We start from the raw sequence: 71,454 nt of genomic DNA, 5'->3' as shown, positions 1-71,454 counted from the left end.
CTGGTGAACCTCAACATCTGTCTGGCTCCTGCCCCTTAGACGTTCCCTTGGCAGCTCCCCTGACCAAGATGACTGACTCTCCCACTTCCTGGAGGCTACCCTCCCAAGGGCGTAAGCGGACCAAGGTTTTCTTGGCTAATACCATAGCTTCCACCTCTGCAGTTGGTCCTCCTCCATGTCAGGGGCCCTCTGGTATTCCACCTTCTTGGCAGTTCTTAAACTGCTCCTCTGCTCCCCCGGTTACACATCAATATATGGGTCAACTGAACTCTTGCAATCTGCCCTCTTCTAATAGCTCAGATGAGTCGGCCCGTACTGCGCCTCTATAGTTCCTTGTGGCCTTGCAGCTCTTTGGTGGCTTCTACGCTGCCTTGTGCTCATTTCCATTGATGGTTTTGTTTGTTTATGTTTCATGGTTGCTTTGTCTGGCAGGTTCTTTTTCTGTGGTGCCTTATTGGCTTGTGATGGCTCTTTCAGCCTGGCATTTTGTTTCTCCTTCAGCAATGCTTCATTGGCCGTTGGATTTGTTGTCTTGTTGTTGTTGTCCAGTTATGCTTGTGCACCTGCTAGTAGGGCTGGGTTGAAGCTGTTTGCTGTTGCTCTTTTGTTCCCGACTAGGAGACTGCTTTTCAGTTCCTGGCGTGCTCTGTTGAGGGGCTTGGGCTGCCTATTGCTGCATCTCTTGTTGGGCCTAGTGGGAGTATGTTCCCCTAGGTTAGAATTTTACTTTGTCCTGCATGAGGGCTGTTCATGCTTTTGTTTATGGATTTTATTCCCTTCCTTTGGGGAGCCTTTCTTCCCTTTAGTGAGGCATTGGTTGTCCTCTGCTGCTGGTTGGATGTCTGTGGGTCCAGGCTGTCTCCTTGTGCTTGTCTCCTGCTGATTGCTCCTCTGCTGGTTGTTGTTGCCATGTGCATGGCTCATGCAAATTGGCTTCACATGACTTCTTTTGCTGTAGGGTCCTCACGCTGGGCCCTATCTTTCCTTTTGGTTGGTTCTCTCCTGCATGAGGGATGTTCATGCTTTTTGTTTATGGGATCATGTTCCCTTGGTTCTTTAGGGAGCATGTTCCCTTTGCCTGTTTAGTTTGTCTTTATGCTTGATATCGTTTGTTCAAGGGAGTATGTTCCCTTTTCTGATGTATATACTACTCTGCTGGTTTCCAGCTTGTATCGCAAGCTTGCCTTGCTATTTTTGATCTATACAATACTTACATTTGATAAAAAAAAAAGAGCTCTCAGGAAAGAAAGAGCTCTTAGTAGTTCTCAGTGAAATGAGAAGTAAGAGAGAGAAGCTCTCAGTTGCAGGAAGTGGAAAACCCGCTACTGTTCACGTCCTCCATTTTCTTGTGCAACATTTTCTTCTCTTGCTTTCTGCACTCTCATAGGCTCTTCTTATGGTCACTTAGTTTCATTATTTCATGGCCAAGTCAAAGAAAAAAACATCGACGCTGCGGTTTGCCCAGCGAGATTATGATTTCTGCTCGTCACACGCTTCTTCGTCAAATGCCTAGTGGACCCTGAGACGAAGTGTTTCCCCTCATGGCCAGCACTCCTCTAGTCCTTCTAGGTCCACCTCACCCCCCTCTGCCCCTCCACGAACAGCAGTTACTGTTGCAGATGTTGTTAATTCTAATTGTGAAGCTAGGGTTCGCACAAAGCATCGAAAGAGGGCTATCCAGCGCACACCCCCAGCTACTTTTCCATCATCTTCCTCTAAGCCCTGTGCACATCCTTCAACCTTCCTTGTCTCTATTAGACCACGCCGTGGCCCCTCTGTTGAGACTGGTTCTCTGAGCTCACGGTCTGGCACTTCTGATATGATCCGGATGCCTGTTTGGGTTCGCTTTCCTAATCTTCCCCTTCAGTGCTGGTCACCATTATGTCTTTCTAAACTGGCCAGCGTGATTGGAAAACCAGTGCATTCAGATTCTCCAACAACCTCCATGAGTCGGCTTTCCTATGCCCGAGTGTTGATTGATATTGATTTGCTTGTTGAGTTACCATCATGGATTGATATCACCCTCCCGAATGGTGTTACCAAATCACAGGCAGTGATATATGAATCACTGCCCAGGTTCTGCAAGCAGTGCAAAACATTGGGGCACTCCACTTCTGCATGCAATAAAGCTTTCAGTCACAAGCGCAAAAAGAGTCCTCCACCACCTCCTGCTTCCTCTGGATGCACTAAAACCTCAGCTGACACTGAAGCAGTTGAAAAACAGCCAACCATGGAGGAAGTTCAAGGTGAACCAACAAAGGACCCAATGGCTGCTGAGGTAGCTGTGGTTGTTGACAAGAGTACAGGCCGTTCTGTATGTAAGCGGGCAAAGTTGGCTTTACAAACAGGATCCCCTGATGCTCCTTCTGGCTCTCCTCAAGTCGTTCAGGTATCTGAAGATTGCATTGCAGCTGCCGCAGCATCGCCTCCAAGGAGGCAATACTTGACAAGAAGCAAGGCTGCTGCCATCTCTACCTTTGGTCGACCAGGGAAGCCATTAGGAATGTGTGGCCAACCTTCCAAACACTCCTCGGCTGACTCCAGGATTTAGGGCAGCACAACTTTTAACCCCTCCTCTTCCCTTTGAAATATTATGCTTTTGTGGAATATTGGCCAAGGAATATATGCTTGTGTCTATCTTGGGTTTTTTCTTGTATGGTATTTTGTTCCTATATGTTGTAGTTTATGCTGTGTTGTATTGCTTTGCTGGTCTGGGTTGTTGGAGCCCTGGTTTGGTTCCTTCCTCCCTCTGTTGGTTCTGTTTGCTGGCCTTACATTTTTTGCTGGCTTGTTGCCTCTGGTTTCTGGCTGCTGGGCCCTCCTCTATGGGCTTTGTGGGAGTTTTCCCTACTGGGAAGTTTGTTTTGGATTCAGGCTGCTTGGTTGTGGTAGCTTGGATGTTGTTCTGGTGTTGCCTTTGTAAGCCTGTTTTCCTGTTGGTGCAGTCATAGTTCTGCCTGTTACTGTGATGGCCTGTCTTCCTGTTGGTGCAGTCATAGTTCTGCCTGTTGCTGTGCTGTTTTGTATTGCTGGTTTGGGTTGCAGGCTGTTGCTGCCCATTCTGCTGGATTTTTCTTGCCTGTTGCGTTGATGGCTGGGGCCTGCTGGTAGGCTTGTTTCTTGCTCTATGTTTGCTGTAAGAGTCTATTCCCCCAGCTCTTGTTGCTTTGTTTTGGGAAGCTTGTTCTCTCCTGGGAGCCCTTCTTGGGTCTGTGGCTGTGTTAGCTTTGTGTTCTAGCGTTGGTCTGCTGCTTGCGGTTCCTGCTGCCCTAGTGAGATAATTTGCTTGCTGGGCTTATTGTTGCTGGCTTCTAGCTCTCCTGAGCTGGTTGCTAGCTGGCTGCCTTCTGCAGTTGTTGTCTTCGGCTGCAGGTTGCTGGTCTGCTTGCTTCTGGGTCATGCTGGTTGTTGTTGTAGGTCATGAAGAATGGCCGGTGGCTTGGTTGCCTTCTTGCAGGGGCTTGATGCTGCTGTGAACCTGGGTGAGGCTCTCTCCTCACATGCTTAGGCTGCTGGTTCGCTACTGCTACTATGCTGCCGCTAGTGTATGACTGGTCTGCTGGTTTTAAGGATGGCCGCCCTTTGGTGCTGTCGCTTGGAAATCAGTTGGTCTAGGCTGTCATGGCGCTGGTTTGCTGTTTAGTGGCTTCTGGTTCGGCTTAGTGGGAGCATGGTCCCCTAGGCTTTTTGTTTTTTCTGTTCCCTGCATGAGGGATGCTCATGCTCTTTGTTTATGGGATCTTGTTCCCTTTAGCTCGTTCAAGGGAGTCTGTTCCCGTTGATCTTACTATGGTTTGTTCAAGGGAGCCTGTTCCCTTTGCCTGGATTTGTTCAAGGGATGTTCATGCTCTTTGTATGTCCTTTGTATTGCTGGTTTCCAGCTTGTACTGCAAGCTTGCCTTGCTCTTTTTGATCTATACAATACTTACATTTGATCAAAAAAAAAGAAGAAAGAGCTCTCAGGAACCATCTAGGTGGTGGCCCAGTGGTAAGAGCTTGGGACTAAGAGGTTTGCTCCCTCTGTGGTCTCAGGTTCGAGCCCTGTGGTTGCTCATATGATGGCCACTGGAGGCTTACATGGTCGTTAACTTCAGGGCCCGTGGGATTAGTCGAGGTGCGCGCAAGCTGGTCCGGACACCTACGTTAAACTAAAAAAAAGAAAGAGCTCTCAGGCTTAGATTCTGGCTATATGATTCCTGTTGTGTTGCTGTCCTCCTAGCTAGAAGTGAGCTTTATGGGTTTTCCTGCCTGCACTCAGTGTGGCTTTTGTTCGCCTTGTGGCTTGTTTAATTATGATATTTACCCGGGAGTATGATCCCATTTTTTATTTTGGTTTTGGGTATATGTTACCCTCTTATCTATATATAATTTGTTATGCTGCTTCTGTGGCATGGTTACTTTTGATCTTAATATATTCTTACATTTGATAAAAAAAAAAGAGCTCTCAGTAGTAGTCGGTCTAGTGAGAGAAATTAGAGAGAGAAGCTCTCCTTTCACCCGAAGTTGTTTCCTCTAATTTTCACGGTCGTCCACTATACCCGAAGCTATTTCCTGTAACCTGTTCCCTTCAACCCATTTCCTTTCCTTCCCGCTTGTTTCATAAATGGAAAAAACAAACAGAAACCTGCAACTGCTGCCAAGAGTACACAATATCCGTTGCATGCTCCTGTTCCATCTAACACTAACCAAGGCGGTTATCTGGTTTTAGGGCTAAAGTCGGCTCTTGAAACTCTCTCCGGTGCTATTTCCCATATGCTAGTCATAGATCTACCCCCTTCCCCCTATTGTCTTCTCATCCAACGATGCAGGTACAAGCACGGTTAGAGAGGCAAATGGGTCTCCAGTGGCTAAAAGCTCTCCACCTCTTGCTGGGTTTATTGTTGAAGATTGTTCTAATGATGAAGACTTGGAAGAAGAGCAGGTAGACTTCACTTTCTCTGAGGAAGAAGACGAAATGTCTCCAGTCTCCACCATCTTCTCAGGCTCCGGTCACTCTAGAAATACCAGCTAGTCCCAAAGGTGCCAGCTTTAACCCGTCCACAATGTTAAAGCATGTAAATCTCCCTCTTCTCCCCCTGTTAGTGGTAGATGGAGAGATCTGTTCTCTTCCAACCGAAGCATCTCCTTTTGCGCGAAACTCATGCATTTTCAGCCTTAAATGATATTCAGTCCTGTCCTCTTTTAACTGAAGATTTAGATCATTCTTGTGACGACTGGAAACTGTGTGCCATTGGTTATGTCTCTGGAAAATTTCCTGGTTATAGAGCCTTGAAAGGTATCATTGGGAACATTTGGAAATGTGAAGCCGCCCTTACCATATATGAATCGGGTTGGTTAGTTTACAAATTCTAAAATGAAGAAGACAAGTTCTCTGTATTGTGTGGAAGGCCTTATCTTGTATATGGCAAACCCCTTATCTTGCGCCCCATGTCTGAGTATTTTGACTTCTCATGCTCTGAAATGACTCAAGTCCCTGTTTGGATTAAGTTCCCAAACCTGCTATTGAAATACTGGACTCTGAGGTGCTTATCAAAGCTTGCAAGTGTTCTTGGCAAGCTAATACAGTGTGACAAGTTAACTTCCACCAAGGAGGGATTATCATATGCTCGGGTGCTTGTGGAAGTGGATCTCCTTGTTGATCTTAGATCCTCCATCAATGTTATCCTACCCTATGGAAACCCACTCATTCAAAGGGTTATCTATGAGACGCTGCCTAAATTTTGCAAGCATTGCAAAGTGCTTGGCCTTTCCATTGGAGTGTGTTCTAAAAGCAAGGAAGAGGCCAGAACAGTAGAGAAGGCAGGTTCAGCCAGTGCCAAGAAAAATGTCAAAGGCAGTGTCCTTACTCGACTCAGCCCCTTTGTTGATGATTCCCTTGTTGATGCCTCGCCTGCTGTTGCTGCCCCGATTGAAGTCCCCTATGTTGTTGCTCCTCCAGCTGAAGCTCCTAAGCTTGCTACTCCCATTGTCCCAACAGAGGCTTGTGTAACTCAAGATGAGTAGCAGTGTTCTCAACCCACAGCTGTAGGTTCAGAAGAGTGGCAAACTGTTCGAAAATGGAGAAATAACAATGGTAACAAGCAGCACGCATCAAAATCTTTGCCTGCTGAAAGTAACCAGCCTCCTCAACAGTATGTCTCTGCCAAGGGGTAAGCTCCTACAATCTCAATAGACATAACTGGTAGCAAGGCTCCCCATCGACCAGTATCAGGTATGCTCACCAGGAGCTCGATCCATAAGAATTCAAATAGATTTTCTGGCAGTGGTGGGGTATCTCCCACCCTTCCTCATCAATGTTTGTCTACTACTGGAACGTGAGAGGGCTTAATAGCCCTCTCAAACAGTATGAGGTTGCTGGCCTCATGAAGGGTAAAAAGTTTGATGTTTGTGGTCTCCTAGAGACTAAGTTGTCTTCGGCAAAAGTTGCATGCATGTATAAGTTGCGTTTGAAGTCTTGGCAGTTTGTAAGCAATGCTGAAGCTGTTATATATGCTCGTATAGTTGTTTTTTGGAACCCTGACATAGTAAAGGTTGAGATGCTTCACTTCTCTGCTTAGGGGATACATGTTCAGATTACTAGCTTGGTTCACCAATATAGCTTTACAACCACCTTCATATACGGTTTCAACACCATTACTGCCTGCAGAGCATTGTGGGAGGATTTAAGAAGATAGGGCACGTAATCACCATGGATGCTTCTTGGTGATTTCAAGTCTATTCTCTCCCAAGATGATAAGCATAATGGGGATCTAATCTCTAACTATGAAACTTCAGATTTCAGGGAGTTTTGTTCTGATCTTGGGCTGGTTGACTTGAACTCTACGGGTTGTTATTTTACATGGACAAATGGCACAGTCTGGACAAAAATTGATAGGGTTATGGTAAACATTCATTGGTTCTCATTGCAGCAAATGACTCATGTTCACTTTGGTACCTCAAGAGCTTTCTCAGACCATTCTCCAGCTACTGTCCAGTTGGGGATTTGGGAATTTCATGGTAAACAGAATTTTAAATTCTACAACATGTGGGCTACTCATCCTCAGTTCTTGGAAATCATCTCCCAGCATTGGTCTTTGGATATATATGGGACGCATATATATATTCTCTGCAATAAGCTCAAGCAGTTGAATGGAGCCCTGAAGTCTCTGAACAATCTTCATTTCAGCCACATTTCGAAGAGGGTTGCTAGAGCAGAAAAGACTTGGATGATACTCAGCTTCTTCTATAGAATGACAGGGATAATGGTCATCTCCTAACTCATGAGAAGCAACAGAGGTTGAACCTTGTAAACCTTAAATCAGCCGAGAAGATGTTCTTTGGCCAAAAGTTGAAATGTGCTTTCTTTAAAGACTGTGACAAGGGAATCAAATTTTTTCACTCTTTGATGAACCAATATCACAGGAGACACCATATTCCTGCTATTATTCGTAGTGATGGTATGCTCACTTCTTCGGCTGAAGAGGTTGGTAGAGAGTTTGTCTCATACTATAAAGAGCTCCTAGGGACTTCCAAGCCTACTATACCGCTGAGAATTGAGGTGGTTCATTGTGGCGCCTGTATTAATACTGATTCTCATGACTTTATTCTTGCTCCAGTATCTGCTGATCATATCAAGCAGGTTCTCTTCAGTATCGATGATGACAAAGCTCCAGGCCTGGATGGATATACCTCTACCTTCTTCAAAAAAGCTTGGAACATCGTTGGTGATGAATTTTGTTCAGCTGTTTAAGATTTCTTTGCCTCAGGGGAGATTCTCAAACAGCTTAATCATTCTATCATAGCCCTTGTTCCAAAATCTGCAAATGCCAACTTTACTGCAGATTACATACCTATTTCTTGCGGCAACGTCACTTACAAAGTTATTTCCAAGATTCTAGCAGGGAGTCTGGCTCATGTGCTCAATGACATCATCAGCCCTTCTCAGAACGCTTTTCTTGAAGGGAAATTCATGGCTGATAATATTAACCTCATGCAAGAGCTTTTGAGGCGTTATGGGAGAAAACGTGTATCCCCTCGCTGCACCATCAAGATCGATTTCAGGAAAGCATTTAATAAGGTCCAATGACCCTTTCTTCGTGATCTTCTTCAGCTCTTGGGGTTCTCTGTTAGGTTTGTTCATCTTGTTATGACATGTGTAGAGACTGCCTCATATTTTGTTTGTATCAATGGTAATCTCTTCGGTTTCTTCCAAGGCAAGTTTGGTGTTCGGCAAGGAGATCCATTATCTCCTTATCTCTTCATTATTTGCATAGAGTACTTCTCTAGATTACAAAAAAGTAATACTCAACATTCTGGTTTTCACTTTCATCCCAAATGACAAGCTTTGGGAATCAGTCATCTTGGTTCCGCTGATGATATTCTCCTGCTTTGCCGTTGTGACATGGTCTCTGTTAGCATTATCCTCCATTAGCTTCGCGTCTTTAGGGAGTCATCTGGCCTAGTAATTAACGCAGCCAAATCATCTATTTTCTTTGCTAGTGTTTCGGGGGATATGAAACAGGCCATTCTTAGCCTTTCTCAGTTCACCGAAGGGACCTTTCCCTTTAAGTACCTAGGTGTCCCTCTCAGCCCTCACAGGATTCTCGCCAGTCAATTCTCTCCTCTTATTCACAAAAGTTAGAATTGGCTATTCAAAGTTGGATGGGAAAACATCTCTCTTATGCTGGTCGGTAGGAGTTAATAAAATCGGTTTTGTATGGCATGATGCAGTTTTGGATTAGTATCTTTCCTATTCCAGCTGTAGTTATCAACAAGATTACCAGTTTGTGTAGAAATTTTCTATGGACCGGGGATGTGCTTAGAAGTTAATCCGCTCTTGTTGCTTGGAAGCAGGTGTGTTTACCAAAAGATGAAGGGGGTCTGGTGGTTTTTGACATCAAAGCTAGAAATGACAGTTTCTTTGCCAAACACCTCTAAAATATTCACTTGAAGTCTGATTCCCTTTAGATTCGATGGGTAGATCATTACTACATTTCGCATGCCTCCATCTGGTCCTTGGATGCTAAGAAAACCGACTCTTCTATATGGAAGTCAATCTTTTCTCTTCGTAACAAAATGATTAATCTATGTGGTGGGGTTGCTCCAGTGTATCAAGTACTCTTAAGCTGGCAATCTGGATCATGTTCTTTTACAGCCAGTGCATATGGTTTCTTCATATATAAAGCTGATCTTGTCCAGTGGGCTAGTGTAGTTTGGGAGCAATGGTCTCTTCCAAGACACAGCTTCTTCTTATGGCTGGCAATATTGGGCAAGCTGCAAACAAGAGACCGACTCCAGTTTCTCTCCTCTGATTCTATTTGCCCTCTTTGTTAGAATGCTGATGAATCTCATGCTCATCTCTTCTTCAATTGTGACTGGTCGTCTTCTCTTTGGAGTAAGGCTAGATTCTGGCTCAAGCTTCATAATAATATGCCCTCCTTAAACAGAGCCACTCGGGTCTTACAAAACAACAAAAAAGGGCTGCAGCCGAGAATGAAAAGAGTATCTCTTGCTATTCTTATGTATTTGATTTGGGAAGAAAGATACAGGCGCATCTTTAACAACACTGCAAAATCAGTTGAGGCTATCTTCAGGAAATTCCAGATATTGTTCTACATTATTTTGTATTTCCATGAAAAAAATCACCTAGCCTACAGTGTTGCTAGTTGAATGGAACCGACTTGCTTTTTGGTGTAAATTGGCGTGCATGGTTCTGCATGGTTTTCTCGTCCCTGCATTGAGGAGCCTCTGTTCCTCGTTTCTACATGGGGTTGAAAGTAGGTTATGTATTGGCATGGTTGACTGGTTTTATCTCTGCATGGTTGAGCTGTGTTTGCATGGTTCCTTCGTTCTGCATAGATGAGCTGTCGACTTTCGGCTGTCTTCTTTATCTTGGTGGGCTAGTAGCTTGGACGTGCATGGTCTTCTACATGGTTTTCTCGTTCCTGCATTGATGAGCTTTTGGCTCCTGTTCTTGGCTGGTTGTGTATTCATTTGTCGTGACTGTTGCTTGGTTGAGTCTCTTATTGGCCATTGATTTCCACGTCCTTGCATGGAAGGGCTCATGGGTTGATGTTGGTTCTTTGGTTGGGGGCTGTATGTTGCCTTCATCGTTGCTTTGCCAAGCTGATGGGATGTTTTGGCTCTTATGCTGGAATACGTGGTCTGGGCATGCATGGGTTTCTATAAGGTTTCTAGTCTCTGCATGGATGTTTTGCTGGCCACTGTTCTTGGCTGCTAGTGTATTAATTTGTTCTGGCTGTTATTATGGTGGGTGTTTGTCTCTGCATGGTTGAGTTGATTCTGCGTGTCCTTTCATCCCTGTATGCATGAGCGGTTGTATTCTGCTCTTAGCTATTTTAGCTGTGTTAGGCTGAAGCTATTCTGAAACTTGGTGTAGGATGGCTTGTGGGTCCGCATGGCTCAGCTTGGTTTCTGGCTATACGATTCAGTCTTTTCATCGCCTGCATGGTTTCCACATGCTTCTTTACGTGATGATGATATTTGTAGTGTTGCAGTTCTCTTGGCTGGAAGTGAGCAATTTTTGGTTCTCTTGCTAGCACTCTATGTGGGTGCTGTCGGACTTGGGGTTGTTTCATTAATATTGTTTCCTAGGGAGCTTGTTCCTGTTTTTTGGTTTAGGGTATCTGTTACCTTCCTATCTGTATATAAATTTGTTTTTGCTGCTTATGTGGCATGGTTACTTTTGATCTTAATATATTCTTACATTTGATATAAAAAAAGAGAGAGAAAGAGCTCTCAGTATGTATTGCTGGTCTCCAGCTTTATTCCTTTTGATCTATAAAATTCTTACATTTGATAAAAAAAAAAGAGCTCTCAGTCGTCGGTCTAGCGAGAGAATCTAGAGAGAGATGCTCTCCTGCCCCTAGAAGTTGTTCCCTCAAGTTTTCATGGCCAACTATTGCATCTAACCTTTCCCGTGCCTAGCTTCCTCCCACCCTATTTCCATTTCTTCCCGTCTGTTTCCAAATGGCTAAAAACAAATAGAAACCTGCAGCTACTGTTCAACGTACACAGGGTGCGTTGCATGCTCCTGTTCCATCTCACATAAATCAAGGTGGTTTGTTGGATTTAGGACTAAAGTCGGCTCTTGGTACTCTATCTGGTTCTGTTTTCCATTTACCAAACCCAGATCTATCCCCCCATGTTGTCATCCCAACTAGCGGTGCAGGTCCTAGCACCGTTAGAGAGGAGGATGGGTCACCGGTGGCTAATGGATCTACATCTATGGATGGGTTTCTTGTTGAGGGTTGTTCTGATGAAGAAGATCTTGAAGAACAGTAGTTAAATTTCACCTTCTCTGAGGAAGAATATAAGAAGTCTTAACCATCTTCTCCGGCTCCTGCCACACCTGTGATACCTGCAAGTCCTAAAGGTGCCAGCTAGTGGTAGATGGAGAGATATGTTCTCTTTTAACCGTAACATCTCCACATGCTCGAAACTCATGCATTTTTCAACCTATAATGCTATTTAGTCATGTTCCTTTTTGGCTGAAGATTTAGACCATACTAGTGACGATTGGAAATTATGTGTCGTGGGTTATGTGTCTGGGAAATTTCCTGGTTATAGGGCCTTGAATAACATCATTGGGAACACTTGGAAATGTGAAGCCACTCTTACCATTCATGAATCGGGCTGGTTGGTGTATAAATTTCAAAATGAAGAAGACAAACTCTCTGTTTTGCGTGGAGGCCCTTATCTAGTGTATGGCCGGCCTCTCATTTTGATGGTGGAGATTTTTGTGCAGCCATTCAAGATTTTTTACTTTAGGAGAGATTCTCAAGCAAATCAACCACTCTATCATTGCCCTTGTTCCAAAGTCAACTAATGCTAACTCGGCAGCAGACTACAAGCCCATTTCTTGTTGTAACGTCACCTACAAAGTGATTTCTAAGATTCTAGCAGGGCAGTTGGCTCATGTATTAAATGATATTATCAACCATTGTCATAATGCTTTTCTTGGAGGTTGTTATATGGCGCATAACATTAATCTCATGCAAGAGCTTTTTAGGCAGTATAGGCGGAAACATATCTCCCTTGGATGCATCATCAAGATAGACTTCAGGAAGGCTTTTGATTCTGTCCAATAGCCCTTCCTCCGTGACTTTCTTCAGCTTTTGGGTTTTCTAGACCGGTTTGTTCATCTTATTATGAAGTGTGGTAAGACCACCTCTTTTTCAGTTTCTGTAAATGGCAATCTGTTTGGCTTCTTTAAAGTAAAGTGTGGTGTTCAACAAGGAGATCCACTATCGCCCTATCTCTTCATTATCTGTATGGAATACTTCTCTAGGATGTTGAAGATTAGTGCTTAAAGCTTTGCCTTTTATTTTCATCCTAAATGTCAAGCTCTTGGAATCAGCCACCTAGCTTTCGCTGATGACATCCTCTTGCTCTGCCGGTGTGACATGCATTCTGGTAATATTCTCCTTCATTAGATAATTGCATTTGGGAGACGTCTAGTCTTGTTATTCATGCATCCAAATCCTCAATATACTTTGTTGGAGTTACGAGGGACGTGAAGCAGGCCATTCTTCTTTCTTCAAGATTCACTGAAGGAAGTTTTTCCTTTAAGTATCTTAGTGTTCCGCTAAGTCCGCACAGGCTGCTGGCTAGCCAATTGTCTCATATTCTGCCCAAGTTAGAATTATCAATCCAGAGTTGGATGGGTAAGCACCTTTCCTTTGCTGGTCGCTTTGAGTTAATTAGATCTGTTTTGCAGGGTGTGGTTCAGTTTTGGATCAGCATTTTTCTAATCCCAGCTTTGGTTATTAGCAGGATTATTAGCTTGTGCTGCAATTTCCTATGGATCAAGGATTTGCAAAGAAATAAATCTGCTCTAGTGGCTTGGAAACATGTTTGTTTGCCGAAGAATGAAGGGGGTCTGGTTGTTCTTGACATCAAAGCCAGAAATGCAAGCTTCTTCGCCAAGCAACTCTGGAACATTCATCTGAAAACGGACTCTCTTTGGATCCGATGGGTGGATCATTATTACATTCCTCATACCTCTATCTGGTTTTCTGATATTAAGAAGTCAACATCTCCCCTTTGAAAGTCCATCTTCTCCCTCCGCAACAAAATAATTGAGCAGTGTGGAGGGATCCTTGAAGTGCAAGAAATGCTCTCAAGCTGGCACTCTGGCTCGGGAACTTTTTCAGCCAATGCCTATAAGTTCTTTAGATATAAAACTGCTCATGTCTAATAGGATAGTGTGGTATGGGAACAATGGTATCTTCCAAAGCACAACTTCTCCCTATGGCTGGCGATGTTAGGAAAGCTCAGCACAAGGGATAGGCTTTGGTTTTTATCCTCTGACCCCCTATGCTCTCTCTGTCAGAATGCATATGAATGTCATGCGCATCTCTTCTTCAATTGTGTCTGGTCCTCTTCGTTATGGGGCAAGGCTCGATCATGGCTTAAGATCCATAGTAGCATGTCAACCTTGAATAGGGTCATTCGGGGCCTCAAAAACAATAAAAAAAGGTTTGGAGATGAGAATGAGAAGAGTCTCCTTTTAGCCTATAGTGTTGCTAGCTGACATGGCCACTGTTTCGTGTTTAATCCCCGCTCCTCTACAAAGTTTATTTGGGAGACAATTGCCCGTAACTGTTTACCGGGTTCCCTTGTGATATGGCTCCTTGTATGGCTTTGCATGCTTCTTTGCATGTTACTGTTCCTCCCTCTGGATAGCTGTTTATGAGTGAACTTTATCAGCACATTTATGTTCTAGTTTTTATTATGTTGTCAGCCCTGCGTGGCTCATATTAATTATTCTAGGGAGCTTATTCCCTTTGCTGTTATTTTTTTTTTGTTTCGAGGTTCATACTGCCCTCTTCCTTGTATATGATTTTGTACTTGTTGTTTTAACAGCATGATCACTTTTGATCTTAATACATACTTACATTCTGATAAACAAAAGAAAGAGCTCTCAATCTATCAATCCTTACTATGTCTGGACCTTGTATATTTCCCCGTGTTGAGTCAAATTAAGCCACAGGCGCCACTCCTGGTGGTGCCCTTTCATCAATTCCTTTAAGTTTCAGCCTTACGACCATACTCCCCCCAGAACCCAAAAACTTTGAATTCTCATAAGGTGTTAGTGGAGTCCTAGAAGCAACATCTGCCAATCCCTGGTCAACATCATTTATGGTTGAGACTAGGACGGTATCTGATCGTCTTTGAGCCCCCAACTTTTCTTCTTGATTAATGAAAACATCTTTGGCAAATGCTTTCGTAGTTGTTCGTCTTTCATAAATCCAAGAATTTTACATATGACTATGATATACGAATGCCCCCGACTATCCTTGTTAATTATTACTCCGATCCCGAAGGCCAACACAATAGGATCGAAATCCTATGATGTTATCCCATGCTAATGTATCTAGAGCGTAAGCTTGCTTTGAGCACTTTAATTTCTTCAAAGTAACAACACCGGAGGCACGACCCGGCCAGTTAAGGCCAGGAGCACATCGCCGGTAGAAGGGACAAGGCGACCGGTGCACACTTGAGGCGGACCGACGAACCCAACCCAAAGTCCAACTACGAGCTTTTTAATTGCAACAACTTAAATATACATTATTGGAGCTGGAATTACCGCGACTGCTGGCACCAGACTTGCCCTCCAATGGATCATCGCTAAGGGATTTAGATTGTTCTAATTCCAATTACCAGACTCGAAGAGCCCGGTATTGTTATTTATTGTCATTACCTTCCCGTGTCAAGATTGGGTAATTTGAGCGCTTGTTGCCTTCCTTGGATGTGGTAGTCGTTTCTCAGGCTCCCTCTCCGGAATCGAACCCTAATTCTTCATCACTCGTCACCACCATGGTAGGCCTCTATCCTACCATTGAAAGTTGATAGGGCATAAATTTGAATGATGCATCACTAGCATAATGGTCGTGCGATCCGTCAAGTTATCATGAATCATCAAAGCAACAGGCAGAGCCCGTGTCGACCTTTTATTTAATAAATGCGTCCCTTCCAGAAGTCGGGGTTTGTTGCACATATTAGCTCTAGAATTACTACGATTATTCGAGTAGCAAATACCATCAAACAAACTATAACTGATTTAATGAGTCATTCGCAGTTTCATAGTCTGAATTAGTTCATACTTACACATGCATGGCTTAATCTTTGAGACAAGCATATGACTACTAGTAGGATCAACTAGGTAGCATTCCTTGGCAACAACCCGACCTGCACGATCCTTGACGCCAATGAGATGAGGGGTCGAGACGGGCAAGCAAGTCGTTCTTATCGAGCATAAGCAGCTCGAACAAGGTGGTCGCAGGGGCAGAGGCACCCGTATCGGCATCGCATTCTGCATCCGAAAGCACGAGCAATCACACGTGGGCCAGTTCGGCGGGAGTCCGCTCAACTGGAACATGCGTGCCGCTGCTAGGTTCGCCCCGCGCCCCCGGAGAGGCATGAAGGACAGCTTCACATTCGAATTCCACTGAAGTTGGTACGCAACACAGGAACCCTGCCTCGCCGCAAGGCACTTAGGGCCTTGGGCTGAAAGTGATGGGGCAGCGGGCCGATAGTTTGGTGCACAAGCATGAAGCCTGCCGACACGGACAACCCGAATACGGCTTATACGCCACCATGTACACGTGACAACAATCCCGATGAGCGAACCACGACCACGAGAGCAAGTGGAAACACTCGAGCGAGATCATGCCCGCACTGCCGGACATGAAGGATTTAGAAGGGATAAGCAACAAGCTGCAGAGAAACACTACGGGGACAATCATGTGGGGGGTGTCTACCTTAACTTGGTAGCGAGCACGTCACGCCACGAGGTCAAGGATGGCAAGGAGGGCCAACATATGGGCGCACACACGACAATTTAATGCCACGCCCAAGCCAGAGTAGAGCTCTCCTTGTAATTCCTGGGTTTGGCGGTCTGCAGCAGACACGTCGGCCAGGCCTCCAACTTGCAAGCATGGGCAGTAGCCATCGCCGTCGTGACGTTGCGCCAAGCAAACGGGCGCGCAACAGCTGCCAGTACCTTGGCACGAGCACAATAAAAAAATGCCACGCCCACGCGTGGAGAAGCAACTCCAACGCGCCCAACGGCTTGGAGCGGGTTCCAAAGACGCCGGCCGGAAAACTGGTCATCGATACAGGCCATACTTCGGGCAATAAGGTCCCCCACTTTAGTCCGAGTGTAGGAACAGTTCGCAAAGCCCCCGCGACAGGCCTATGGGCGCCAGGCTAGCGCGCCCCATGGCCATTCAGGGGGCACCCCCAAAAGAGCAATGAGTGTTATCACAACTCTGGCAGGGTTAGACACTACTACGTCCCAGTTGTCACCTCCCTCTAAAAAATTCATTTCTTGGTAGTTTGAGCTGAAATTTTGCACAAAGTTTGGAAAAAATCCAATCTATATCTAGAAAAAATCCTAGAATTTTTTGAGGTCAGGAAGTATTTTGTTTTGTTTTCCTACCATTAAAAATAAAGGAAATCCGCAAAAATAGGAACATGCCCGAAATGACCCTGGATTTAGTGGGCAGCCTTAGAAAAATATGGCTGATTTTACTAGGTTGATTTCATATGGAAAGCACGATGTTTTCTTGGCAGAATACGAGAACCCCAGTAGCTTGCATGTTGCGGCCAGTGACGCCAAGCTGGCCCCAATTGCGTGTAACCTTTCCCGCGCAGGGGGCCAAGGCCCTAAAGCAGCCCCCCACCCCTGCGGGCAAGAGAGCAAGCTAGCAGGGGCAGTCCCTCAGAAAAAAGAGAATTGAATGATAGTAATAGTACTACTGATAACAATGGTGCCACTCTGCCAATTATTACTATTAATGCCAATATCACATCATACTTTATTATTATCATGCAATTCTCTTTCTTCCGAGGATCATACTTTATTACCCTAGCGCCCGATGGACTGATAGCAATCATTGTGGTGATAATATCACATCATACTTTATTATGATAGTAATAGTGGTACTGATAGTAGTCACTGTGGTGATAATATTAATAATAGTAATAATTATGATGATAATAATGATGATGCTGGTGGTAGTTGTGGTAGTGGTGGTTATTATCCATTTTGGTACCCCACATAAATATACAAAAAAATTGAAAAATAAAAAAAACAAAATCTAAAAAAATTGAAAAAGTTGAAAAAAAAAATAAAAATATATAAGTGGAGAGAATATGAAGAACTCCCAGAAAATTGCCAAAGACTGGTTGGAAGGATCAAAATATACAAGGTTGAAAAAAAATTAGCAATCCAATATGCACTAGTGAAGGCCCATTGCATTGGAAAATTCAAAATGGGAAGGAAAGTCCAAAATTAGATGTTTAAGGACTCAATTGGAACTTTTCAGGGTGTAATTGAATTTATTGAGGGCTTAATTGCAAGAAAATTTGATGTTTAAGTTCAATTTGGGCTTTAATTGGAAGAAATTGAAGTCTCGATGTTAAATTGCAGTTTTGAAAAGCTAATTTGATCAAATCAAGGGTTTAATTGCATAAATATTAAAGTTTGATGAGAAATTAGAGACTTGATTGAAGATATTTAAAACCAAGGACAAAACCAAAAAAGGTGTGCGGCTTCAGGAGCTGAAATCGATGAAATTAAGGGCTTAGTTAGATATATATTAATTTTTGGTGGTCAATTAGAGGTTTAACTGAAGAAGTTCAAAACCAAGGGCCAAACTATAAAAGACATGAGAATGAAAGGATTTGAATTGATAAAATCACTTAATTGCATAAATTCAAAAGATATAAGTTAATTACGGGTGCAATTAAAAGAAATAAAAAAATTAGGGACTAAATTGAATTTTAGCCAAATCCCAAATGAAAAACCTTGATTTCTTGGTGGTTAACTTAGACAACACATCGTCTGACTCATATTCAAAACGCACTGTTTGGAATAGAGGGTGGACAACATGTTGTTTGTCCATTATTCATTTTTTTCTTTGGCAATTTTGGACCGATCGAGTTGACATCTTCAAATGAATAAATATGAAGCTACAAACCTTCAAATTGAGTAAAGTTAGATCTAAACAAAGGTATGCTTCCTCTTTACCAACTTCTGATGGTCTCCGACAATGATGATGTCAAATTTGCTTTGATGAGGCTTCGAAAGTACTCAACTCAATCATCCATGATTGCGATACCTATTGTGAAAAAATACTATTTTTTTTCATTTTTTCACACTTCAAACCTTCATGGTGGGTGCTTATCAAGGGTTAGTCACGTTTCTCTCAAGATCAAAAGGCCATAAACTTCAAAAAAAAATAAAATCATAACACTAAGTGTAAAGTCTAAAATCTAAATTGATCAATTATTTAGGTGGTGGCCCCGTGGTAAGAGCTTGAAACCAAAATGTTTGCTCCCTCTGTGGTCTCAGGTTCAAACCTTGTGGTTGCTCATATGATGACCACTAGAAGTTTACATGATCGTTAACTTTAGGGCCCGTGAGATTAGTCGAGGTGCGTACAAGTTAGCCTGGATACCCACGTTAAACTAAAAAAAAAAATCTAAATTGATCAATTCTTTTACAAGAGACAGAGTAGTTGACAACGAACTTTAACTTTTCTAGGTTCGTTTGTGTTATTATTTCATGTTCTTTCTTTGTGATGTTTGGTTCTCCAAAATCTAATTTACCTATTGCTTTGGCACGCCTATGTTTATGTTGCAGAACAAAGATATCTTTGTAGTTGTAGTTACGATTTTGCAGTTTTTTTTCTCTCTATACAATAATCTGTTAATAATTTTGAATGAATTGCATATGTGCGGTGTCGGTAGAAGTTTTTTCCTTGTAATAAATAGTTTTTATTGAAATTTTGTATTAAAATTAATATGGAATTATACTAGGTTAAAAATCCAATAGGGAATTAATTTTAGTAGGTGATTGGAATATAAACATAGTTGGGGTACTAGCATATTCTTTGTCCAAGATTTTGTTATTTGTAGCACTCTTTTATTTTACGTTACAATAGTATATTTTAAAATTAGTAATATAAGCTTAATATGTGGATATATCGGTAATATTAATAAAAAAATTCAGTTCAAATCAGTATGTCCAATCTGATTAGGTCTAAAAGAATTGAAGGGTAGAATTTATAATTTCTAAAATATTAAAAGTTATATCAGATACAATTATTGAACACTATATTCATGATTACACGACTCCATAATAATTAGGAAAAAATGAAAATAAAATTTTCTCGGCACGCAAGTGAAACACGTGTATGGTTGAGATCCAGACTGGTCTGCAAGACTATTCAAATTTCAAAGGAATGCAACTCAAGGAATGGTTGAGAATGCAAAGACGAAAAAGGTCTCTTCGAGAGAAAGAAAAGTTCCGTAAAGCTCTACAATATCTCTATCATTCCGTACAGAAAAGTCAGCTTCTCTTTTTATATATATATATATATATATATATATATATTTTAGACCAGCCCGGTCAAAGGGTCGGGTTTCAGATTTTAACCGGGTTGTTTGAGTTAATTTTTTTAAAAAAATCAAAACGACATCATTTTAGTAAAAAAACTATAAAAAAAAATCACCAGGTTGCATTTGAGTTTTTGATCGGGTCTTGCCGGGTTACACCGGGTTTTTCCTTCCCCTGTTTTTTCTTCAACCTGGCTAGATTCCAGCCCCAGGTCTCAGGTCAACCTGTCGGACGGGCCGGATTTTACCCAAGGATTACTCTCCTCAAAAAAATATTTTATTTTTGAGTTAGAAATCTTCAAATTAGCATCTAACCAAACACAATAATTTATTGAATTTCTATAAACATACGAGGTAAATCTGACATATATGTCATTAAAATATTCTTTTATTATTGTTGAATTAAAAAAAAAAGATTGATAAAATAATGAAAGGGCCTATTCTTTTGTACCGTTAGTAGCTGAGATTACAAAGCCCTCATTAATTGGACCTGATCCCAGGGCCCAACGAGCCCAACTAGCACTTAAAACGCTGCTGGGACTCTTCTGAAGTGATGGAAGTTGTTTCTGTGATTGACGCACGAGATTGTAAGAGGAAATGCACCGGTGACTTGAATTTTGAAATGGTGGAGGTGGCCACCGTAAAGGGATCTCGTCACCGGCGAATCTTGAACTGAATTTTAAGAGAGACAATAACTTAGCTAAAAACATGATATTTTAGTTTATGGCAGCACTTAATTATGTTCATGTCAATTTCAGACAATAATTTCATTCTAAACATATATTTTAGTTTAACGTCAATGGCCCAATACAGTGAGCACATTGTACAATTTTTATTTTTAAATATTTTTTACTATTTTCAAAAATGTTAATTTTCTTGCTGGAAGAGTAATATGTATGCAGGGAGAGAGGCTTTTTAATTAGTTTTGAATATGAAATAAAATTTCGAAATCTAGATCCAATTGCAAATAAACTCTTAGATGCAGGGACTAAACTGAATTATTTAACAAGGGACTTAAATGGAGGGAAAACCTATCAATAAACCCTTATATATTACATTATTTCCCAATCTTACCATTCTATAAGAAAAGAATATAGCCATTCGAGCTTTCCTCTAATTTTTTCGTTGACTTTCTCTCTCTTCTCTTAATATCCATGGACTAAAACATGAAAAAAATGAGATTGTGATAAAATTATAAAATGCAAAAACAAGGACCAAATACTGTATGAACTAAAATCTCAGGGATCAAATTGAAGTTTCCAACATTGAAATGAAAATAAGGTCTGTTTTGTTTTTTTATTTAATTTGATCCTTGTTCTCTTAATTTTTTTTAATTACAACTTAAAATTCTATTTCTCAAAATTAATTTTTAATTTATTGTTGGCAAAACATTCTTTGATACTTTGTATATGCGAGTATGGAAAGTTAAAAAAAATCTAAATATAAAAGCATGCTAAAATAACATAGAAGTATAAGATTGAAAAGAAACAAGTTTCGGTGACTGAAAAAAAGAAGCGATGTTTATATGCACAATATAATTAAAAATGGATATGGATGAACAATGCAATAAATCGTTTCTTCTTTTAGTATTTTTTTAAAAAACAATAAAAAAAAATAAAAAAAATGACATTGATATCGGTCTTGTACATACAGGTATTATTCACCTGGGATTGTTCCTCCAATTGATTAATTCTGATTAAAAAATCAAAACACCTCATAAGAATTCCAAAGATACCAAGGATTCATTTTTATTAAAATATTTAGGATCGCAAGGGATAATCTTCAAAAAATAATAATATATGCTAACAAAAAAACAATTGCATTGAAAAAAGAAGAAGTGGGATTCAAGATTTTTTTTTTCTTAAAAAAAAAGCAAGTAAAAAACGGGAAATCAAAGTTTTAGGAGGAAATGGGAATTCTACGTTAAAAAAATAAAATAAAGTAATTAAGAAATTAAAACTTAACGTGAAATATTAAAGAATACCAGTCTCTCCAAGCCATATTGATCAAAATATAGAACAATAACTCATGGAAACTTGTTCTAAATACGATCAAACATGAACAAATTTAGAAAGGTTAATCGTTTCTTACTAAAACCAGACAGTCCCTAGTCTTGCAATATGGCTTCTCTGCTGGTTTTATTGCAATCTTGTGGGCCAAGTAAAGCCTTTCTTCTCGACCAAATTTAGAATCGTGCACAAGCGCAGAATATCGAAGACATGGATTTTCTTCAAAATTGAATGAAGCTGAAACGTCCCTATCCCTCGACCGACAAATGAAATGACCCTGCCACCATTGTCTCCTTGCTCTCTCCAGCTTGGGATTTTAATTTGCACCCTGCCACCATTTTCTCTTCAAATTTACATTTATGTGCAGTCCTCCTCTCTCTTCTTCCGTTCCTCATGCCGTCCTATAATATTACTGAGGAGTTGTTCCATCTATTGATCATCGTCTGTAAGGTTTAATCTGTGTTTTGCAACTATTTTACGCTAAATAACATGATTGTTCTGATTATATATAAAGTGGGTCTGATACAAGAACAAGTTTACCAGTCAAGATGATATGATTTCGATGGGAGCAGTAGGATCTGACGGAGGAGGAGAAAAACATCAGCACATTGCCTAATTGTCTCCACATTTATTTGAACCCAAAAACTATACACTAAAAATAGTGTCGGTTTTGCCTGCACATGGAATGAATGATGAAGGGAGTTGATAAAAAAAATAATGCAATGCCGCCCTGCCATCGTACATAACATGATAAAGAACACATCATGGCTATATATAGCTAATTAAAACCTTATTTCTTTTTACATTTTAAAAACAAAAACTTTTTGGAAAAATTTAAATTTAAATTTTATTTTTTTATTTTAAATTAATATTATTTTGGTGTTTTCGGATTATTTTAATGTGTTGATATAAAAAATAATTTTAAAAAAATAAAAAATTATGATTTTAATACTTTTTCAAGTAAAAACCATTTTAAAAATCAACAACAATCATATTTTCAATCATCCACTGGGAAGGGTCCACAGTTTCCATAGCCAAAAATGGACAAGAGAACCTTCACATGAAATGCTCGATGCCCACTCCAATCATGCAAAGGAAGGAAGAATTACGTGCTTTTCTTTCTTTTTTTTTATTTTAATTAAATGCAATTTATCCCTGAGGTTTGTAGTTCTTAATGTTTAATCATTTATCCTTCTGATTTTTAAGTTAATTGCTCGTTAATTTTACTCTTTGAAATTGAGAATATTTGTTAATTTCAAATTCGGGGTCATTAATTATTAATTTTAGTGATCCCTTGAGATTTAGAATTATTTTTCATTTAAGTCCCCAAAACCTGAGCTATCCGACCCTTCTTCATTAAAATCATAACGGTGGTTAACGCCAACTATAACGTGATTAATTAAAAATTAATAATGGTGTAGATGGATTATTGACAAAAGCTGAATATTTATTTACAAAATTAACGTAATCATTCAATAATGTTGATTATCCTATTTTTTTTTCTTCAGAGCCAACATTTAAAAATATTATTTTTGTTAAAGGAACCACGGAAGAATAAAAATCATCAATATTTTTCCGGCATCGGTTCTTGGTGATGTGGCTTGCCCTTCCCAGCAAATTAAGACAAGCAACTTCAAACAAAAAAAACCCATAATAAAATTACTTAATAAATCTAAAAGTTGGAGTGTCAGCTACAGCTAATTCACTGTTGATATCAATAATGAATCATGTGCCCCCCCCCACCTTTTCTTTTCTTTTCTTTTTTTCATTTCCAAACTTTTTTTCCGTATAATTGATTCCTTAGCTGACATTTATTTTGAAATTATAATGAAATTACCAAATTAAAAACACAAATGACTGAAATGTCTAACATGATAAAAAATCAAGTTCGATCTTCTTCTTTTTTACAATTTAGATTTCATATTTTTTCTTTTTTTTTTACTTTCATCTATATTTTTTTTTACTGGTTATTTGGATTGTCTTTAAGCCGACTAAGTCAAGTACTCAAGAAAAATCTTATATGTTTAATTTTAAATCTAAGCTAAGAAAGAATTCAAGTTAAGAGGTTTTTCTTTTTAAATTTCATCTATTTTTCTGAATTTTGTCCTTAGGTTTTTTTTTCAACGATCATCCAGGTTGTTTTGGACCGATCAAGTCGACTGGATCATATCGAAACAAATCCTACAAGTTGAATTTTAAACCTAAATTAGATAAGAAGTCAAATCAGGAGATTTTTTCTTTTAATTTCATTTGTTTTCTAATTTCATCTTTGAAATCTTTTTAACAATCATTTCGATTGTTTTTAATTGGTCAAGTCAACCATGTCACATCAAAACAACTCCTACACGTTTTAATTTTATATCTGAATTAAATAAAAAAAATAAAGTTAAAATTTTTTAAAGTTAATCTACTAAGCTAAATTTAACAAAAACACCAAATAATTCTTTACATTCATGATTTTTTTTTTGTTATGTTTAATTAGAATTGTTTTTATCCGATTGGCAGTGCAGCAAAAACTATTTGTTATATATATATATATATATAAAGCAAAAGGAAACTTGTCATCCCCTCTACACGAAAGGGCAAAAAAGGGAAATCGAAAACTTGGAATTACAATGATGAGTCCACTGACACATGCAAGTCTACAATTGTTTCTTCCTAATATCAGCAGGATATCCCGAGATTCATTACTTGACATATATACTTGCGCTTTCATAAACCACATGCAATCACATGTATACAGGACTAGATAAGGATATATATAGAAAGAAAAAAAAACAGAGGTGAAACGGACAAAACAAAATTATAGCTTAGAAAAATAGCTTTCTCCCCGTTGCTTATGATAATTGCTAACTTGAAGACAAAACAATTGTAGTTCAATGTCTTTGGTTTTTGAAACAAAGACCGCATAACAACATGCATTTTCCCCTAGAGAATGTCTTCAATGGATGCATAATTGCAGCAGCCTGCTAACAGCTTTGCTGCTATTATGTCCAAAGACTCTGCCATTCTTTAAAGAAACTTTGCGTCTCGATCCCCCCATTAGAACTAGAAAATGGCTCATGGTATATAGTGATAATGATGAGCTGAGTTGTGCAATCTACTTCAAATGTCTTTGATTTTGGTTAAAATATTTGGTAAGATTCAAAAAATTTATGATATCCAGAGAGTAATTAGTTACATTTAATTAATTATTTCTCAAATTCATCTAAAATAAATAAATAAAATAAAATAAAAAATCCATGACTTACTAATAATAATAATAATAATATCTTTACTTGGTAAAAAATCCATGACTTACTAATAATGAGGAGCTGACTTGTGCAATCTTCTTCTTCCCGCTTGGGGTGTGTTTTGAATAGTCTTGAAATGTCTGATATACAAGGCAGGTTCTTTCTTCTCAATGTGATCTCAATTGGTATTGAATGGCCTCGGCTCGTGTCCCCATGAACCCTCCTAAAAGAGTGACTGGCACGAAAATGCAAAACCAGAGGGTCGAAAGGACAAGGAAATAGGAATTGCACCACTGTTATGGCTTCCCCAAAGAATGAAGTTCAAGATTGTGAGGATAACAAAGACAAATATTCCATGTAAGAAGCACGCAACAGACCAAGAAATAGACCTCCATTCTTTAATTTGAAGCTCCTTCGATGGTTCTCCACAAACATTTTGCAACATAGCCCACCACAATGCCTGGAAAAAGATACAGCAGAATCATCCCTGTCAGCGGCATCCCTATTGAAGCTGGCAACATGAAACCAAGGGCTAAAAAGACAATAGTAACTACCACTCTTTCAATTCGGGTCACAGGAGGTTTAAACTCAAATGTCAATGGTATGATCAGCTGGGTCATACAGCAAAACAATGCCCAAAAATGTCTGCCTCTGATTTCTCTGCAAATTGTGCAGCTTCTTCCCAACCCAAAAATCACAAGTGGCTAGTTGACTCAGCAGCATCTCACAATATGACCACTGATCTCTCCAATTTGACGATTAATTCTGAATATGATGGTACTGATGAAGTGGTAATTGGGGATGGATCAGGTTTGCCTGTGTCTCATATTGGGTCGTTATCTCTAAAAACGTTCAATCATGTCTTTCATTTACGTGACACTCTTTGCGTTCCAACTATTCATAAAAATCTTATATATGTTCATCATTTTACCAAGCATAACAATGTTTACATTAAATTTCATCCTACTTATTTTTTGGTGAAGGATCGGATCACGGGGGCGCTCCTACTCAAGGGCGACTGTGAAGATGGAGTGTACCCATTTCCAGAGCAGCTACCATCCATTAAGACAAATATTATTGTCTATGTTCATGAACGTTCAACATTTGATGGATGACACAAACGTCTTGGTCATCCATCACCCAAATTGGTTAATCATCTCATTCATGCATTTTCTTTACCCACCAATAAAACTGGCAGTTCTTCTTTGTGTACTTCATGCTCTCAAAACAAAGCTCATCGTCAATCATTTAGTACTCATGGTCTTACCAGCACTACTCCACTTGAACTGATTTACACGGATGTTTGGGGCCCATCTCATGATCTTGGAATTAATGGATTTAAATATTATGTTATTTTTGTTGACCATTATACCAAATATATTTGGCTTTATCCCATGACTCATAAATCCAATGTTCAAACTATTTTTCCCCAATTTCGCAATCTTGTGGAAAATCGTTTCAACACAAAAATAAAAAGTCTCTATTCTGATAATAGTGGGGAATATGTTGGTCTCAAAAATTATCTTTCAGTGCATGGCATTAGTCACTACACTACTGCCCCTCACACCTCCTCAACAAAATGGTGTGTCTGAGAGGCGACATCGCCATCTCGTTGAAACTGGTCTTACCTTGCTCACCGATGCTCACATGCCTCTAAAATACTAGCCCTATGCATTTCAAACTGCTGCCTATCTTATCAATCGCATGCCCACTGCCACCTTGAATAATCAGTCTCCATTTGCAAAATTATCCAATCAAAGACCCAACTATCTCAAACTCAAACAATTTGGTTGTCTCTGTTATCCATTAACCCGACCATACAATAAACACAAACTTGAGCAGAAATCAAAATCATGCATATTCATGGGTTACAACTTATCCCAAAATGCTTATTTGTGCTTTGAGCAAACTACCAAAAAAATCTTTACATCCCGCCACGTCATTTTTCATGAGAGCACTTTCCCCTTTCAACAGCCCGGTCACAACAATGATCCTTCTTCTCCATCAGTTGAGTAGTGCTCTTCTGTGCCACTCTCATTATCCAAGCTACCGTTTGATTCACCTAGTCCCAGCACTTCTCTGGATGTGGGTACTGAAGTCTTGCAATCATTTGAGCGTGGGTCGTCCTCTGCACCGTCTCCTCTCCAGGTAAGTAATTCCACTTCAACTCTGCTTTTAAATCCCAGTCCTTCCCTTGAAATCTCTGCTTCCATTGTCCCTGCAAATGTTACTGTGAGAATGCATCATATGACTACTAGGTCCATGAATGACATTTATAAACCTAAGAAATCCTTTCTTGTTACTAAACACCCCATTCCATCATCCTTAGAACCCACGACTGTCACTGCTGCACTCACTGATTCTAGATGGCGTGAGGCCATGTCTTCCGAATTAACTACTTTAATGCGTCATAATACCTGGCAATTGGTGCCTCCTCCAACTGATTGTAATATTATTGGTTGTAAATGGGTATTTCGGGTGAAACGACATGCTAATGGGTCTGTTGATCGGTTCAAAGCCAGACTAGTGGCCAAAGGGTTCAATCAGCGACCTGGACTGGATTACAAAGAAACATTTAGTCCTGTTGTTAAGTCGGTCACTATACGCACTGTTTTGACTATCGCTGTGATGCAAGGTTGGACTTTGCGACAGTTGGATGTTAATAATGCATTCCTTCATGGTCATCTCACCGAAACAGTATATATGAAACAACCTCCTGGCTTCATGAATTCTGAACATCCTGACTATGTTTACTGCCTCACCAAGGCTATCTATGGCCTAAAACAGGCACCCCGTGCCTGGTATTCTGCCCTTAAGCATGCCTTGACAGAATTTGGTTTTCTAAATTCTAAATCCGATTCATCTCTGTTTGTGTTTCATACTGGTTCTACACTTGCCTATTTCCTGGTATATATGGATGATCTAATTATCACAGGCAATAACACAACTTTTGTTGCAAGTATTGTTGATCATCTTGGCAGGAAATTTTCCATCAAAGACTTGGGGTCATTGCATTTCTTTCTTGGTGTTGAGGTCATTCCTACTGCAGTTGGCTTATTTCTATCTCAGCACAAATATATCCAAGATTTACTTGCAAAAACCAGTATGGATGGTGCTCGTGATGTTGCCACACCTCTCTCACCTTCGGTTCCTTTACAATTGGATGATGGTTCTTCATCTGTTGACTCCACTGAATATTGTCAAGTTATTGGAGCTTTGCAATACTTGTCCCTCACACGTCCTGATATCAGTTTTGCTGTCAATAAACTATCTCAGTTTATGCATCATCCCAAGCAGACTCATTAGACAGCTACAAAAAGACTGTTGCGTTATCTGAAGAACACAATCTTTCATGGAGTTACTATCAGCAAAACATCAAGCAACACATTAACTTGCTTCTCGGATGCTGATTGGGCTGGAAGTCTAGATGACCAGAAATCTACTTCAGCTTATCTGCTATTTCTTGGTAACACACCAATTTCCTGGAGTTCTAAAAAGCAACGTGCTATCGCACGATCGTCAACTGAAGCTGAATATAGGGCCTTGGCAACGGCTGCTGCTGAGAGTGTGTGGTTGCTATCTCTACTTCAAGAACTTAAGTTTTGTCTATCACAACCACCTCTACTCCTATGTGATAATTTAGGAGCAACACACCTCAGTTTCAATCCTGTCCAGCACTCCAGGATGAAACATATACAGATTGATATTCACTTTGTGAGAGATTTGGTTGCGAAAAAAATTCTTAATGTTCAACATGTTCACACGACTGATCAGCTAGCGGATCTGCTTACCAAGCCTCTCTCCCGGCAACGAACAGAATTCTTACGTGACAAGATCGGCCTATCCGATGGTAGCCCGTTCTTGCGGGGGCGTATCAAGGAATCTGATGAGATTAACTCTTTGCCAATTCAACCGCAGCTGTTACCATGATAAGTGCCAGATTTTGTGCTCTTCGTAATCATAGGATTAGTTTGAAATATTGCTATTAATTCTGATTGTAATTATCTTTCCGTTACACATATTTGAACTCCTGCAATTAAGGTTCCTAGACTGTATAAATGTTACAACATATGAATAAGAAATTGTGTATTGCATTACATAATATTGCAGTGTTAAAGTTTCTATAACCACCATCCCTGTAATTTGAACACCATCGATCTCCAACCATAACACAGAGAAGCTTTGAGCAATCTGGTTCTGATCTGAACACATCACTGACAACAAGCTTCCACCCAGACAGCTCCTCATTCATTTGTGCTTGAGCATCTCTGTCCAATTCCCCATACCTTGTCCAGTTAATTAGGGTTTTTATAGCTTTGGAAACAATATTAACCCTAATCTATCAAACTGGGGTTTTCATTATTTTTTTAACAACGTCCAAAATTATTCATTTTTCGTTAAATCAAGTGTACATTCATGATATTTTAATCATTACTCACTAATTTAACATAAAATAAACTCACAAATGTCATTCAATTGAGATTCACTTAAAAAACTTACTTTTTCACTGTTATTCGTTGTCATGATGAATATAGTTGAGTAAAATAACATCAACAAGAAATTCTTGGTTCTCGAGTATAAGAAAACAAAAATTTTGCTTCAGATTTAATGTTTCAATCTAGGTGTGTCATGCTATTAGAGATCAGAAAGAAAGACTATAGAGAGAAAATTATGCAGATTTATATTTATTATATAAGAGGATAAAAATAATTTTTATTTTATTTTTATCTAGAATAGAATTAAAACTGAGTTGGCGTGTAAACTAGCTAGGATCTTAGAATTATCAACATATATAAATACATTAATGTGTGCTGTCACCATTTATACTTTCCATTTCTATCATATATAGAACTTTTCTAAAAGGCAGTACCTCGTTTAAAATATTCTGTTCTTATGTAGTTTCTCTTTGTTTATTTTCTAAACTTAGTTCCTTCCTGCATGATTGCCATTCAACCAATTGACGACAACTTTTCACCAACTGGGACGCTCTTTTTGAGCTTCTTTTTTTCTGATGCAGGTTCGTTCGTAAAGGAGATGCGGTGGTTGTGTGCTGTGAAGGTCTGATCGAGGCCCACATATTGAGTAGCTTGTGACTAAACAAACAAGTTAAACGTCATTAATTACAGCAAATTATGATTACTTTACTTAATTCCCGTATGAATAGAGTGATGAGAGCTTCCATTTCCATTTCTGAAGCATGTAATAAACATGCAAGCGAACTAGCTTTGGTAATTAAGCACACAAGAATGGCCCAGCAGTAGACACATGCATGCATGGTAGGCTAGCTGGGGGCACAAATGATTTGTTTTGGCAATGGTTTCTTCACTTTAATGTTCATGTCATGTTGAGAGAACTGTCGGCTCATGGATATTATTGAACTTGAACTACTATTGAACCACGATAAATAATATTTCTACTTGTTAAGCCCTCTCTTCTATTATTGTGTTTGAAATAGGTTAAAAAAAATTTGATTTTTAACCTCGTGTTGATATCAAAAATAATTTTATATTATTTTTTTTTATATTAATTTTATACTATGTTAAGCCCTCTCTTCTATTATTGAGTTTTGATATACTAATATCAAAAATAAATTTTCAAGTGAAAAATACTTTTTAAAAAAACCACTATATTAAATAATATTTTTACTATTAAGCCCTCTGTTTTGGTATTGCGTTTCAAACAGGTTAGATAAAATTTAAATTTTTTTATATTTTTAAATCGTTTTGATGTGTTGATATCAAAAATAATTTTTTTAAAATATTAAAAAAAAAACATTTTAAAAACACAACTACTGAATACCATAGTCTCCAACACCCCCAAATCACATTATCCACCTTAAGCTAAAATGAGCGTGCTGAAAAAATGAATTATTACCTTAAGCTTGTATAAAGTGAGAGCAGCTCACGGAGTAAATTACAAAAGAAAGTCAAAGAAATGTACAGAAGAGAAGAAATATGTATAGAAATATATACACATCCTTCCTTCCTGGCCAAATTAATCTATAGGACTAGACGTACGACTTAATTATTGCTTGTCTAAAATATTATTAAGACAAAATAAAATTGAACCGTTCAACCACTAATCAATCAGTTAGAATTTGCGTCCTCAATTATTAGGTGGCAACCAAACCTGGAAGAGAGCTTCTTAAAATAATATATCGTATAGAGCAACATGACAGCTGATCAGATCGTTTCCTTAAAAAAACAAAAAAACAAAAAAACAAAAAACAAAAAAGCGGTTGTGTTTATTTGCTCCGATTATTAAAAAAGTTGATCAATGAAAAACACTTTTCAATAAAAAAAAAATTTGATAAAGTAATTTTTTTATTTTGGGCGGAAAATACTTTTCAGAAATTGTAAAAAATTTAAAAATATCATATTATTTACTGATTATATCAAATTTGGTCCTCAAACTTTTGATTGATATATTTTTTGTTTGAATATTTTTTTTTTTAATTTCATCCCTTAAAATTTGATTTTTATATTAACTTTGGTCTTTATTTTTATGATTGTTATTTTCTTTTCTATTATCATTTTTTTTTGAAATTTTTTATTTATCAAATTTGATCCTCATTCTTTTGATTATTACTTATTTTATTTGAAATAATTTATAAAATTATAATTATAATTATTTTAATTTCATCATCTTTCAATTTTTATATTTGTTAGATTTAATCTTCATTATTTTGATTGCTATTTATTTTATTTGAGATAATTTATGAAATTAGATTTTTTTCAATTTCATTTTCATTCAACCTTTTATTTTGTAAGATTTGTTTTTCATTATTTTAATAAACTTGAAAAAAAATAAAACATTAATAAGCTATTTTTCAGCTAATTTTTCATAACATAACCAACTACTGGAAAGTGTTTTCCAATTTATTTTTCGTGATACTATCAAATATAAAAAAATAATTTATTTTCTAGAAATTTACTTTTCAAAAAAACCACTTAAAATAAAAACTATTTTCCAACAAATATACGAGGCAAGATGAATGGCAATCGTAGTTTTATTTAGATGACTCTTAGTTGTATGACCTAATTAATTAAAACATCATCAAATCAATTTTCAGTGCTATTATTTCATACAAATAATCATAAAGAATTTATTTCGTAACATAATTAACTTGGCCTTAATTAGTCTTAGGTTTGGATTTATATTGTGATAATAAAGTAAACATCACCACTTAAATATGAATAATGGTTGTTATTATAAAAAGTAACTTATTAGGTGTATAAAAAATAATTTTTAATAATGTTTAGTGTTAATTTATTAGTAATAAAGACTGGCTTGATAATATATAAAAATTTAATTTATTTAAAGGGTTACAAGCAATAGGGTGTTTGTGAGTATGATAATAATAATTTTTTAATTTTTTAATTTAAAAATATATCAAAATAATATATATTTTTTAAAAAAATATTTTTGATATCTGAAAATATTAAAAAAAGTTAATTTGAAAAAACAATAAAAAAATTTAATTTTTTTAAAATACAAAATCGAACTGCCCTACGTATTTATGATTAACCCCTGAAACACTATTTGAGTCATAGGATACTGGGCATCTTGGTTGTAAATCCGTGTCAGCGTCACGTGACTCCTTAGTTTTTGGCGCTAATTGTTACCCGTAATAACTACCATGACGCGCACAATTCGTTCATTTCTTCGAGGACCACACTACCGTGGTCCTGCATCCATCTGAACTTTCCCATGCCGTGGTAGTAGATCCAGAGTCTCACTCAGGTGTGCCAAGTCACTGAAAAGTAAAGAGCGGTTCCTTTTGCTGCAAAATCCATCAAAAATAATGGCAGCGAGTGTAGATTAGGTAAGGTCGGTGCGTGATGTTTAAAGGCTGTGGAAGATGTTGCTTAAAGTGTAGAGAAAGTAAAATTCATTCTTATCACAGAGGATTTATTTCAAAACGAGCAATTACCTTGTTATTAATTAATTAATTATTGGGATATTCACTTGGAGGGTACTTGAATCTAATCAAAATATTGATATTATGTGCATTAATTGAGTTGCAAAAACATTATTAAGATGTATTTAAGAGTATGGTTGTGGTTGCCTTTTAAAATGTTTTTCATGCCGAAATACATCAAAATGATATATTTTTTATTTTTTAAAAATTATTTTTGAGATTAACGCATTAAAACGATCCAAAATATATAAAAAAATAATTTTTAACAATTTTTTTTAACAATTTTTAAAAATACGAATTGGCCCGCGTTTTCAAACACTAGATTAGTATTGTAGATGTAGTTAGACATCTAGTCTTACCGAGTTGTATCAATTTATTTATTTCTTTTTTTTAAGAAAAAAAGATGGTTGGGTGATTAAATAAATTGTTTTTCTTCTATGAATTTAAATCTTAAAAATATTTAAAGAATTTATTAAGCTCTTCACATTTTTTTCCCTTAAATTTCTGCATCTGCCCATGTTTTTTTTGGGACAAAACTATGCAAGGAAAACTTTGTTGCCCATATCTAAAGCAGCTTTTTACATTGTTTACTTTATCTACATTATTGTCTTTCACATGCAACGCAACCAAAGCCATAATAGTAACTTCCAGCTACGTTGATTCCCTTAAACCCAGCTTAAACAGAAAACGTCATCGTCTTGTGTTCAGCACATGTAAAACAGCATCGTTTTAACTCTCTCAATCAGCTTTGCTTACATTAGTCCCCGTTAGCCATAACCACCCACCTGCTTTTAAGTTTAAAAGGTTCATGCTCAACTGAGACAGCTTCACCACACCGAAAAGGAAAAGACCCAACCGAACCACCACCACTGGCAATGCTGCCACGAATACCACCAGCGCCACCACCCGACCACCGTTAGCAGCGCCACCACCCGACCACCGTTAGCAGCGCCACCACCCGACCACCAGAAATTAGAAAGCCACCAGAACTTAGAAAAATGGCGCAGAAACTGAAACTAAAAGTGCTAACTTTGATAACAAAGCTGTCGGACAGAGACACGTACAAGATAGCATCAACAGAATTAGAAAAAATAGCAGGATCCTTGGATAGCACGACACTTCCTACTTTCCTCTCTTGCATTCTCTCCACCGACGCAAACGACAAGCCGTTAGTACGCAAACAGTGCCTTCACCTTCTCTCTACTCTCTCTGCTCTCTACTCTAATTCTCTCTCAAACTCTCTCCCTAAAATCCTCTCTTACATTACTCGCCGTCTCCGTGACCCTGACTCCTCTGTCATCCGCTCACAGTGTCTGACAGCAATAACCTCTCTCGCTTCCAATGTCACGAAACTGCCATTCTCTACTGCCTTTTTGAAGCAGTTGAGTGAATCGGTGTTTACGGAGCAGGAATTGAATGCGCAGATTGGATCCGCGCTGTGTCTGGCCGCCGCAATCGATGCGGCGCCGGATCCGGAACCGGGGAGGTTAGGGAAGATGCTGGTGCCGAGAATGGAGAGGTTGGTGAGGAGTGAAGGGTATAAAGCGAGATTTGCGGGACTGGTGGTTGTAGGGAGTGTGATTGGTGTTGGTGGAGCGAGAGGGATTGGAGGAGGGATTGGAGGTTTGGTTAAGTGTTTGGTTGGATTTTTGAGTAGTGAGGATTGGAATTCGAGGAAAGCCGCGGCCGAGGCGTTGAGGAAGTTGGCTGTTGTGGAGAGGGATGGTGTTGCTGAGTTTAAGAGTGAGTGCTTGAAAGTTTTCGAGAATCGGAGATTTGACAAGGTTTTTTTTTTTTTTTTGTTCTGGTTTGATTGTGTTAGTGTTAGTGTGTGTCCATGTTTTTTTTTTTAAATTTATTTTGTTTTAAATTTAGGTGAAGGCTGCAAGGGAAGTGATGAATGAGACAATAGAGGCATGGAAGCAGGTTCCGGATGTGTCAGAGGAGGCATCTCCGCCTCCTCGATCACTGGCTTCTTCCAGAGGTAATGGCTTGAGGAGTAATGTTGCTGTTTCTTTCTTTTCTCTTTTAGATTTGATCCTTGTAGATGTGGATTATCTTGGAGAAGAAGTTAATTTGCTTTGGTTTTGTTGATTTGTAGATGGGACAATTTCTGCTGATTTGAAGCCAGATTTTTTTAATTTCTTCTATTTATTTAGACTTAAATCATGGAATTTACCCTGTTTTGATCTTTTTGTGGTCTTTAGATTTATTGTTAAATAAATCTGGGATTTTTAACATTCTACATGGCATATGCCATGTGTTGCAAATTATGGGATTTTGTTCTTGTTTGTCTGTGTAACCCGTTTCCAAATTTTGGTCTTTTATGATCACAGAAGATGCGAGTGATAAGCGTCACTGGTCTGGATCCAAGAATTCTTGCGCTGCTGGTTCTGAAGCCACTCAAATGGGGAAAAAATCCATTTTGGCTATGAGGACCACTCCACCTGACGGTTCATTAGCAGCCACGGCTAGGAAGAGGAGTCCTCTAAAGAGTACCGAGAAGAAAACAAGTCTAGCAATGTACGGGAAAGTGGACCAGAAGAAGCTCGTGGACTGGAAAGTTGAGATTTCAGTTCCTAATAGTATTTCGTCAACTGCAGCTGGGGAAAATGATCGTAATGAGAAAAATGCTAATGTTTCAGAAAGAAGGTTTGCAAAGCCAGAAACAAAACGAGCCCTTTTCAGTAAGAACTCTGATGAGAAGACGCTTAAATTTGGTGGTTTCAAGTCTGGTTCTCGAGTGGCTCCTTGTTACGAGGAGAGCCCTCAGTCTACTGTTGTAGCTAGCAGTGGGACAGAGAATCAACATAGCAACCACAAGGAGCCTGAGGATTTATCTTTAATTCGCAACCAGCTTGTTCAGATTGAAAGACAGCAATCTAGCCTACTAGATCTCCTGCAGGTTTGTTCCACTGACTAGAAACTTGGGCTTCATCTTAGAATAACTTATCAGTACTTTGGTGGTGAAAATTAAAATGGTCAATGTATGTAGATTTCCTTATTATAAACTGTCCATCTCATTGTTGAACATAATTGAAAACATTTTGTAAGACTTGTCAATTTGGAATCACATCTTTAAAAGAATCATATACATCTTTAAAATAAATGCTAATAAACCACTTTGGATTATATGATGTATATTGCTGATTCAAGCACTAGTATTTTTAATGAAGGTTTCTGTTCACGCTTTCTCCCATTATCTTATCACATGTAGAGTTTCATTGGGAGCTCACAAAATGGGATGCGTTCCCTTGAAACACGTGTGCATGGCCTAGAGTTGGCACTGGATGAGATATCATATGATTTGGCTGTATCAAGTCGAGGGATGACTAACAGAGATTCCAACAGAACCACATGTTGTTTACTACCTGGTGCAGACTTTTTGAGCTCCAAGTTCTGGAGGAAAACAGATGGCCGCTATTCAAACTCAAGGATTTCTTCATCCAGGGGTACTTCATTATCAGCTGCTGTGCGCCATAGAGCTGATAGGAATGGCCAATCTGAAACAAGTAACTTGGGGAACCAAAGGTTGCGGCTTCAGGGTGGTGCTGGCTTCATTGTGAATCCCCTGGCAGAGATTCATGGTGGCGCACGGGTGAACTCAGAGGTGACACAACACTAGCCAAGGATCAGCAGGTATTTGATACTGAACTACTATTTAAGGTGTCCTACTGTTCATCCTTCTTCTGATTCGTTTAGACTTACAAGTTGCATGTCTTTACCTGAATTGGCATTTGACAGAGCCTAGATCCCCCCCCTCCCCCTTCCTGCAGATGCACTTCTTTGAAATTCAAACCTGAAGTTATTCAATCAGGCATTTGTTAATGAACTATCTAATTCTGAAAATACAAAAAAAAAGAAAAGAAAAGAAGAAAAAAGAATCAGCTTATCAAATTCCGTGCATCACATGTTTTGCAATAAAACTTCTAGTTAACTGGTGGGTTCATGGCAACAATATCTTCTTATTGTTTGCTTTTGTTGTTTTTTTCTTTCCTTTCATTTTCTGGGTTGGAGAGTTGTTCGCAAACTTGGGTCACGTGGACCTCCATGTTCCATTAATTACTCAAGGAGCTGTTTATGAATATTTCCTCGTGAAGCTTCAAGGGAGAGGAAAAATTTCCTAGTACATTTTTTTGTGCTTTCTTGCCTTTTCAGCTTGCATGCCAGTTACCATGAAATTTCAGGATGTTCTTCAACGTTCTCTGCTTAATGGGTTATTGGAAGTCTGCAAAATTTAAGTTTCTGATAAAATTCTGTTTTGGTCATTGACCTGATAAATTCTTGCAGTTTGCGGATTCGCTGCATAACTGGGATGGCCCAGTTCTTGTGAAATCTCCATTTTAGAAGAAACCTGTAAATGAAGAAGGAAAATTCAAAGACTATCTGTAAGACAGTGTGCTGTCCACTCATGAAGTTTCTCATCACAAGTTGCAACATAAACAGTTCCCTTATACAGCTTGCCCAGGAGAGCTTCTCAATTCTATAGCCCTTTGCAGTAACAAGAGTGAAAAGACAGTCATTTTATCCATAATTCTTCATTTTACTGTAGCATTTTTCCCCCTTCTGTATCGAGCATTTTAAATCCTGACATGATGTTGAGAGATAGAGAGGTATTCTGAAGACTGTGTGAACATTCCACCACCAAATATGCCCCCAGCCTGGTATACAGTGTTGGATTTGTATAGCTATTATTGTTTCCAAAGGAATGGTTTCAATTTCTCTTGTTGTTCTTGCTGATTATCCTTACCCAATAAATGGTATTGATAATGTGGACCTATTGTTGTCTGGAATTTCTACTTTAGAAACATGCATGTCTTGCCATATCCATCAGAGCTTGTCATTCTGAGCTTTTTGCAGATCAAAGAGACGCAATGGAGTTTTGCAGTTGGTCAAGGATCATCCTGCTCCAATTTTAACGTTCTCCAGGATAAGAAATATGCATCTACTTGTAAGCAGGTGCCAAAATCTTAAAATCTTCTGCTGAAGAAGATTAATTGTACAACAGTCGAATAGCTTGAATAGATCATGTGCTCGGTCGTGTTCACGCAATTCACAGGTAATTACTGAGAAGATTATATCGACAGAGGCAGTACATAAAATACCTGATTCAAAGGTTTGTATTACAGGCATATTGCCAGTTCATTTACTCAATTTACCAAATGAAACGTGTAATCTGCAAAATTGCTCATGACAATCCCTGGTTCAATTGTACTCTACAACACAAGAAGTGACAAAACATGGCCTGGGCTGGCATTCAAGAGGGCCATCGGTCTATGACATATAGCAGCTGACTATAGACGATTATGGATTGGATTCAATACTTATCTAGTGATACAGAAATGGTACACAAATAAATAACTTTGGAAAGAAAAAAGCAAAGCTAGCCAACGGAACAGCCTTCTCGCAATAGCAGCTGCAGATAAAGGAAGAAAGTCCACTCAACCAAAAAACCACAGTAGCATTAATTTCCCAAATCACACGTATATTTCTCAAGTTGGCTGCAGAACAAAAGTAAATTCTGCGAATTAATTCGTGGCCTGGAATTCAACTTGCTAGTCTATTACATAACATTGAAGTCATTATGGAAGTGAACTGAAATTTGAAGACAACAATTAAAATAAAAGTCACGAAGATTGCTGGCCAGTGCCTTGCTTGTCAATTTTCTGCAGAAAAATGACAGTCCCAGATAGAGTTCAAGAATGAATTTATGGTGATATCATGACTTTACATTTCGCTAAAGCATGGTGTCTTACAGCACACATTAGATCAAAAGCAAAAAGGATGCAGAGAGAACCACAACAAACAGGACAATAATTCAACCTCTGCAGTGGCTTGCAACATAAAACATTCTAACGACCACAAGAATTTGCAAAGCTGAATAATAGAAACCTCAGGTAACTGGTCATAAAAGAAAATATCAGGGAACATTTAATGCCTGAAGCCATGAGCAGTACTATCCATCATAGCGGCGAATAGACAGCAGCAAATATTCATGAACTAAGATAACATAATTGTTCTACATTTGACGAGGAACAAAGAAAATGAACACAACAAGGAATTTTAAACTGGATAGCGGCAGAATATGTAAGGAAAAGAGAAATGATCAAGGCCACTTCAAACACTCAGCAAGCTAGAATGTAACGACAGACTAATGATAGATCTAGTGAAAAATTACGTAATCAAGTGTTGTACAGTAAGTATCTAAATTCTGTAGGAGGCGATGACAAACAAAGTGCTTAGGACATTTCACTTCCTCCTATTCCTACTCCATAAGAATCAAAAAACCAGAAGATTGAGAGACAATTAGGGTGTAAATTGACAACCTAATTAAAACACAAACAAGATCATAAAGCTTGAGTAAAATGAACTGTTATTTTTGAATTTATCAAATTTATTTTATATTATTATCCTATTGGAAATTAATCATCGTAAAAATACCAATGTAGCTAAATAAACGGTGCAAATTTTGCTTTGATTAAGATTAAGCACCACAATGTGTCAAAGAACCATCTCAACCCAATAACTTAAGCTGTTAGGTGAGGTCCCAAGATATGATTTATATTATTCTCTAACACACCCACTTAAGTGAAAGCCCTTTGGGCTTGAAACTTGCACATGCCCATTTTACCTTGTGCTTAATTTTTTATCAAATAAATAGGGATGATGAGATTCGAACTCGTGACCGCTTGGTCATCAAGGCTCTGATACCATGTCAAAGAACCATCTCAACCCAATAACTTAAGCTGTTAGGTGAGGTCCCAAGATATGATTTATATTATTTTCTAACACAATGGATTCTATAAACACTGGAAAACAGTCTATTTATGTTTGGATTGTTGTTATAGCTAAATGAAAGAAACTTCCTTCACAAACTTCATGGCCAGCCTAGTAGTCCGAGTTAGAGTGTTTGTTTTATATAAAATATTTTACTAATATAAAATATTTTTACAATTTACATAAACAATTTTTTACAACATTCTCTTGAAAAATCGAAGTAATACTCTATTTATAAATAACTTTTAAACGACTTGGCTAGCCATTGAGTTCAATTTGACCAAATATTTATCGAAGGATCGATCTGTATAAATGTAAGAAATAAAAGGATCCCGCGTGATTTTTACCCATTTGCATTCTATTCGAAAAGTTTATGACCGCGCGCCGCCCCGTCTTCAGTGCCTATAATAATAATAATTAATAATTATTATTATAATAAAAGGATCCATTAATAATTCGGGCCAAATAAGTAAGTAAACCAAAACCTGTTGGATCCAATTAAGAAAACCCACCCAATCTGCTCGCTCCATTTTCTTCCCTGTTATCCACAAAAACTGCACGTGTCCTTCTCCAAGCGAACTCAATTCAAGCTTTCACTCTACACAGTCCAGACCCCTCCCCCTTCCTCTTCTCTGCAAAACTTTCCCAATTTCCCGAGAAGATTCAACTGCAAATCCCAATTTTCCCCGAGAAAACCCACTCTCCACACGTCTCCTCGACCTCCCAAAGCTCATGCTATCCAAATCACCAAAATGACCCTATCTCCTTCCCTCTCCATCCCCAGCCCCTCGCCCATCTCCACTAAAAGCATCAAAGCCAAACACACCTTCCCATTCCCAATCCTTCCTTCCCACCGCCGACTAGTCTCCTTCTCTAGCGACCGGAAAGCCTATTCCGGCGCCTGGAAAGCCAGAGCTAAGCCGAAAGAACTCGTCCTCGGCAACCCTTCCGTAGTCGTCGAGAAAGGCAAGTACAGTTACGATGTCGAAACCCTAATTAACAAACTAAGCAGCTTACCTCCACGCGGCAGCATAGCAAGATGTCTCGACGTTTTCAAAAACAAGCTTTCGCTAAACGACTTCGCTCTGGTCTTCAAGGAATTCGCGCAGCGCGGTGATTGGCAAAGGTCGCTACGGCTCTTCAAGCATATGCAGCGTCAAATATGGTGTAAGCCAAATGAGCATATTTATACAATTATGATTAGTTTGTTAGGCCGCGAAGGCCTCCTCGAAAAATGCAGCGATATTTTCGAGGAAATGGGTGCGCACGGAGTGTCACGCAGTGTGTTTTCCTACACTGCATTGATTAATTCCTACGGCCGGAATGGTAAGTATGAGGTCTCTCTTGAATTACTTGAAAGAATGAAGAAGGAAAGGGTTTCGCCCAGTATTTTGACGTATAATACTGTTATTAATTCGTGTGCGAGAGGTGGGTTAGATTGGGAGGGTCTGCTAGGTTTGTTTGCCGAAATGAGGCATGAAGGAATACAACCTGATATTGTCACATATAATACTCTGCTTTGTGCTTGTTCTAATAGGGGATTAGGGGATGAGGCAGAGATGGTATTTAGGACAATGAATGAAGGAGGGGTTGTGCCTGATATAACAACTTACACTTATCTTGTTGATACTTTTGGGAAATTGAATAGGTTAGACAAGGTTAGCGAATTGCTCAAGGAGATGGCTTCTACTGGCAATGTACCTGAGATTTCATCGTATAATGTGTTATTAGAGGCATATGCAAGAATAGGGAATATTGAGGATGCTACGGGGGTGTTTCGGCTGATGCAAGAAGCGGGGTGTGTGCCCAATGCAGAGACGTATAGTATATTGTTGGGTTTGTATGGGAAGCATGGGAGGTATGATGAAGTAAGAGAGCTATTTTTGGAGATGAAAGTGAGTAACACGGAGCCTGATGCGGCTACATATAATACACTTATAGATGTATTTGGTGAGGGTGGGTATTTTAAGGAGGTGGTGACATTGTTTCATGATATGGCGGAGGAAAATGTTGAGCCGAATATGGAAACTTATGAGGGGTTGATATTTGCTTGTGGGAAAGGTGGGCTACATGATGATGCTAAGAAGATTTTACTTCATATGAGTGAAAAGGGGATGATACCAAGTTCAAAGGCATATACTGGAGTTATTGAAGCATATGGACAAGCTGCGATGTATGAGGAAGCTCTTGTGACGCTTAATACTATGAATGAAATGGGCAGCAAGCCAACAATTGAGACTTACAATACGCTGATTTACATGTTTGCAAGAGGTGGGTTATACAAGGAAACTGAAGCTATTTTGTTGAAAATGGGTGATTTTGGGGTTGCTAGGGACAGGGATTCTTTCAATGGTGTGATTGAAGGCTTTAGACAAGGCGGTCAGTTTGAAGAAGCTATTAAGGCTTATGTTGAGATGGAAAAATCTAGATTAGTTCCTGATGAACGGACACTTGAGGCAGTCTTAAGTGTTTATTGCATCGCGGGTCTTGTTGATGAGAGTGTGGAGCAATTTCAGGAAATTAAAGCATCGGGAATATTGCCGAATGTCATGTGCTATTGTATGATGCTGGCTGTTTATGCTAAGAGTGATAGGTCAGTATTCAATTGGTTTTCTAAACACTTGAAATTTGTGTGAGAGTTCATCTATTCATGATTACTTTTATTGTCATTTGTAAACATGATTTGGAATGTAGGCTTAGTAATGTACTTTTTATGAGAGAAGTTGAAAGCACAATGTAAGCTATCGTGGTCAATATTCTGTAGATGTTAGTAACACATGCTGAACAAAATCTAGTTAGGTTCCTAGAATATAAGAGTTATCATGTAGCCTTAGACATAAATGAGTAGATAGACTTTGTTTAATTGACTGTGAGTAGGACGCTGTTTTAGCATTCCCATTTATATATAGTTTGCTCCCTGAGTTTTATTTTGCATGACCTATTGTGGTGCTTGTCAATGGTATTTGAGATTTTGAATGTGAGATGAAATTTTCTATTCTCTTCTTCCACAAAATTAATAGGCTGGGAAAAGAAACTTGGCAGTAACATATATTCCTTTTCTGTTTTCTTTGTGTGAAGTGGCACTGCTACTTTCTCATGATGTTATTGTGTTGTTTATGGTGTCTGCATTATGCTGTAATGGCTTTCTAATGCTAGAAATTCGTTTTCAATGCTGTGCTTTGTTGAATTAAAACTGTTTGATTGTTAGTTCTCAAAATTTTGCAAATGCTACAGATGCATATTTAGGCTTTTCATCCTATCTCACTTCTTGGGCCCCTTCTTCTCAGATGGAATGAGGCCTATGAGCTTCTTGATGAGATGTTAACGAATAGAGCGTCAAATATCCATCAAGTGATTGGGCAGATGATCAAGGGAGATTTTGATGATGACTCTAACTGGCAAATGGTAGAGTATGTTTTTGACAAACTTAATTCTGAAGGGTGTGGCTTGGGAATGAGGTTTTATAATACACTTCTAGAAGCACTATGGTGGCTCGGTCAGAAAGAACGGGCTGTAAGGGTTCTTGGTGAAGCAACAAAGAGAGGGCATTTCCCTGAACTTTTCCGTAAAAGCAAACTTGTGTGGTCTGTGGATATTCACAGGTGCTGTACGAAATCTTTCTGTTCAAATTGTTTTTCTTCTTGTGACATCCTTTTTAACTTTTATGTTGATGATTTCGCAGGATGTGGGAAGGAAGTGCATACACAGCAATATCTGTTTGGCTCAATAACATGTACGAGATTTTCATGAATAGACAGGATATTCCCCAACTTGCATCAGTCATTGTGGTGTAAGTCCTTTTCTCCTAAGCACTATTACTTTCTTTCTTATTAGAGACTGACAGAGGGGGGGAGAACTTTTGTTCAACAAAGATAGCTTTTAGCTGAATTGATTCCTCATCCCTCACAGTCAGCAATGTGATCTGTTTCCAGCATGTACCTCTATTTGAAGCTATATTAAATTCTTGCATTATAACCATCCCAGGTTGTCTCTTTGCCTCTCTTGAGCAAATCCATATTGGTTAAGTATATAGTTGGTATCCCTGCATGTCTTAGGTCTTAACATTAGTGATTTATACTTTAGTTGCCAACTCACAGTTGTACAACTCTAGTGAAAAGTTTGAAAAGTTGCAAGGTGATAGCCTATGCTATGTATGCTATTTGGGCTTGATTTTCTGTTTTGCTTATCAAATATTTTATAGATCTTTCAAATGGATTGCATGAAACATTTTTAATATGTGCTATATTTTTTGGGCTTGATTTTCTGTGTTTGTCTGAAACTTTTGTCTCTTACTATGGTGATGTTTTTTCTTTTCTTCCTTATCAGACGGGGACTGTTGGAGAAAAGCTCAGTTGCACAAGATTTTCCAATTGGGAAGGCTGTACATTCGTTTCTGCAGGATATTGTGCCATCTTCATTTTCTTACTCTGGATGGAACAATGGTCGAATTACCTGCCAACGTTCCCAGCTCAAGCGCTTTCTGTTGGGAACAGAATTAGTTTCAGATGGGACCAAGAAAGATAAATTCATTATGTTAACTAACTCCCCTTTTTCTCTTGCTGGAACAAGAACATCGAGTGATATTGAGACTAGCCTACACAACAAATCCAATTCTGGAGCTAGAATGGGAACCAGTACAGAGCTTATGACAAGCACAGTTTAAGTCGATATGCATAATCCGTTCATCAGTTTCAGGGCCTGGGAAATCTGCATTTCTGTATTCCAGTTAAAAGAGCTATGTGCCAAGGATTGATCTGCTGCTGTTTTTTTTTTTATGTGTCCACACGTGGAAATCATCAAAGTGTTTGCGGAGGTCAATATCAACAACCACATTGCAGGAATAAAGTAAAAAGTGGGACGTGTTGTAACATCAAGTTCCTTGGTTCAATAGTGGGGAGAGCTCGGATGATGAAAAGGATTGCTAGTTTTGTAGCTGTAGATTAATTTCTCACATGTAAATGAACTTCCATTTTTTAAAAAAGAAATTTACACGCATTGATCAATTATCTGAATAAGTTGAACTCTAGGACCTAGTGTTTCATGATTTTAACTTCTAACCACATTTAATTTGATTGTAGCTGCAACTTGAAGAGGCAGAGAGAAGAAGAGGAGGTGCCTTCCATGAGGATAGAGAGGCAAAGCAATGTAGCTGGCTAATTCAAATGCATTTCTCTTACTTTAATGAATGGGAATTTGTCTCTCATGTCGAATGGAATGTATTGTTAACGATTTGATCAATAAACGAAGTGCTGGAATACTCCAATTTCTTGCATTTCTGCCCTAATATGTTTAAACAGTTGACAACAGATGAAGCTGGCATTCGCAGAAGCTATAGCTCCCTCGAATTGGAAAAATATGTTTGCTTTGGACACTGATGTTGCTTCATGGAGTTTTTGGCACAGGATGAATTTCTTCAAGGAAGCTCGTCTGAGTTTCCATTCCTGTTAGATGTTTATAAGCTTCTTTGTAGTTATTTGTTGAACATCCATGGTGCCTGCAACTGTCTTTTCTGTGAGAGATGTAAAATAAACTTTATCTTCATTTTGCGTCTCTTGTATTTTGTTGAAGCATATTTGGAGGGTTACAAGCTAAGTTTAATGCAAATTAATGACCTCGTGTTTCTGCAGAATAAATTAACCGTTATTTTTTAAAATATATTAAAATATTTTCTAATATTGGGATTTTATTCAAAAATTCCATAACCCATCAATATGCTATATGGGACATCACAACTCTTGTATAAACATATATTTAACAAAAAGTAATTAAAATATAAGACTTGAGATAATTTGATTTTAAGAAATAGTTTTTTAAATTCGAATTCTAACAATGTTTATCAAACAAGTTCTAAGAGTAAGTGTCGCCTCCGTTCGTACAAGATTCGTATGATTTTCCATTAAAATTTAAGACAGCATGTTAATTGAATATAAAACTTTTCAAATAGACAACATGAACTTTGTTCGGCTTGCATTTAAAATGATTAAAAAAAATTAATAGTAAAAGAAATGGCCACGAGAGGTTAATCAGTGAACCTAGTAAAATTCTTATTTTTTTTTATCTTGGAGAAATTGCAAAATAATAGTTCTTTTTATATTTTTCAGTTTTAAAAAAAAATTAAAGAGATAAGAAAAAGCACATTTTTAAGAAACAATTTTCATTTCAATCAGGAAATATAAAAAAAATTAAAGAGATAAGAAAATTTTATTCACACTGATTAATTTCGATATATTTTCATGAAACTTACTACAGGGAATAAAAAAATAATATTATTTATAATATTATAATTAGTTTTTTTTATCAACAATATAAAAAAAGAAAACGTATGAAATGGATTGGGAACGCGTTTTTTTTTTTAATTACAAGAAATACAAGCACCAAAAACGCGTTCCCAAACGAGTTTTTTAATTGAAATCCGTTCATGCGACTTTGCTAAGCTATAAACCCCTTGTTGTTTGTTTGTGCGTTTATTTTATGTTAAATAGTGTTAAATGGTTAAAATAATGTTTGTTTGCACTTGATTTTCACAAAAAATCAAATAATTTTGAATTGATTCAAAGCTAATCCTGAAGCTCTAAAAACCCTAAAATATTTGGTTTCTGGCTTGATTATTGACAATATTAAGTGTTTTTCATATGTTTTAGCTATTGTTTTATACTAGTTAATTATGCATGTTTTTATTGAAATTTAGTGTCCCCAAAGCGCTAAAACCCTAACAAATTGGTTTATGGCTTGATTATTAACAATATTAAGTGTTTTAACTAATGTTTTAGCTATTTTTTATACTAATTATGCATGTTTTGTATCAAATCAAGAAAACCCTTAAATTTATGAGTTATGATTACTGTGAATAACAACTCTAATCGATAAATTTAGGGTTTTTTCATGTTTAATTGTTGTGTAATTTGGGGGTTTGACATGTTTAATTATCGTGTAATTTGGAGAATGTGATAGAATAATTCAAGGAATACCATCTCTTTAATTTGTTGTTTTCAAGGAATAACATTAGCAGAGTGATATGGAGTAGAAATCAGTTTCTTAAATTAACAATAAGGTTGCTGTTTATGCTGGTTTGCCAATGTTGTGTAAACCTTAAATTAAAATTAGATTTTATGTTTATGATGTTTATGCTAATGCAGTGATAATAACATGTTCCGTCGCTATTTTAAGATTACAAGTTGAACTCTTCTATAATTTCTGTTTAACATATGTTTTTTTTAAAATATTAATATAGATGTCCGGACCAACTTGTACACAGCTCAACTAATCTCATATTTATCATAGTTTAACATGATTGGTCATGTTTTAAACATTGTTTACCATTATATAATTTTGTATAATTTATCATGGCATGATATAAAATACTATTTATTGTTGCTCGTTATGGTAACTTGCCATACATTAAAAAAAGTTGTTGTTATAAGACTCATAACTATACGATTTAAATTTAATTCAAATGTGTGTGTTGCAAATTCTTGGTTGTTGTTGGCCGTGTGTGTTTTGGTTTGTTTGGTAATGGTCAAATTATGGTATTTTTGCTATTTTAAGACATTAAGGACAATTTAATCATTAAATTGAAGATAACAATAAATTTCTTTGTTGAATATGGCAATTTAATCATTTTTATAAATACAAACATGTAAATAATACAAATTTTTTTTATTGAATTTCTTTGTACCAAAATGGAAGGATGTAAAGTGTTAACAGGTTATTAAAGTTGAGGATATAAAATGTAATTTCTCAAACAATGAATGAAAAGTGAAAAACGACCGGACTATAAGATGATCGATGTAATTATTTTAAAAAAAAATTATAAAATTCAATTAAGAAAATATTCAATAAAAAAAATAAAAAAATAAACAAAGTCAATCTGGATTAACCTGTTAAACTCGCGACTCAAGTCATAAAATCGGGATAATCTCATGGAAAGAAAATAAAAAAAAAACTTCAGAACTTAACTTCTAACCAACCAAATATTGAAGGATAAAATCGAAAAGAAAATCAATTAAAAAAACAGTCTTAAAAAATAACCCAAATCAACCCGAGTTAACTTATCAAATCCACGATCTAAGATATAAGACTAGAATAAATTCAAACAAAAAAATTGAATAAAAATACAAAGCCCCACTCTAACATTGAAAGTTAAAATCATGAAAATTCACGAGATGAATTTGAAAAAAAAACTAAAAAAAAAACTAAGAAAAAAAACTAAGAAAAAAAAGACAAAATAAAAACACTAAATAGTGTATATATTATCAGTACAACAACAATTATAAATCGATCTATGAATTAGCCAGAAGGAGCCGTGCGCTGACCTTTTCAATCTAACAATGTCAATTGAAAGCCCCCACCAAAGGTAAAGAAAGGTGCTCTCATTTACCTTTTCATCTTGTCCTCTCTATCAATAGTACGAGGTAAATTGAACAAGCGTCGTTTTGCATTTCCCATTGGTCTCGAGGCTGTAGATCAAAAATGCGTGCTGTGTCGACCTTTTATATTCCCTGATTGCAATGACCTTTTTTCACATTCATTAGCATGATGATGATGATGACGACGACGACGACGGCTCATTTGCATTTTCTTTGACACTAAGGAAACACTTTCGGGACAGAGATTCATCCAGAGAGGAATTTTAGGATCACATGCTCAAAACGCAAAAGTGCTCACGACAAAGAATATATATAATGGATGATGGGGGCCAAAAAAGGCTATGATCACCACGCAGCTAGAAGCAGCCCGCAATATCCAAGCCAAGGATTTGCCAGTCATAAACACTATCGCTTCTGTAATTTCGCGGAATCTTGCATAGTTTTCGTGGCTGATTCTCTGTGCATTTTGTTTCTGGGAAAAAAAAACAGAGAGAGAGAGAGAAAGGAAAAGAGCACTGTCGCGCGCGTTTTAAGTAATTTCTGCACGGTTCTTGTGTGCCAGAGGCCGTGTCCCACGTCCTTATGATCTTTCACTATATAGCATGATTTTATCGTACAGTATTACCATGTAAGAGGTCAAAGATAATAAGATTATGATGCATGCAAGTTGTTCTCACATGAATAGCTAGCCCTAGCTAGCTCATGATGGAAATGGTGCGGTGCAATGTTATTCACCTCTGCCGTGCTTATTATGTAAAGCAATCTAGCTAATTGGTTTATTTGCAAGAGTGGGAAAACAAGTGGCTGGCAGCTTCGACGGTGATATTGAGAGCATAATTCTCCTCCCAAGCTCATCTTTTTGACATGACTACTTATTTTAGGTAAGGCTAAATGTGATAAAGACACCCAAGATTCCTAAAGATTAATGAAGCAGAGGAAGAGGAGGAGGCTTTCCTTCTCTCAACGATCGAGGAATTGGAGAATGTAAAGGCAACTGGGCTATAAAAGTCAAATTAAATGGCTGGGAGATGGAAACACAGAAGTGACAGTGGAACCCCACCACCAAACGTTATCTTGGCTTATCCTCCCAAGACAACCCACCATGAAAGGTGTTAATTTGTACAAAGGAGAAATCCCATGTTAGCAGTAAGCTAAACAATCCTCCTCTTTCCTCTCAAATTGGATGGAAAGTGGATGTGCGATGCCTCATGCATGGTCCACACGCCCCCATGATCTCCTCCGACGACAGGAGGGAAAGAAGATGGAAAGACCCATCAACATATTCTTACTCAACCAATATTGACCTCACTCTTGGAGGGTGCTTTTACAAGAAAGCATGGTCTGTGAAAGGGCAGGGCTGGCATCTTGTTTTTACGTGGAAAATCCGGTGAATCAAGAAGATGCTGCCCATTTGGATCATCTTGAAGAATGCCTAATTAATATATAGTAAAGAAATGGGTTTTTTTTAAGAAAAAAAGGTCAAGTGGCACAGACAATATTAGGTTGACTAGTTGGATGAGATATTTATATATTTCCTCGAAATCCCTCCAGCAGGACACCATGTGCGTGCATCGTCTCTTCACTTTCATTATGTGAAGTGAAGACTACGTGAACTCGGGGTTCCAGGCAGCCCGTAGTCCGTACTATGAAATAGGCAGCAGAGTAACTACGAAATGGTCTCTGATGGAAATATATTGTAAAGAAAGACTTCCATTTTACTGCCTCTAGTCTCCTTGGTTCCTTCAAGGAAGCCAAGCTACCGACCTCCGTTGATTTATTTTAATAAATTCTCAAAGTTTTTTATTTGGTCAATGTTGTCGTGATTTACATCTTGTTTCGCGTCTTCAAAATAAATCTTGAATTAAATTTTATTATCATCGATTTATTTTAAATTAATATTTTTATATTTTTATATCGTTGGATATGTCGAATTTAAAAATAAATTTTAAAAAATAAAAAAATATTATTTTAATATTTTAAAAAATAACTTTTATCACAATATTAAACTATTAAAATAATATTTTATTTAAAAAAAAAACAAAATACTCTTGTTATACAAGCTAGCCAAGCCTCAATTTAAGAATTTATATTCCTTTGAGAAAAAATCTTATATGGAAAGGACTCTCACCAAACCATTATTACATGGCCAAAGATCCATTGGGCCTCCAATAAAATAAAACAATAGGATATAAAATTCAAGGCAATTAAGAAGACTGCAAAAACAAAATAAAATAAATAAAATAATAAAAAAATATAATTTGGGTGTTCCAATATGTTTTTTAAAGTGATTTTTATTTGAGAATATATTAAAATAATATATTTTTTATTTTTTAAATAATTTTTTATATTAACACATAAAAAAAAAATCATAGAAAAAAAAATTCAGATTATTTAGGAACACTGTTTAAACACACATACAATTCTATTTCTATAAAACAAGAAACCAGATTTTCCTGATAATGTTTTAGAACCTTGCACAAAATCTAGCTGCTTTCCTCTCTTTTTTTGCCCTGTGTGGGAGATAAATATTCCCACGTGAGAGTCATCAAAGTTATATCTATTCTGATTCTTGTCGTGCAAGTAATATAATTTGAAATAGAAAATTCAAAAGAATATATTTCCTTCTTTTTTTTCCTGAAAAAATCAACAGAATATATTTTAGATAAGAAATTAAGGAAACAAATATTTGAGACAAAATTGTTGATGACAAATTAAACCACTTTTATTTCCGATTCTGACGGATAATTAATTAATTAATTAATTAAATCATTAAATACCAACAAAAAAAAGAGAGGAAACGAGCCCTAATTAAATCATTAAATATATCGAGAGAAGGAAAAAAAAAAAGGAGAAGAAGATTTAACATCAGATTCTTAAACACTCCGAAACCTAGCCTAAAATCCATATCGCACATCATCATCATCATCAGATCAGATCAGATCAGATCAAAGATAACAACGAGAAAACCTCGCGAGCTTTTTCCTATTTCCTTTTTTATTATTATTATTTTGTTTTCCAAGAATAAAACAGGAAAAAACAAGTGGCACGCTTCCCATAGCCTCGGTTTTGAAAAATATGTCCTATATAACAAGCATACACATGGGCTCCTTCTCAACCCCTCACCACTTGTTGGATTCACTCTGTCTTGTTTAGCTACCAGGAAAGAAGAGAAAAGCTGTTGACGTTTTTGTTTTCGCTTAGATTTAGAGATGGTGACCGGGAGTAGCTCCACCGTTAGCGGTGGTGAAGGAGCGGCGGAGACGAAGCCGAAAGAGATCAGGTTGTTTGGGGTCAGAGTGGTGGTTGATAACTTTAGGAGGAATGTAAGTTTGAATAATGTAACCGAGTATCAGTATTACAAGGAGATGACGCCTAATACGAACAATGATAATAATAATGAGGAGGAGGATGCTGGTGCTGCTGTTTCTGGTTATATGTCTGCAGATGACACCGTTCACCGCTCTTCTCCTGCCTCTGGAAGACGTAGTGAAAGAAAGCGAGGTTTCTTTTTGATCTTTTTGATAGTCTGCGTGTGGGTTGTGTGATACTAAACTACAAAAACTTTTTTATTGGTTGATCTGAGATTTGTGTTTTGTTCTCTGATTAATCACTCTTTTAATCCTTGATTTGCGTTGGTGTGTCTAATTAATTGGGATTTGCTGGATACCTTTAGATACGCAGATTAATTAATATTTCTGCTGTTTTGTTTGTTTGGGTAAAAAGAAAAGGATTGTTTGGGGTGTTTTTTGTGATCGTGTGGATTGTGAAACAGGAGTGCCATGGACAGAGGAGGAGCACAGGAGATTCCTTTTTGGATTGCAGAAAGTGGGAAAAGGAGATTGGAGAGGAATTTCTCGCAATTTTGTCAAGACTCGAAATCCAACTCAGGTTGCTAGTCATGCTCAGAAGCATTTTCTCCGCCTCAATAATGTCAATCGCCGCCGCCGCCGGACTAGTCTCTTTGATATCACCGCCGATACGGTAGCAACATCGCATCACATCCCATCCCATCCCATACATGCTATTGTGCTTTGTCATCAACTGAATTGTTCTAAGCCTTTGTGTATTGAGTTGGTTTGTTTAGATTTTTTAAATCATAGAAACTTGATATCAATCCTAATCTTGAATCTCTTAATTTTTTATTCACTGAATTTTTAAGGCTTTGTGTATCAATCTGGTTTGTGTTTGATTTCTTAAACCAGACAATTTTGATTCTAATCGAGATGAATAATTGAATATGGATTTGGTTGATTGGAGGTCTTAATCCAAGTCAGTTGTAGATATCAACAGCACCGGGAAAAAGAAGAATTTAAGAATGCTTATGCCTTGACATTATTTGTGTAAAATTTTATTAGTTTCTTATAAAATATTTTCTTGGTTGTTGAGATCAACAAGGAAAAGCAATACTGATATGAAAGTGATCATTTTTTTTTTCCTTAGAACTGAAACTATTGACTTTGATGTTGCCCAGGTAATTGTACCAGTTGTTACTATCAGTTGTTTTTTTCTTTACAATCATACATTTTGTTCTATGTCCCTTGTTTTCTTCTCCAAGCAATTGGTAAAAAGCTTTGAGCATCGTCTTGGTTTTTACTTTTATCAGTTGACTTCATTGCCAAAGGAAGAGCAGCAAGCTCATCGCCAGGACAGCAATATCAACAACCACGCATCTCCGTCAAATCCACTGCCACCTCCACCACTGCAAGCCAACAGCATCACCAATTTCTCTGGGGTGCCGTCGATCCCTATAAGAACTGTCAACCCCTCTGTGCTGCCTCTCCAAATTGAGAACCCAATGATGGAGAGCCAATCACTTGGACAAGGCCATCAATTCATTAACCACTCAACAAATCTAGTCCGCCCAGTTGCCGTCGTTCCAGCTGTTTGTACTCCAGCAATGCCTGATCTTAACTTAAATCTGAAGCCAACTGCTGATTCATCATCACTGTCCCTCAAACTGTCTTCACCATTTGTTCAGAGGGAATCAACATCAAGGTCTTCAGCTTTCCAGGCGATGTCAAGTATGAAAAATGGGGATAACACCATCACTGTTGCTTGAGGAAGGATAACAAGGGAGGGCTGGTTCATAATTAATCAGAAGAAATAGGGTAGATAAGATAAGGTTAAATTAGGTGACTGAGATTTTTATCTTTTGCTAATGTACAGACCTGAAAAGGAGTAGGTTATTTTGTTGGTTTATGCTATTATTATCTTTTGGATAGATTCCTCTTGGTTCTGTGACTGTTTTTAGCTAGTACGAGCTTGACATGACTGGAAATAAATAAGCCAGCACTTCTGTTCATTTCTGATATCTCTTGATTTGCTCCTCTCAACCACAAATGGTGTGGTTTCCATTGCTTTATGGCCCAAAAAATCAAGTTGGGGTGGTGGTGGGGATGCTCCTTTTGTTTTTATTATTATTATTGGTGTGAGTGGGCACACAGTGGCTCGACGAACATGGATTGAATGGATGTGGTCCTTGCTAGTGGATCAAGGGTGGTTGTTCGCTGTAGTATTTGATGCCTCGGGACGGGACAGGGCACGCTTTATCTGAGAATTCAGATGTGTGCATGTTGTGCTGCTGCTTCTTAGCATTTATTGGGTGTTAAATTTAGTCATCTTCTGGGAATTATCATTTCTTGCGAGAGAATATTTATTTTTTAATTAGCTTTTTTGATGTTTCCATGCAGGCCAAGAGGCAAGTTTTGTTAGAATTTCTCATTTTCAATAAAAAGGTAAAAAACCTTCTGAAACATACAATTCTACGCCATTAAAAGGATAGGCTAAGAAAGATTACAAATTACTTGTCAGTCTAGGAAGCATACATGATCTTATAGATGGGTATTAGACTAGGATTAGGGAATCACAGAAAAATTCTTTGCTTTCCATAGAATTATACTAATTTTGCATGAATTCATTTTAAACATTCTCTCTTGTTGTCTTTTTAATAGACAAGATTTTGTAAATAGGCTACCATTGCATGTTCTTTTTCCATTCCTACACTAGCACATGCCCTACTTTGCTTGCATTGTCAATGAATATGTTATCTTTTCTAAGGCTTAAGATGGTTTTTTTTGGTGATAGGTTTGTAAGTTGCTATCTTTTGTTGGGTATTTACATTGTTAATTTATGTAGATATCAGCTAAGAGTCCACTTTGTATCACAAACCCAATATATAATGCCTTGTTCACATTGAATCTCTCTTGCTTAGCTATATAATTGAAAGAAGAAAAAAAACGCCAATAAAATTAATCTTTATTTACCCAACTATCCAGGCAAAGTGGAATTGTTAATACTAATACTTGACAATAATATCATAATAATTGAAACATATAATCTAGAAAGAAAACATTTCATGATTCTTGGATAAAAGATTGGACTCCATCTCTCTTGCTGTTTTTTTTTTTTTTAAAAAAAAAAAGACTCCATATCCCTTTTCATATGAATACCTACTTTTTAAGGTATTAAGTTGTCTAGTTGATTTGTGAAATCATAATTTAAACTATAATCTCTTTTATAATCTAATTTTGGATTTCCCATGAAATCGTCCCTTTCTTTCTAAAAATAAAATGAAAATGAAAAAAATATAAAAGGATCAGTAACTTAGTTGGCAAGAACTGGCTGAAAAGAGAATTAAACGCATGGAGGAACCAAACTGGAATCTTGGACAAAATTGAAAACTCAATTGTATCTTAAAGGACTTAAGATTGAAAGACAATGTAAATTTAAAGTTAACTTAAATGAATATCAAATGAATTTGCATAAACATTAAGTCTAAAGACTTAATTAAATTTTTAATAGGCTAATTTGATTTAATCACTAGCATAGTTAAATGTTTGATTAAGTTTAAGAATTAATTTTCCAGTTCATGGTCTCTGGATGATACTCATTGCCCCTTAAAAACCCATGCTAAAGGCCATGGAAAGAGGGAGGAGGAACCTGGAAAACACATATCCTTACACTGCCAAACCCGAAAATCTTTAGCCAAACCATTAACAAGCCAAGAAAAACAACATAAAACCCTTAATAAGCCACCATTACAAGTCAAAAGTTAGTTTAGAAATCCCTAGTTAAGAGACATTAGTAATCCCTAGTTAAGAGACATTATTATTAGACAATGTATGTTTTTAGCTTTGATGAGAGGGTGTAATTCAATGCACACCCCTTCCCCTTTTATTTTGCCTTTTAAATTCCTACTCAAATATTTTTTAAGCTTCCTTTGAAATCATTTCCTAGTTTAAAAGCCATGATTTTGTTTTGAGATGTTTAAGCATGCTTTGAATATAACTTGTATATGATCAAGTACTATTTAATTGCCTTATTTTGATGTGCTAGAATATGATAATAGAATGATATATGATAATGCATAATGTTGTTTTATATGTTTGAGTATTTAGTTAAATATTTTTGAAGTCATGGCTAGATATGTTAAGTATTGATGTTATTATGGTTTAAGCTATTTTATATTAGTTTACTGAATTTTTTGAAGTTGTAAGTATGATGTTTGAACTTAGGAACAATGAATTTAATCAACAAAACATTGTTTATACGCAGAGAGATACATTTTGGGTTTGCTGTCATTATTTGGTTTTGCTTGTTTTTTACCATTGATTTTTTTTATTTCTTATTGTTTTGATGGTTCAAGCAATTTACGTTAAGCATAATTAAGCTTTGGTTACTAGGTCCAAACCGTTTTCTAGGCTCTTTATGCCTTTTTATGGGTTTAGGTTTATTGTCGTGTCTAGGTTTTTATGCTTTCTAGGTTTGGTGTTTGTAAGTTGAAGATTGCCTTATGTCCTTAATTTATATGTCTTTTTAATTATTTATTGGTTCTTACATATGTGTGCATCCTTGATGATCATTAATCTAGGGTCTTAATAGCTTAAAAACATCGAAATCATGGCATTTAATCTTCAGTTCTTTCATTTTATTTTTTGGACAAAATTAATTAATCGTGATGATTGAGTGTTCATTGTGATGATCCAACTTCATATTCTTGTTTTAATAATGTTTTTACATGTCTTTGTGCTTTTAATTAATTTGACATAATCTTGTCTAAATTAAAATCCACGCTTCTGGGTTTTTCATGTTGTTTTTCACTGTTCTTGAAGAGATTCAAGCAAAAAAAAAAAAATAAACCTCATTTGATTTTTTATTTTTTTGTTTATATTTTTAGATTGTGTTTTTAGGCTTGTGCTTTGAGTCAGGAAGCTCAGCCCACGTGGCTGGGTTGAGTCTATTAGCTTAAGGTGAGGTTTGGCAAGTTCAATTTTTATCAAAGAAAAAAAACGCGATATTTTGTTCTTAAAGCGTGTTTGCCGAACACGGTCTTAAGGTATTTTTAAGCCTATGATTTTTAGTTAAGGGTGTGTTTGACAAACACGCCCTACTGATTTTCCAGCAATGTTAACTTTCGCCCTTTTTGTTTTTTTAGTGAACAGATCTCAAATGATTTCTAAAAATTCTAAAAAAATTCAAAGACTTTTAAATTTATTTATGAGTCCATTGTGTGTTTTCCAATCTTTTCATTTAATATTTGAGCTGTAAATTTACACTATAAAATACTGACTTAGTATTAAAAATACATACTTTTCTTCAGAATTTGAAAAAATACAAAAACAATTCCTTATTCAAAAAATATGTTTTATTTATGTGCACACAATCAAATTCTAAAAAAAAATCATGCATATTTTATAAAAATAAAATTTGTATTTTCATCATATTTTGAGAAATACAAAAATCAATCAATGAACATCATAACCAGTTTATGATTATTCATTAGGATTTTGTTAAAAATTTAAAAACACCACAAAAGTTAATTTGTTTAATTAATATTCAGGGTATGAATTTTATGATGTAATGCATATTTACAATATTAAATTAAATAAATTAATAAAGATAAATGTTAGGAACTAAATGTAAAATTTAATATTTGAGGGTATAAATTACATTGTAAAATATATACTCGAGTATTAATGATACAAAGTATGAATAAATATAACATTGAATTTGAGCTTTAAAATAATTATGTTTTAATCTAATAAGGCATAGACCTCTTTACCGAAGAGGATATGTCCTAAGTCTTAGACAGATCAACAAATAAAAATATGATTTAATAAAACAATCGATTATCAATATAGTTTATCACACGTATAGTGCACTAGGGGTGATGCATATTTTCCATGCACAACTAGTCTCCTTATCCAGACTCTTGCGGGCCAATAAATTTTCTAATAACCATGATACTAGGTAGCAACCCTTCAAAATTATAATTTTACAATCCCTAATACATCTTAAAAACCCCTCGATCTAAGAGATAGATTTGCCAATTAACATCATGCGTGACACAAAAATCTCCATCATTTGTCTTTATTCAAAAGAAATAACTCCTCATATCATCTAAGACAAAGTGTTTGTTAGCAAAATTTACAGAGAAATAATTCTAGATGCCTATTGTTCAGATTCTTTAGCAATGACTTTTGTCTTTATGAAATTTCTTACACTGAACAGGAACCAATGTGTTAAATGCAATAAAAAGATTCAATCTAAATTTTCTTTCCTTGCAATTTACAAGATCAACACAAACCTATGAATTCTCTTGGAAAATAAAAACTCAATAGAAAAAACTCCTATAATCATATCCATAATGCAAATCATCCACAAATTTCTCAGATAATAAAAGTACTATCTGTTTTTAATTATTTATTAAATATTATTTTTACTCCACAACACATTACAATGCAATATAACAACATAACACAGTAATATCATACCATATAGATCCTTAGTCTGTACACCCACAGATGCATATACTGAGCATGGAGTTGTATTATGGAGATTGAAATCATGATAATAATTAGCATTAGTCATCAATCAATCAATCAATAATAGAAAAATAGAAAGCAAATGATCAATGCTAGGCTACTATGCACTTAAATATATTGAAATACAACATTCCAATATTAAATTAAAGATCAAATTTACAAAATAGAGTTTTAGGTTATTATTAAAAAATAATGAAAGATGAAGGATCAAAATTAATATAAAAATACAAACTTTTCAAAAAGGTACACAAAATTTCCATTTGGTCCCTTAATTTATTTTTCTTAATTTGGTCCTACTCTTTTAGGTTATTACGGTTTGGTCTAAAACTTTGTTTTATTTATTTTTTTTAGTTCCATATAATTTTCTATTATTGATTGATTGATGTTTCTTTAGGTGCATCTTATAATAGCCAAATATCTCTGGCTGCCATGTCATTTGAAATGTCGAGTGTCGACAAATTCTATAAGGCAGCGAGTGTGCGGTGAGTCATGGTGGTTTTGCTGATATTGAATTTTTTTCCCCTCTCTTTTTTCTCTTCTTTCCTCGATAATCATGTTGAACCAACTAAAATTAAAAGTTGTCCTCAAATTGTTTTTTTATTTCAATTATAGTCTTCATTCTTTTTATTGCTTTTTATTTTTTTAACTCTTTTTTTTGTTTTTTTTTTTCATTTTCATCCATTACCATTTGGTTCTATTTAATTTTTATATCAATTTTTATACTTATTCTTTTCATTACTATTTATTTTCTTTAAATCCTTTTTTTAATTATTATTTTTTTCAATCTCAACGCTCATCATTTTATTTTTATGTCAAATTTGATCCTTATTCTTTTAATTATTTTTTTTCTCCATGGTTTGTTTTTTGAAATTGGTTTTCTTTATTCAATTTCATGCTTCCGCATTAAATTTATTAAGAATTGAGCTTCGTAATTGTTTTCAGTGTGGTGATCCAGGTTTTATGACATGTCATGAATATAAAATGTTAACCTATATTGACATTGAAATTTTTTTAAAATATTTTTTACACTATTGTTTTTTCAATATCATCCTTCAACATTGAGTTTATTGAAAACTAAGCTTCCTTATTATTTTTGGTTTTTTTATGAGTAAAACCAGACCTCATGATCCAGATCATGAGTTTTCCGTGAATTTTCCATGCTAACTCAGATTGGTTTTGGGCTTTTATATCATTGTATTTTATTTTGCTCTTATGTCAAATTTGTTCCTCATTCTTTTAATCTATTTTTTTTCCCTTTAGATCCTTTTTTTTAATTATTTTTTTTTTAATTTTATCCTTTAACATTAGATTGCTTAAGAATTGAGCTTCGTAGTTTTTTTCAATGTGATGATCCCGAGTCACGAATATGAAATGTTAGGCTGGATTGCCATTAATTATTTGTTTTACACTGATCTTTTTTCAATTTCAGCCTTCAACATTAGATTGCTTAAGAATTGAGCTTCGTAGTTTTTTTCAATGTGGTGATCCCGAGTCACGAATATGAAATGTTAGGCTGGATTGCCATTAATTATTTGTTTTACACCGATCTTTTTTCAATTTCAGCCTTCAACATTGGATTTATTAAAGATTGAGCTTCTTTATTTTTTTATTTGTTTTTTATGAGGATGGCTCGACCTCATTACCTGAGTCATGAGTTTGTAATGCTGACTCAAATTAATTTAGAGCTTTTTTTGGTGTTATTTTTTATTTTTTTATCTTGTTTTTTAACATTTAGTTATCTTGAAATTCAGCTTCATAATTTATTTATTTATTTATTAGCAATCATTATTTTTAAGTCATTATTATCACTTTTTTTCTTTAAATTCAATACATTTACTGTCATTGTTTTTTTTATTATATAATTAAACTAAACCATTTTATTAGACATTGTAAGGTCTAGGCCTGTTCACGGTTCAGTTCGGTTCGGTTTGAACCACAAAAACCAACCGAACCAAGCAACTTAAATTTTTGAAAATTCAAACCAAACTGAACCAAATTCCGATTCAAACCGAACCAGTTTGGTTCCATTAAATTCAGTTTTTTTGCTTAAAAACTGGGAAACCTGATTATCAAATTAATGGGTTTTTTTGAATTTTTTTAAGCAAAGCACCGTTATCTTTAGCTGCGAGGCCATCCTTTTCAACTGGGATTTTCTTAGCATTTAGTGGCTTGGATTTTGTTTTCATGCTTGCCTTGCCCAGAAGGCTCTTCAAAGGAGTATGTTGTGGGCTCCTCAGAGAAAGGTGTTGTTCCCAGTGCTCCAGTTTGTGACCTTGGCAATAATCTCTTCATTCTTCTTCTCCCATGTGACTCATTCAAAACATTAGTAATGGAAGGAAACCAACTAGCTTGTACAGAAGCAGCTTTTGGTTATTGTGGGTTCTGTTTTGTTTGGATTTTTGTTCAAAAGTGAAGAGAGAAGCCAAGGAGATGAAGATGTGAGTTTTTGTTCGACTAGAGAAGAGACAGATGCAGGGGGCAAAGTGGAGGAAAATTGAAAGGGAAAGGAAGGAAAGGAAAAGCTAGGGAGATGGAGATGTGGGTTTGTGTTTGGCTAGAATTTAGATGGAGACAAACACAGACGACAGAGCAGTTGAAAATTGAAAGAGAAATTGGGAAAGGAAGATTGAGAATTAATTGAGAGGAAGATTGAAAATTTCTCTGGGGTAAGGCGGCGGCGGCGGCTTTTTGTGAGGGGCATGGAGGTGATGTTAATTGTTTGGGTTAGGTTAGAATTTAACTATTTATTCCTCACAGGTTTTTTCAACTTTTGGCTTTTTGTTGGTCCAGTTCAATTTGTTTCGGTTTCTGGTTCAAAATCAAAACGGAACCAGACCTATTAAAATTTATGGTTTTAAAAATCAGTTTAATCAGTTTTTCATTTCGGTTCGGTTTTCTCGGTTAATTTTTAATCAGTTTTTTTTTATTTTATATTAATCGGTTTTTTTAACACCCCTACCATAGACAAACAACTGTACATCTAAAACTGTTGGATGATCCATTAAAACCCAAACTCTGGTTATGGTTCATACACAAGTGAGTGACCCAAATAACCATCACACTTATAGATCAGCCATCTGTATCAATATACAAGTCCATTTGACATTACTCAAGAACCTTGAACAAGAATATCATCACAATCCTCAGCTTTGGTTTCTACCTCTTAACTATTTTTTACAAAACAAATTTACTACGCGAAAATCGTAACATGGTGTCAAATTCTGGCTAATCAAACATATGGCCAAAATGAAGTAGCAAATGTATAGGTGAACGAAGGGGAACAGCAATAAAATAATACTCTTCCAACAATGTTGTCAAGATATCCATCTAGCAAGAGAAAATAATAACCAAACAGTGATATTCCATGCATCCAAGTAAGAAAAAATGTTACCAATTGCACATAATAATCGAGACTTAAGTTCAAAAATCGGCATCCAGAATTATCGAACACAATAATAAAAAATATAGAATAAATGTTCAGGGGTGGGGAGAGGTGTTAAAGGGATAAGAGCTCCAAAGCATTGGATTATCATGGAATCAAAGCACGATCTAGCTTTACAAGTAAAAGCTTTAAGATCACAAGTCCTAGGCATCAACAGTTGTCACCTGTTGCCATTCCCCATCTACAGCTTCTTTCCACAACGTGACATTGTTGTTCCCATCAGCAACAGCCAGTATGTTTCCAGTTAGGGACCAGGAGACCCTCCAGACAGGAGCCTTGAAGTCATGTAAAACCTTACCTTCCCATTGATCACCTTCCTTCGCCACAGTCCATATAATAACCTTCCCATCCTGTGAGACACTAGCAATGGTAGATTTGGGAAGGCCCAAGTTGGGTGCCCAAGCAACATCCCTCACCCAATCAGTATGCATGTTGAGAGCTGGAAAACAGTCCAGCTTCCAGTTCCCGTTGTAAAGTTTCCACACTTTGACAGTATTATCACAGCCACCTGAACAAAGCTTCTGCACAGGGTCAAGCAAACCAGAACCAACAAGGGCACCAGGTGCAGTGGATGGAGCCCATGAAACAGAGGTTACACCAACCGGGTGAGCTTGATCAATCCTTGATGTGTCCCAGTTGCCATCAGCACGAGCAGTAAAAACAGAAATATTCCCATCAGATGAACCACATGCCAAAGAAAGCCCCAGTTCATGAGGTGCCCAAGCAATGGAATTGACAGATGATTTGTGATCCTCAAAAACATGAGCCTGGGTCCAGTCATTCTGATTACCCTCCTTCCATATTATGACTCGGCCATCATAAGAGCAAGAAGCAAGTAAAGAACCAAATTTCGGGTGAGCCCATGCTACTTGCCAAACTGGGCCTTGGTGCCCGGTCAGATTTGCAAGATGTTGAGAAGTATTGTTGTTAACCCCAATTATTTTGATTGAATGATCCGATGAGGCAGTTGCAATCCGCTTTCCATAGTAATCCATTGCCACATCATGGACAGTGTCCTCATGACCAGTTTCAATTTTTTGAGAAGGCATTTTGTAATCAAAACTGTTCTTTTCTCCTACCAAGAAAACCCAAAAAAGAGTCAAGCAAAATTTTGTTGTTCGTTGCCCAAAAAATGCAATCCAAATAATTTCATAAAAGGAAAAGAATGAATAAAATCACCATCCACATGGGAAGGATATATGTATACCTAATCGAAGAAGAAAAAATTCAGATACTGCTAATTCACTAATACAACTAAGCAAAACAGATTTAGATCAAATTAATAATAAACACAAAAATCTGATCGAAAGTTTCAAAATTACCAAAATCACATCTCAAAAACCCTAATCTTAGAAATAGATTTCACGAAAAAACATGATAAATCCACCAATGAAACGGAATCAGTTGAGCTTAATAATTCTCGATAATCAATAAAGAAAAACGAATGAAACATGGATGAATAAATAAAAGGATTGATTAGATCTGAACCAACAATTACTAACTGCATAACGTACAAACAAATCCAATTGTGTGTTCAAGATTCAGACCTGCGGATGATCGATATCAAAATGATGTCGTTATTGGATCGAAGGAGTTCTACAAAATGAATTTATTTGTGACATGCAGAGCTCCTTCGATCCAATAACAGCATCGTTTTGAGATCGATCATCCGCAGGTCTGAATCTCGAACACACAATTGGATTTGTTTGTACGTTATGCAACTAGTAATTATTGGTTCAGATCTAATCAATCCTTTTATTTATTCATCCATGTTTCATTCGTTTTTATTTATTGATTATCGAGAATTATTAAGCTCAACTGATTCCGTTTCATTGGTGGATTTATCGTGTTTTTTTGTGAAATCTGCAAATCTATTTCTAAGATTAGGGTTTCTGAGATGTGATTTTGGTAGTTTTGAATTTTGAAACTTTCGATCAGATTTTTGTGTTTATTATTAATTTGATCTAAGTCTGATCTGTTTTGCTTAGTTGCATTAGTGAATTAGCAGTATCTGAAATTTTTCTTCTTCGATTACACACACATACATATATCCTTCCCATGTGGATGGTGATTTTATTCATTCTTTTCTTTTTATGAAATTATTTGGATTGCATTTTTAATTAGCAGTATCTGAATTATTTCCAATTGCAAAAGCAAGAAAAAAGCCCACTATTCTGCCCAATTGCCCACTATTCATTTCTGCCAGTTGATGCAAAAGCAAGAAAAAAGCCTTCTGGTGAATCAAGCAGAAGTTCAGCATCATGTTTGGTTCATATAATTACACTGTAATGGACCAATGGTTTATAGCAGATCATACATGAAAATCGAATATTTCCATGGAAAAGGTTTTGCAAAAACACACAATAATTTAAACTGAACAGAGCAATCAATGTCTAAAAATTCAATAAATCATGAAGCTAACAAAATCAACAGTAAACTTGAACTTATTATAAAGCTAACATAACACCCGACAACCATGATTTCACATTGCAGCGAACTTTGTAACCTATCCATTGTCCCACTACATCAGCCATACTGCCAGAATTGATAGTTGAACAAGCTTCTACCAACTCAAGTCTATCCATAAAACAGCAACAAAATGCTAAAATCATATAGATGAATTATAAGCTAATAGATCTTCGTATATGAATCTTCAAGGCAAATAAAAGGCACTAGCAATCAAGATAAAACAGATTGATAGCTGATAATACAGATCAAAACCACATTAAAGTTAACAATGCTAAACAAAGCAATCAAGAACTCTATCAACACAAATCAACAGAGCATCAGTAGTACTAGTGATGATGTGTCGGAGAAAATCGAATAAGACAAAAGGCATGACTGAAACAAGAGAAAGGAGAGAGGGCGGTGGAGAGGGGGACGAACCTGAAGAAAGATGCAGAAACCCTAGCTGCAAGAGGATAGAAAAAGGAGAAGCAGAGGTGAGAGCGAGGAAGTAGTAATAGGAAGGCCAAAGAAGTATGAAAGTTTGAAACAAATGCTACAAGCACACGAAGGCCAGAATTAACATCGGGATAAACTTTACCTTGCCGTCTTTTCTCTAATGGAGGAGCCCTCTCCTTGTGATGCGAGAATAGAGGAGGAGGATCGCAAGATTCGCAACGGCTTGCGCAGAAGTGAAGGATGTAGATGTGGGTTTTTGTTCGGCTAGAGAAGAGACAGATGCAGGGGCAGAGGGGATGAAAATTGAAAGGGAAAGGAAGAGGGCAAAAAACAGTCTCTTGTATGGGCGGTGACTTTTCGTGTAACGTCATGAGGGTGAGGTTAACTGTAGGATTGAAAGGTGTTGGTTTGATTTGGTTTGGTTCACTGGTTTTAGCTGTAAAACCAAAACTAAACCGAACCGATAAGATTTTATAGTTTTAAAAATTAGTTTAATTAGTTTTTCATTTTGATTCGGTTTTTTCAATTAATTTTTTACCGGTTTTTTTTAGTTTTCTTGATTAATCAGTTTTTTTAAATACCTCTAATCACTTCTATAACTAAGTAGTGAGATTTATTTTAGCTTTTAAATTAATAGTGTTTGAATATTATTTTTTTAAATAAAAAGAAAAATCAATCTCGTGGAAAAACATTAGAGCTTGTTTTCCATACAGGACCTTCAGTATTTCAAGGAATTTGCTTTAAAGAGGCAACAACATTTTCTTTCCCTTCATTGCTAGAGGAAAAGGAAAAGGATGCTATGGCATTAGAGTATAATTAGTTACAAATCAAATTATTTTTTTAAAATATATATAAAAATATTAAAAAGTCATAAATGGCTGAACAGATGATATGTTCTTTGCCCAACTAAGTTTTTACATGTAAGCGATGACAAACAACCTATGATTTGCATCTCTAATTTCTCTCAACCCAAGGTCATTGTTTGTGGTTTTTAACCTCAAAATTTTATTTTTCAACCCTTTTTTATTTTAAAAAACCTATAAAACAATCTAGAAACTCGTATAAACCTCTTAAAGTCTTAAAACAACCAAAATATTGGTCCAAAAAAATTTAACTAGAAACCCAAAAATTTTCCAAGATCAGATATATTTTTTCAGGCAATTTCAAGATAAAATAACATATAAGCTAAACTCTTCTCGTTTAATGGAACTTGTGGACACTAATATTGACTTTTTACATGGTTAGAATCAGAATCGAACCATTCTTTATCTTTTCTCTTTTTAGGGATTGGTAAATAAAGGAAATAAAATTTTGTATAAAAATTGAATTTTTGAAATTTTGAGGGACTGAAAAGATATCATTAAAAAACTAAAAGGATGTGAATGAAATTCTTTGCAGAAACCGTGAAACCACCACCCATTTTACTCACTTTTTTATTTTATTTCATTCCTCTGTCTTTTAATTTTGGCCTCCCTTAACAATATAACTTAAAATTGGTCCTAAATGTTATCTTAAAAGGGTGAAATTAAAAAAGAAAAAAAGAAAGAAAAAACACATTCAGTGCACACAACAAGTCCACAGTGCATCTGCTACAAAGAAAAGGAGAGCTTGTTAATGATCTTATGGAAAAGAATCTGCACTCGCTGGCTGCCTGCCTATCCTCAAGGAGATTGTCGCAACCTTTTATGGACTCCACTAAAAGATGTAATGTTGGAAGAGAAAAGCTATGAATAAAAAGATCATATTTCAACTATCTGAGACAGATTTTCAAGATGATTGGCTTTGTTCACACGGAAAATATATGCCCTCCCCATTACACTACACGACTCACTGCCACGACATATATAAAGCTCCTTTTGAATACATAGCTCAAAAAGTGAATAAGTATTGGATTCCAGATCTCTCTCCCTTGGTCTGCTGCTATTCGCGTGATCAACAAGGTGAGTACTCCTAAAGAAATACCCTTTCCCTTGAATGAATAATTAAAATCTTATCAGCTTCTCTGCATTAATAATTGATTGTGGGGTTTTTTAATTCAATCAAAGATATAGCTAGGCATCGCATGCATGATTGTTATTCTTCTTACTTGTTTCCAGTTTCACAGCAGAATAACTGCCAAAGTGGTGCTCAGATCAGCAGCAACACCACCAAGTACTAGGATTAGTACATCATCCCTCACTCAAATCATCCATCACTTCTCCTGATCAAGTGAATAGGCTGGCCAGGTTATTTTCCAACTCTCAGAGCTCATCTTCAGACTCCTGATAAACCCGTGCTGTGACATTTAAGCAGGCACGAAAATACATATGGTCTCACAGCACAATCAAAGTCATCTTCAACTTTTATTGAAATAACTGGTATGCTTCTCCCCACAGAAGAAGCTGCTTGATTTTCTTTCATGACAAATCGCATGATTCTCTTTTTTTTTAAAAAAAAAAAAATAAGCCGTTGCATGATTATAAACTAACCAGGTATCTAGCATGTTGTTAAAAGATCCCATCATGACACCCAGCAATAATATGAAAGCATATTTTACAGGCATCCGTGTTTCTTTAGAGGATGCCACACAAATATTGATGAGCCATTAAATGGATATGCATCCTACACAGTACACAGGCACAAAAAGTTTTTTGCCATACTAGGATATAAGCTCCGGTTCAACCCTGACCCCTTTCCCGTGAGGAAGAAGGAAAGCATACAACAAACACAAGAGGGAATCTGTACTTCAGAATACACTGATCAGTATCACTAACACAAGCAAGCAAAGGATAATATGAAAGATCCAGTACTTTGTTCTATTATCTTATTTGGCAGTTTATTCTAGCCAAACATTAAATGATAACAAGAAAACACTGAAAAACACAGGTTAATTAAGATAGCGACTTCACTGCTCGTGGCGGAGGAGGTGGTATGTATGGAGTGAGTTTTGACGTCTCAAGTGCATCATTGCGGTTTTTCTCATGTACCTTTCTGATATAATCAGAAGCCCTCCCATTAATAACACTATTGTCTTCGTGGATCACATGCGAAGAACCATTCCCCTCATCCGGCTGCATCACAAATGATTTTGGCTCTGAGCTTCCCTGTGGCTCTTGGGACCTTCGACTTCCTGGAATTTGAGACAGTAATGGTTCTTTAGCAACCACAACCGAGCCTGTCACATGGGCAAGGCTTTTGGTGGCAACTGGAGGACTAGGTGTTCCCAGACTCATCTTAGCAATAGAAAAGGAAGACAGTTTTATGATGTTTACCACCATCTTCATTGACTTCTCACAGAGGGAGTTGTTGTTCCCATGTTGGCTACCCATGACTACTCTCTGAACTTACTACTGTAGCCCCTCTCGTTGGACAAATAAGACAATATCTGGATTAACTAAGTGAATCAATAAATAAGCTTGTGAAGCTTGCTTTGGAAACAATGAGGGATAAATAATCTAATTATTATTTGGGTTCCTCTCAGTTTGTGGCTAGGACTCTTAATTATTGCCATATAAATAATAGCTTCCTTTGGAGAAGAGAGATTCCTTTCTCATTCCATCGGATGACAGATGGAAGTCTTTTTGTAAAGGTTGATTTAATGGGGGGAGGGAAACTATGAAGAACATGTCCTCCCTACTTATCTACGTATGGCATCTACGTATAGCATGTGACATCACTACTATTTATGAACTTTTTTTTCAATATTTACACTCATAGTAAATTGGCACACATATTAAAGACGGATTCATATAAATAGAAATAATCCTTAAAAAAACTTTTGTCAGTAATTTAAAGTTTATCGATGAGTTCATCAGTAATAAAAATACAGATGAATTTATAAACGGACAAAACATGCTAAAAAAAATGATATATTTCATTCTATCGGTATCTCTATCGGTAAATTTAATATATTACCAACAGAAAAACCGTATGTAATGCAATCAATATTTTTATTTGTCCATCGATATATTCATCGGTAAAGATAATATATCACCAACATAATATATATGTAATTATGCCGGCGAGTTAACAATAACAGTGAGATTTGCAGTAATTCTTTTCCAACTTTCTCTGGAATATACCAACGGAGTTGTTTCGTCGGTAACCACGTCAGTAATATTTTAAAAATATTTTTTTAAAAATATATATTGAACAGAAGTAGAAAATAATTAAAATAATATAAAATTCAAATATTTATTACAAATTTAAATATTTGTATGTTCAAATACAATAAATCTAAAATAGATATGACGCTGGAAGAGGCTGGTCGTTGCCAGGATCGTGAGGCCAATTAGGGGGTGCACATGTACCACCCATCTGTCATCTCATCTCCATTACCAATCGACATAGTTCTTCATAATCAGCAGTGAATCGTTCACATTTTTATTAAGATGGGTCGTCCGAGTTTATACTCATTGGTACATCGCCACGAACTCCAGATTTTAAGTGCTCGGAATCGATTGTGAGCATCCAATGGTCGAAACACTACAGGCCATTCATAAATTCTCAGTCGTAGTGTTAAAGAGTTCGTACACCTGATTTTTATCTGGTCCACCGGACGATCCTGCCTCTAACCACAAATCCAGATCGATATTCGGATGGGTCAAAGAATCATCCCCGTATCTTTGCCGACCAAGAACAAACGCTTGAAGCACGGGCATCAACTCACGATGCAAGCTCGTCGAGTGCGATACTAGAATATCGGGGGGTCCCTTCACAGCAGGATCCATTTAACCGCAAGTACGAGACCCAATCAAAGGACAACCTTTCAATGTAAGTTTATTTTGCTTACACAACAACATGTTTAATAATTTTTTAAAAAATAATTTTATCTAACAAATACAATTTTAGGTTTATAAACATTGAGGTTGCGAGAACAATAACATTGAACTTTAAATTATTGATGAAAATTTCATTGTTTCAATTGAGCCAGGTTTCCAAACATTCTAAATGAAAACCGCAGGTCTATGCATAGTTTTCAAGGTTCAATGTTAGTATTAACTTAAATATTTATTTATGTTAATTTGGTTAGTTTATTGAAATTATTGAAATTTTCCTTTTATAAATTTTTACTTCAGGGGAAAATCTGAATGGGAGAGAGTCGATAATAATATTACGAGGAGGGTTTGAGAGAATCACGATGCAATTAGGTAAGATTGACTTCAAGATAATTTTTTTAATTCCAGATATTAAAATTTTATTTTTCATTTACTATCAGATAATTAATTTGTACTATATAGGTTGCGTGATTTTGGTACGAGGCACAAAAGAAACCCAAAAAATATGTGAAAGAATGAGAGGTTACAGGCTGTAATGACATGGCGGTTTGGAAGGATTTCATACTGTGTTTAATGTGACAGTCACAATCCTATGTGAAAAATCAGAACCGACATGTTCACGGTTCTTTTACCATATACATCGATGGCTCCGTTCCTTTCATTTTGCATGCGAAGTGGATGTTAGGATTTTTTTTTATTACATCTATTTTTTTATTAGTTTTTTTATATGTAAATATATTTAACTAGCAACATTTATATGCTACAGGCTATGGTTCTTGGACGCGAGCCAAGCCCGATGGAGCTTTTTGTTGAAATGTATGTTGGTTTTCAAACATTTTTTTCTTACGCTATTATTTCCTTGAAGTTGATATATTTATTTTTTTTCTTTTTAGGATATATATAACAGTCGGTTGAAGGAGAGAAACAAGAATGATCCTTCGATCCATCCAGATTTGTGATTTGAGATAGGATCGTCCGGTGAACCCGATAGGAATCAGGTGTGCGAACTCTCTAACATTACAATCAAGAACTTGCAGATGACCCGTAATGTTTTGACTGTTGGATGCTCGCAATCAATTCCAAGCACTCAAAAATTTAGAATTCACGGCAATGTTAGACCAACTAGTACAGACTCAGATAACCCATCTTAATGAAAAATATGAACGATTCACTGTTGATTATAAAGAACTTCGCTAATTGGTAATGGAGATGAGGTCATAGATGGGTGGTATATGTGCAATCTCTAATTGGCCCCACGGTCCCGGCGACGACCAACCTCCTCCAACGCCGCTTTTATTTTAAATTTTTTGTATTTAAACATACAAATATTTAAATTTGTAATAAATATTTGATTTTTATATTATTTTAATTATTTTCTACTTCTGTTCAATATTTTTTAAAAAAATATATATATTTTTAAAATATTACTGACGGGGTTACCAATAGAACAACTACGTCGGTGTAATCCAAAGAGAATTGGAAAAGAATCACTGCAAATATCATTACTACTGTTAACTCATCGATGAAATTACAAATGGTATTCTATTGACAATATGTTATATTTACCGATGGACAAATAGAAACACTGATGGCATTACATACGGTTTTCTTGTCGATGATATGTTAAATTTACTAATGGAGATACCGACAGAATGAAGCAGATACATTTTTTTTTTTGTGTTTTGTCTGTCTATAAATTTATCAGTATTTTTTTACCGACAAACTCATCGATATACCATAAATTGCTTATAAAAGTTTTTTTCAACAAATTGTTTCTGTCCATGAGCACATCAATAATATATGTACTGACAAACAATGAGTATAGATATTGACAAAAATTTACATCGATAAAACTGTTATACGGGAGAGAGTGTCTCATGAAGTTTCTAAGTAGCACTCGGTATGTTGCTTGTCTTCCAGTGAAAAACAAGATTCTTCTATGCTACTTTACTCTTTGTGCTTTAAGAAATATTCTCTCTTCTATTCACCAGTGCTTTACATCACCTCCATGAGGAAGTTGTTAACAGAATCTTCTCTCTTTCCAAGCAATCCAAATAGGACCACAGTGCTTTGGATTGGATATTCTACCATGATTTTGAGTTTGGATTAAAAACTTAATTAATCTCACATTCTTGCAATCTCATCAGCTTGCAACTAGCATAAGAACCTGTATGGAACCATAGCAACAAACCCAATTTTATCCTGTTTCACCAAGTATCAAAATCTGAAGGGATAAATGAAAAAAAAAAAGGGGGGGGGGGGGGGGGGGGGGGGGCCTCATCAGATTGTTGCTTCTTTCTCATAGGTTCGTTATAACAAACACTTTATTCTAGCAGCTACCTTAGCTAATTGGGACAGAGTACACGTATTCTAGTTTGTGGAATATTTCTAAAACGAATCATGTCCTGTGTTATAGTAATTAAATCTCACATCTTTTTTGATGGAGTAGTTAACATATTTATTCAAGAAACAACGCATATTATACGTGAGAGATGAATGCATATTTAGTTATTTTTTTCATTTTTCGTGTTAAAAAAACAAGTTCAGCAAAAGAAAGGTATACTTACAAAGATCCAATTGGGCTGGCTGGCTTGTTTCAAAATCATTTAATTCATCCGGATGGAAAGCCAAGGTTTAAGAGAAACACAAGTAGTATACCCTTGAAAATGTTCACCGGCTGTTGATGTGGGAGCTGGTGAGTCATCAAGGGCATTGTTCGCCGGACAGTCTGCCACCCAAATCTGGTTTATACTTTGGCTACAGTTCTTTCGCCTCTATTTTTTTTTCCAGTTTATTGACTGAAACCATTTAAGG

The 71,454-nt window shown here is 36.6% G+C and overlaps 5 protein-coding genes and 1 long non-coding RNA gene across 10 annotated transcripts in view; 3 read left to right on the top strand and 3 right to left on the bottom strand.

The window, feature by feature from the left end:
* The first annotated feature begins 33,095 nt into the window (after positions 1-33,095).
* Positions 33,096-37,348, top strand: LOC7462534 (TORTIFOLIA1-like protein 3). 2 transcript variants are annotated; one of them, XM_024586709.2, is made up of 5 exons: positions 33,096-34,354; positions 34,446-34,554; positions 34,907-35,475; positions 35,788-36,209; positions 36,861-37,348. In XM_024586709.2, exons 1-4 carry the CDS (start codon positions 33,569-33,571, stop codon positions 36,193-36,195), a joined length of 1,872 nt encoding a protein of 623 aa, XP_024442477.2. In that variant the 5' UTR covers positions 33,096-33,568; the 3' UTR covers positions 36,196-36,209; positions 36,861-37,348. The 2 variants fall into 2 exon arrangements, with proteins under 2 accessions (XP_024442477.2, XP_052303524.1); XM_052447564.1 differs by having other exon boundaries at positions 33,180-34,354; positions 34,910-35,475.
* Positions 37,349-39,465: 2,117 nt separating this feature from the next.
* LOC112324353 (uncharacterized) lies at positions 39,466-40,008 on the bottom strand. Its single transcript, XR_002978188.2, has 2 exons — positions 39,860-40,008; positions 39,466-39,749 (listed from the first exon to the last, which is right to left on the bottom strand). It is a non-coding gene; the product is annotated as an uncharacterized LOC112324353 (long non-coding RNA).
* On the top strand, positions 39,945-44,897 carry LOC7462533 (pentatricopeptide repeat-containing protein At1g74850, chloroplastic). Its single transcript, XM_052447614.1, has 5 exons — positions 39,945-41,940; positions 42,635-42,949; positions 43,030-43,137; positions 43,674-44,301; positions 44,426-44,897. Exons 1-4 carry the CDS (start codon positions 40,100-40,102, stop codon positions 44,008-44,010), a joined length of 2,601 nt encoding a protein of 866 aa, XP_052303574.1. The 5' UTR covers positions 39,945-40,099; the 3' UTR covers positions 44,011-44,301; positions 44,426-44,897.
* A 5,835-nt stretch (positions 44,898-50,732) lies between these two features.
* Positions 50,733-53,015, top strand: LOC7474865 (transcription factor MYB1R1). The gene is made up of 3 exons (XM_002322102.4): positions 50,733-51,214; positions 51,486-51,694; positions 52,317-53,015. The coding sequence occupies exons 1-3, from the start codon at positions 50,923-50,925 to the stop codon at positions 52,770-52,772; spliced, it is 957 nt and encodes a 318-aa protein (XP_002322138.1). The 5' UTR covers positions 50,733-50,922; the 3' UTR covers positions 52,773-53,015.
* A 7,897-nt stretch (positions 53,016-60,912) lies between these two features.
* Positions 60,913-64,251, bottom strand: LOC7474864 (protein transport protein SEC13 homolog B). Of its 2 annotated transcripts, XM_052447632.1 has the most exons (3): positions 64,026-64,251; positions 63,866-63,890; positions 60,913-62,054 (listed from the first exon to the last, which is right to left on the bottom strand). In XM_052447632.1, the coding sequence occupies exon 3, from the start codon at positions 62,026-62,028 to the stop codon at positions 61,123-61,125; it is 906 nt and encodes a 301-aa protein (XP_052303592.1). In that variant the 5' UTR covers positions 62,029-62,054; positions 63,866-63,890; positions 64,026-64,251; the 3' UTR covers positions 60,913-61,122. The 2 variants fall into 2 exon arrangements, with proteins under 2 accessions (XP_052303592.1, XP_006374503.1); XM_006374441.3 differs by lacking the exons at positions 63,866-63,890; positions 64,026-64,251 and adding an exon at positions 62,527-62,591.
* Positions 64,252-70,373: 6,122 nt separating this feature from the next.
* Positions 70,374-71,454, bottom strand: part of LOC7474860 (transportin MOS14) — a 21,279-nt gene continuing 20,198 nt past the window's right edge. For all 3 annotated transcript variants that reach the window (XM_024586658.2, XM_052447577.1, XM_052447576.1), the window contains 2 exons: positions 71,208-71,454; positions 70,374-70,807 (listed from right to left, as the gene is read on the bottom strand). The exon at positions 71,208-71,454 is cut by the window's right edge. The gene's annotated coding sequence lies outside the window, so the exon portion shown is untranslated. The remainder of the gene's footprint in view (positions 70,808-71,207) is intronic.

The sequence above is a fragment of the Populus trichocarpa genome, chromosome 15 (assembly GCF_000002775.5).
Source record: "Populus trichocarpa isolate Nisqually-1 chromosome 15, P.trichocarpa_v4.1, whole genome shotgun sequence".
Classification (NCBI taxonomy): Eukaryota; Viridiplantae; Streptophyta; class Magnoliopsida; order Malpighiales; family Salicaceae; genus Populus; species Populus trichocarpa.
The sequence above is the reverse complement of the archived record's forward strand: the minus strand, read 5'-3'. Positions and strand labels throughout refer to the sequence as shown.

Coding starts and splice junctions, on each gene's coding strand:
- LOC7462534 (XM_024586709.2), top strand. CDS start 33,569: ATGGCGCAGAAACTGAAACTAAAAGTGCTAACTTTGATAACAAAGCTG. Junction 34,555..34,906: donor ATCACTGGCTTCTTCCAGAG/GTAATGGCTTGA, acceptor TTATGATCACAG/AAGATGCGAGTGATAAGCGT. Junction 35,476..35,787: donor GCCTACTAGATCTCCTGCAG/GTTTGTTCCACT, acceptor TATCACATGTAG/AGTTTCATTGGGAGCTCACA.
- LOC7462533 (XM_052447614.1), top strand. CDS start 40,100: ATGACCCTATCTCCTTCCCTCTCCATCCCCAGCCCCTCGCCCATCTCC. Junction 42,950..43,029: donor TGGTCTGTGGATATTCACAG/GTGCTGTACGAA, acceptor ATGATTTCGCAG/GATGTGGGAAGGAAGTGCAT. Junction 43,138..43,673: donor CTTGCATCAGTCATTGTGGT/GTAAGTCCTTTT, acceptor CTTCCTTATCAG/ACGGGGACTGTTGGAGAAAA.
- LOC7474865 (XM_002322102.4), top strand. CDS start 50,923: ATGGTGACCGGGAGTAGCTCCACCGTTAGCGGTGGTGAAGGAGCGGCG. Junction 51,215..51,485: donor ACGTAGTGAAAGAAAGCGAG/GTTTCTTTTTGA, acceptor ATTGTGAAACAG/GAGTGCCATGGACAGAGGAG. Junction 51,695..52,316: donor TTGATATCACCGCCGATACG/GTAGCAACATCG, acceptor TACTTTTATCAG/TTGACTTCATTGCCAAAGGA.
- LOC7474864 (XM_052447632.1), bottom strand. CDS start 62,028: ATGCCTTCTCAAAAAATTGAAACTGGTCATGAGGACACTGTCCATGAT.